The sequence below is a fragment of the Solanum lycopersicum genome, chromosome 3 (assembly GCF_036512215.1).
Source record: "Solanum lycopersicum chromosome 3, SLM_r2.1".
NCBI lineage: Eukaryota > Viridiplantae > Streptophyta > Magnoliopsida > Solanales > Solanaceae > Solanum > Solanum lycopersicum.
The window spans coordinates 61,406,648-61,474,709 of record NC_090802.1 but is presented as its reverse complement, the minus strand read 5'-3'; the positions used below and the strand labels follow the sequence as shown (position 1 = coordinate 61,474,709).

General features: G+C 33.6%; 11 protein-coding genes across 34 annotated transcripts in view; 7 read left to right on the top strand and 4 right to left on the bottom strand.

Moving 5' to 3' along the window:
* Window positions 1-1,714, top strand: part of LOC138347303 (uncharacterized) — a 2,200-nt gene extending 486 nt beyond the window's left edge. Inside the window, exons 1-3 of the mRNA XM_069295307.1 lie at window positions 1-84; window positions 196-281; window positions 1,260-1,714. The exon at window positions 1-84 is cut by the window's left edge and continues 486 nt beyond it. Coding sequence (XP_069151408.1) covers window positions 1-84; window positions 196-281; window positions 1,260-1,544 — 455 coding nt within the window. The 3' untranslated portion in view covers window positions 1,545-1,714. The remainder of the gene's footprint in view (window positions 85-195; window positions 282-1,259) is intronic.
* A 739-nt stretch (window positions 1,715-2,453) lies between these two features.
* On the top strand, window positions 2,454-7,667 carry LOC101261310 (hexosyltransferase GAUT11). Its single transcript, XM_004236024.5, has 2 exons — window positions 2,454-3,251; window positions 5,764-7,667. The coding sequence occupies exons 1-2, from the start codon at window positions 3,096-3,098 to the stop codon at window positions 7,216-7,218; spliced, it is 1,611 nt and encodes a 536-aa protein (XP_004236072.1). The 5' UTR covers window positions 2,454-3,095; the 3' UTR covers window positions 7,219-7,667.
* A 452-nt stretch (window positions 7,668-8,119) lies between these two features.
* On the top strand, window positions 8,120-9,526 carry LOC101261603 (flavonol 3-sulfotransferase). Its single transcript, XM_004236025.4, has one exon. It carries the CDS (start codon window positions 8,349-8,351, stop codon window positions 9,297-9,299), a length of 951 nt encoding a protein of 316 aa, XP_004236073.1. The 5' UTR covers window positions 8,120-8,348; the 3' UTR covers window positions 9,300-9,526.
* Window positions 9,527-11,376: 1,850 nt separating this feature from the next.
* Window positions 11,377-14,898, bottom strand: LOC101261903 (isoaspartyl peptidase/L-asparaginase 1). 4 transcript variants are annotated; one of them, XM_026030098.2, is made up of 4 exons: window positions 14,759-14,898; window positions 12,879-13,112; window positions 12,394-12,480; window positions 11,377-12,001 (listed from the first exon to the last, which is right to left on the bottom strand). In XM_026030098.2, the coding sequence occupies exons 2-4, from the start codon at window positions 13,035-13,037 to the stop codon at window positions 11,537-11,539; spliced, it is 711 nt and encodes a 236-aa protein (XP_025885883.1). In that variant the 5' UTR covers window positions 13,038-13,112; window positions 14,759-14,898; the 3' UTR covers window positions 11,377-11,536. The 4 variants fall into 4 exon arrangements, with proteins under 4 accessions (XP_025885883.1, XP_004236074.1, XP_069151407.1 ...); XM_004236026.5 differs by lacking the exon at window positions 14,759-14,898 and adding an exon at window positions 13,833-14,352; XM_069295306.1 differs by lacking the exon at window positions 14,759-14,898 and adding an exon at window positions 13,836-14,126.
* On the bottom strand, window positions 14,627-29,105 carry LOC101244477 (uncharacterized). 5 transcript variants are annotated; one of them, XR_011220112.1, is made up of 28 exons: window positions 28,868-29,105; window positions 27,653-28,393; window positions 26,828-26,924; window positions 26,641-26,741; window positions 26,362-26,424; window positions 25,562-25,693; window positions 24,848-24,916; window positions 24,472-24,594; window positions 24,241-24,390; window positions 23,910-24,041; window positions 23,700-23,779; window positions 23,440-23,534; window positions 23,265-23,332; window positions 22,495-22,596; window positions 22,350-22,420; window positions 20,929-21,036; window positions 20,762-20,837; window positions 19,629-19,765; window positions 19,393-19,552; window positions 19,100-19,279; window positions 18,894-19,010; window positions 18,466-18,621; window positions 16,909-17,076; window positions 16,688-16,817; window positions 16,457-16,580; window positions 15,252-15,347; window positions 15,103-15,165; window positions 14,627-15,014 (listed from the first exon to the last, which is right to left on the bottom strand). XR_011220112.1 is itself a non-coding variant. In XM_019213061.3 (28 exons), exons 1-28 carry the CDS (start codon window positions 29,024-29,026, stop codon window positions 14,961-14,963), a joined length of 3,735 nt encoding a protein of 1,244 aa, XP_019068606.1. In that variant the 5' UTR covers window positions 29,027-29,104; the 3' UTR covers window positions 14,627-14,960. The 5 variants fall into 5 exon arrangements, 4 of the variants coding, with proteins under 4 accessions (XP_019068606.1, XP_010318873.1, XP_019068607.1 ...); XM_019213061.3 differs by having other exon boundaries at window positions 16,688-16,800; window positions 28,868-29,104; XM_010320571.4 differs by having other exon boundaries at window positions 16,688-16,800; window positions 26,641-26,738; window positions 28,868-29,104.
* A 2,697-nt stretch (window positions 29,106-31,802) lies between these two features.
* Window positions 31,803-33,748, top strand: LOC104646598 (protein BREAKING OF ASYMMETRY IN THE STOMATAL LINEAGE). The gene is made up of 5 exons (XM_010320574.4): window positions 31,803-32,493; window positions 32,575-32,906; window positions 33,006-33,125; window positions 33,245-33,408; window positions 33,510-33,748. The coding sequence occupies exons 1-5, from the start codon at window positions 32,406-32,408 to the stop codon at window positions 33,652-33,654; spliced, it is 849 nt and encodes a 282-aa protein (XP_010318876.1). The 5' UTR covers window positions 31,803-32,405; the 3' UTR covers window positions 33,655-33,748.
* A 265-nt stretch (window positions 33,749-34,013) lies between these two features.
* On the bottom strand, window positions 34,014-38,225 carry LOC101055604 (Hop-interacting protein THI110). The gene is given in 5 exon segments (NM_001279304.2): window positions 34,014-34,169; window positions 34,295-34,513; window positions 34,903-35,244; window positions 37,711-37,794; window positions 37,961-38,225. Coding segments are annotated over 5 exon segments (1,011 nt in total). The 5' UTR covers window positions 38,171-38,225.
* A 1,409-nt stretch (window positions 38,226-39,634) lies between these two features.
* Window positions 39,635-42,356, top strand: LOC101262502 (uncharacterized). 7 transcript variants are annotated; one of them, XM_010320575.4, is made up of 6 exons: window positions 39,704-39,842; window positions 39,926-40,082; window positions 40,481-40,545; window positions 41,272-41,644; window positions 41,718-42,022; window positions 42,103-42,356. In XM_010320575.4, exons 4-6 carry the CDS (start codon window positions 41,303-41,305, stop codon window positions 42,212-42,214), a joined length of 759 nt encoding a protein of 252 aa, XP_010318877.1. In that variant the 5' UTR covers window positions 39,704-39,842; window positions 39,926-40,082; window positions 40,481-40,545; window positions 41,272-41,302; the 3' UTR covers window positions 42,215-42,356. The 7 variants fall into 7 exon arrangements, with proteins under 7 accessions (XP_004236077.1, XP_010318880.1, XP_010318877.1 ...); XM_069295303.1 differs by having other exon boundaries at window positions 39,739-39,842; window positions 39,983-40,082; XM_004236029.5 differs by lacking the exon at window positions 40,481-40,545 and having other exon boundaries at window positions 39,635-39,842.
* A 1,488-nt stretch (window positions 42,357-43,844) lies between these two features.
* LOC101263300 (uncharacterized) lies at window positions 43,845-48,563 on the top strand. 10 transcript variants are annotated; one of them, XR_740725.4, is made up of 6 exons: window positions 43,847-44,361; window positions 45,076-45,176; window positions 45,680-45,777; window positions 46,649-46,854; window positions 47,520-47,641; window positions 48,227-48,563. XR_740725.4 is itself a non-coding variant. In XM_069295302.1 (5 exons), the coding sequence occupies exons 1-5, from the start codon at window positions 43,959-43,961 to the stop codon at window positions 47,074-47,076; spliced, it is 954 nt and encodes a 317-aa protein (XP_069151403.1). In that variant the 5' UTR covers window positions 43,845-43,958; the 3' UTR covers window positions 47,077-47,226. The 10 variants fall into 10 exon arrangements, 5 of the variants coding, with proteins under 5 accessions (XP_069151403.1, XP_010318883.1, XP_004236079.1 ...); XR_003246105.2 differs by having other exon boundaries at window positions 48,220-48,563; XR_740723.4 differs by lacking the exon at window positions 48,227-48,563 and adding an exon at window positions 48,063-48,147.
* A 9,705-nt stretch (window positions 48,564-58,268) lies between these two features.
* Window positions 58,269-62,036, top strand: LOC101263008 (rhamnogalacturonan I rhamnosyltransferase 1-like). The gene is made up of 8 exons (XM_004236030.5): window positions 58,269-59,359; window positions 59,762-59,829; window positions 59,957-60,045; window positions 60,157-60,322; window positions 60,415-60,704; window positions 60,783-60,987; window positions 61,075-61,232; window positions 61,454-62,036. The coding sequence occupies exons 1-8, from the start codon at window positions 59,017-59,019 to the stop codon at window positions 61,707-61,709; spliced, it is 1,575 nt and encodes a 524-aa protein (XP_004236078.1). The 5' UTR covers window positions 58,269-59,016; the 3' UTR covers window positions 61,710-62,036.
* A 3,231-nt stretch (window positions 62,037-65,267) lies between these two features.
* Window positions 65,268-68,062, bottom strand: part of LOC101263596 (transcription factor BIM1) — a 6,554-nt gene continuing 3,759 nt past the window's right edge. For both annotated transcript variants that reach the window (XM_010320586.4, XM_004236032.5), the window contains exons 6-12: window positions 68,010-68,062; window positions 67,818-67,926; window positions 67,410-67,479; window positions 67,236-67,328; window positions 66,350-66,798; window positions 65,807-65,936; window positions 65,268-65,687 (exon numbers count right to left, since the gene is read on the bottom strand). The exon at window positions 68,010-68,062 is cut by the window's right edge and continues 72 nt beyond it. In XM_010320586.4, the coding sequence (XP_010318888.1) occupies window positions 65,586-65,687; window positions 65,807-65,936; window positions 66,350-66,798; window positions 67,236-67,328; window positions 67,410-67,479; window positions 67,818-67,926; window positions 68,010-68,062 (1,006 nt within the window). In that variant the 3' untranslated portion in view covers window positions 65,268-65,585. The remainder of the gene's footprint in view (window positions 65,688-65,806; window positions 65,937-66,349; window positions 66,799-67,235; window positions 67,329-67,409; window positions 67,480-67,817; window positions 67,927-68,009) is intronic.

The following is a 68,062-nucleotide window of genomic DNA, read 5'->3' as shown; positions in this document are numbered from 1 at the left end:
GTGCTCTGCAATGGGCGCTTACACATACTGTTCAAAGCCATGACACAATTATTCTTCTCTCTGTAGTCAAGCCCACTAAACAAGGTAAAACTTTTACCGACATTTTTAAGATCACAAGATTTAAACGTCTTTCTTTTTAAAACATGTGAAATGAAACAGATGTGACTAATGTTCCTGTTTTTATTACTTGTGTAGGTGAAAATGAGAATAGTGAAATTATTCAAAGAGCCTATGAACTTCTTTACTCCATGAAAACTATATGTCAAACAAAGAGACCAGGGGTAAGTACTGAAATTGCTCTATATTTGAATTTCACATTAGAGTCGGGCTAAATTCAAATTCACGTTGAGAAGTAAAGACTCCCTAATAAACGCAACACCATACATAGAGGAACTCGTACTCAGACCTTTAATTAAGCATGAAAGAATACTTACTACTCCACCACGATCCTTCAAAATAAAACTGTTGTTTTCACCTAATAATGTTGTAGCAAGTCCAAGTGGCCCAAGTTAGATAATTGAATAAGAGAATAGTGTCAGTCCAAATATTGTCCGTACCAAATCACATGGAAAGTTACCAATAAATATAATTAAAAAAGTGCTGTTCAGTATTTCTGGTTGGCATAATGAAGCCAATTAGTAGGTTAAGTAACCTTTTTCTCTAGGCAACACTTCAACATAACAAGTAAATTAACAACTCCTACTTTTTAGCTTCATGCTAGCATGTGTTTACTTGCTGTTAAGCAATTTGTCTCTTTATTTAGTGATTTAAATCATTTATCTTGAGTGCGTGTGAGAGAGAAACGTCATGAACAAAATGCATTTGTTTTCAATCTGGATGTTGAATACAATATTTAAAGTTAATAAGAGAAGTTTTGGGCAACGTCTATTTCATGTCTATGGCAAGACCCACGAGGGGGCTGAGGTGGCGTTAATCAAAGTCATGATCAATATTACACTTTCTTGGTGGACATATTGTTAAAAAATAAAATTGAGTTTTGATATGATGACAAACGTTTAGTCTTAACCAGTGATATCAAAGTCAATGTCATAGATTTGATTCCCAAGCATGACGTAGGTGTTGGGAGGAGGATTCTCGGGTAACACCAATATCTTGTCTATGAGCTTGTATTGGAGTCATAATCGAATATGATGCTTGCTTGTGGGTGCATCCTCACAGAAAAAGAGATGCTTTTCTTGCGGCCCAAGATTGTATTCATTGGAAAAAACTGTTAATTGTGATGATTTGTGTGTTAACAGGTGCAAGTAGAGATTGCAGTGGAAGAAGGGAAAGAAAAAGGGCCTGCAATTGTAGAAGCAGCAAAGCAGAGAAAAGTGTCATTGTTGGTATTGGGACAAAGAAAAAGATCAATAATGTGGCGTTTACGCAGGATATGGTTAGGAAAAAAGTCGAAAAACAGAGTTGTGGAACACTGTATTCAAAATGCAAAATGCTTGACCATTGCAGTAAGAAGAAAGAGCAGCAAGTTTGGAGGATATCTCATAACTACTAAACGTCACAAGGACTTTTGGCTCTTAGCTTAATCATATTGTTTCTACCATTCACTCTTCACATTTATATATATAATACCAAACAAAATTTCAGTTTACTTTCTGTTGTTATAATCTGCACGAAACGACTAGCTACTTCCTCCATTTGGATATGAATTGTACAAATTAAAACACAAAAATGAGAGGTGTTAAATTTCGTTGGACATGAATGTTGTTTGTTATGCTAAATCAATCCAAAACATATTCTTAACATTAGGTTTATATGCAGAGTTCTCCTCAAAAGGTCTCACGTCGTTAAGAGATGTAGACTTCTTCTTAATTTTGACTCTGTTTCCACATGATCGTAGAAATAATCAAATTGTAACGAACCTATCTAGTACTATATATTATAATGTGATATGGATCTTTTTTCTTAATGATAGAATAAGTTAAACAAACCTCAGCGAAATGATTCATAACCAGCTAGTACTGTTTTGGATGTAACATTTAGGTACATGTCCAAGTCAAGTTGCTATTTGCAATCAAAATTCAACACAACAAAATAAATGTACATTTACCTAAGTTGACAATTGTAGCTATATATATATGAACCTTCTATTAGCTAGTCTGGCATATAAAAGACTCTAATTACATACGTTTGGCTTCATCTTTTATATGTCAACTTCAACAAACGAGCGTTTTTAGTGAAAGGATGAGATTTAAAACTTAAACAACCAATAAAATGATGCAATTAAATGGAAAATGTTGGTATTATTCGAAATTACCAATCGGTAAGCAAGGTAAAAAATATAATATATTAGGTGTTAAATTAAAAAACAAAATAAAGAACGATTTCATCTGACTAGACTTATAATGACATGCATCACGAATCATCCATGTGTCGGTCTAATACACATAGTACTCACTCTATCCTAAAATACGACAATGTGTTTGACTAGACATAAAATTTATGAGATTTTTTTTTAAAAAAAACTTATAGTCTAAAAACACGGTATAGAAAAGTTAATTTTTTTTTTGGACCGACGGAAGTGAAAGAGTGCCAAGTTGGACAGTGTGTGTAACAATATTTGCATTGTAAACAATGTTTGATAAGAAAATCTAAATTTTGATGTGATACTTGTTTCTTTTCAATTTGTTATAGGAGTTGACAAAAGTCTGTGAACTCTCTTGAGAAGAATGATGGTGGAGATATTGTTGTAAAGGTTTCCACTAAACACATGCTCCTTTATTAGATTTGTTCATGAGCAAAAATAGATCTTCCCCATCTCCTTATTTTCCCCGCTTTCACACAATCTTCCATGCTTAAGCTGCTTCAATTTCATTGAGTTATTTTTAGCGTTTTGGCCAACACCATTTTGCCACCCTTCATTGTTTAAGCTTATTCTGCATTCCATTGTCTTGATTCATTGAATCTGACCAATGGGTTTACTGCAATATTCGTGATTCTTTAGGGACGGGTTTTCTTTCGATTCTTGATTTGGGAGTCTCAGATTTGGTTTTTTTTGTGTGTGTGGATTCAATCTTGGAGATTCGGTGTTCTCGTTTCTTGTTTTGGCGGTGAATTGGGGAAGATAAAGGTATAAGATGCGGCGGCGGGCGGCCGATCATCGGCGCCCGGTTCGAAGGAGGCTATCTTGTTGGATCTGGTCGCTTCTTGGAATATTCTCAATTGTAGGTTTCGTTTTGTTTGTAGTTCATCATCATCATGACCACGAGGATCACGTAGAACAACCTGTTTTGGTAAGCCTACAAATCCAGACCCAGATCATCGTTTGTTTTATTGCTTTCTGAATCATAGTAGTTTCAAGCTTAATGAGCTTGCTTTTTTGATAAAGTAGAAATCCTCCTTGTTCATTTTCCATTACTGGGAGTTTCTGATCTGAGAATCTGCTATCTTTTATACTACTGGTGTGAGGATTACTTTTGTAGTTTTTCATTGATCGGTTTTTGTTACTATCTGTTATTTCTTCTACTTTGATTATAGTGTCATATTGTTGTAGATACTGTTCAACATGCCTTGTTATGCTTTCACATAAATTACTTCTTTTATCGGATTGCTTTGATTTGTTTTTCCTTGAACCGACTGTCTATCAGAGAGGGACTCGAATTTGTGGGACTACATTATCTTCTTGTTGTTGTATGTTTGTTTCATGAATTGTTTTAGGATTTTCACAATACTGGTTGGTAGTTTTTAGTAGGATGGTAAATCTGCACTTAGTTTTCAATGCATTAACATTTGTTCATGTTTTGGGTCTTGTAAGTGATACTTGTCACTTTAAAGCTTAAGTGCAATGATTTTCTATTAACTTTCAGCTCCAATAATGGAAATTTTGTATTGCCCATTTTTCTTTCAGTTTGTAACTCATCTACCCTAAGCTAGAATGCAGAACATGTGGATCGCTTCTATATTGTTCCAGATCTATTAGATGTGCCTGTGTGGGACTGAACGTTCTGTTTTATAACTCTTGTTGTCAATAATTTACTTGTTGTCTCCTTGGATCTTTGTGGCTGTCCGTGTGCTTGTGTCCCTGGTGACTTTAATCTTTTTTATCGTGCTGATTATTTTGAGAAAATGGTGGTATTAGATCCTGTGTACTTGACTACCACTGCTGCTGTGCATTATACACAGCTCATCCTCTTTTTTTATGACAAGGGAAACCCACAACCGCTACCCTTTGGGTATGCACATGGTAAAACCCGGCTCCTATGCAATAGCTTGAAAACCACACAAGAGAGATAATCCGCACTAGCAAGCCCGGTGCAATGGGCTCAAGCCAGAAAGCAAATCTCTTGCTTATGCTGGCATCGAACTTGAGACCTCCAACATGGAAGTCTCAAGCCCAAATCACTGGGCCACCCCGAAGGGTAGCTCATCCTTGCATCTCTCTATATACCTAGATTTGCTTCTTGTCTTTTACCATTCCTTTCTCCCTTCCGCTAGAATGGAAACAATCCACCTCCAACTTATTTCCCATCACACCAGCAATTGGTCCCTGCTCCCAACATAGTCACAGTTTTTTGTCTTTTTATTTTCCCTCTATTTTCTTTTTCTGAATACCCGCTTCCTGAAACAAGGATTTAGTCGACATCCACTTCAACTTCTACCTTGACTGTCACTTGGAAAGAATATATATGGCTGACACGCTTGCTATGAAAGTCTTATCTGATAAAACCAACACAAAAGTATTGACGGTAGAAGTGTTATAGATTTATAATTAAATATGGATTTTTGGGTGTGACTTGTTTAGATTACTTGACCTAAACTGTAGTCCCATTTTTCATTTGGTGCACTTTATTAAGGAAAAGTTTCTACACAGGGAAGCCATATCTTGGCTTTTCCATTTTTGAGGAATAAACGTGGGGAAAATGTTTCTACAGAAAAGTAAATGGGTTCCACGAGAGGCATATACAGTGCATTAAAATTATTTTTCAAATATATTAACACCATTTCTGATTAACTAAGGATGAAAAATTGAAAATGGGACCTGTTTTGGGTCAGAGAAGTAAATAAAGTGTTAACCCCATTCAGTAATTCGATGGTCTCTCATTACTAGATCACCCTTTGACGACATCATTATAAAATGTAACCCATGTTCCTAATACTTAGCTTTGGAAGTGATAAAGCTAGATTAATTTATCTACTTCACTCCACTTGCTACTTTCTAGCCCTTTTCACCTATTGCTGTTTTTAATTCTTTTTGATAATTTCTCAATACAAATGTTAAATGTCCGTTTGTTAGCAATTCTAGTTCTTTTAATGTTAAAATATGCAGAAGCATAGAATGTGCCATGAGTCCTTGTAGTTGGCACATCTGTTTGAGTTGACAGGTCTTCTAAGTCTTGTATAGAGAATCTTTCCAGGAACAACAATATCCATTTTATTCATTACGTGGTGTAAGAGCAAGGACTTAACAATTGGTAAAAGTAACTAAGTTCTTTTTGAAGTTGCATTCTATAAACATAAAAGAACTGCAATGATGGATTAGTTTGTTAACTGTGTAATTGTTGACTAGTTCACCTATTAAAATGATGACCCTAATGAGAATTGCGATGTTGTTTACCTATACTTTTGTATGGTTTGTTGTATTCACCAATGTACGATTATACAGATAGAGATCCAAGTTCAAAAAAATGATTATACAGATAGAGTTGACCTTCACTGGATGGATTGGCTGAGTTCCATCTTATTTTATTTTAAAATTCTAAAGTACTTTGATAATCACAACTGGCTTAATATTTTTCATTGTCCCAGGAAAGAGAGTCTAGGAATGAGCAGGTTGTGCATGAGCGTATGAATCTCACACAAGAGATGTTAAGTGTTAATTCATATGCCAGACAAATAGCAGAGCAAACAACACTAGCCAAAGCTTACATCATTATAGCAAAAGAGCACAACAATCTTCATCTTGCATGGGAGCTGAGTACAAAGATAAGAAGTTGTCAACTTTTACTCTCAAAAGCTGCAATGAGAGATGAGCCTATTTCTCTAGATGAAGCTGAGCCAAACATAAGAAGTCTATCTTCTCTCATCCTTAAGGCACAGGATGCCCATTATGATATTGCTACCACTATGATGACAATGAAATCACATATTCAAGCTCTTGAAGAGCGTGCCAATGCTGCATCTGTTCAAAGTATGATGTTCGGACAGTTGACAGCCGAGTCTCTGCCAAAGAACCTGCACTGCCTAGAAATGAAGCTCATGACTGATTGGCTTACAAAAAAGTCACTGCAGGATTTTGCTGATGAGAGGAGAAACTCACCTCGTTTAGTAGACAATAACCTGTATCACTTCTGCATATTTTCAGATAATCTGTTGGCAGTTTCAGTCGTTATCAACTCAACTGTGGCCAATGCTGATCACCCTAAGCAGCTAGTTTTCCATATCGTAACGGATTCAATACACTATGGAGTGATGCTGGCTTGGTTCCTGAACAATGACTTCAAAGGTTCTACAGTAGAAGTACAGAATATTGACAACTTCACTTGGTTGAATTCATCTTATTCTCCTGCTGTAAAGCAGCTAATGTCCACAGATTCCAGGAAGTATTATTTTGACGGATCTCAAGATACGGGTGTTGAGCCAAAGTTCCGGAATCCAAAATATATACATTTGTTGAATCACCTTCGGTTTTACATCCCTGAGATTTACCCGCAGTTGGAGAAGATTGTTTTCCTCGATGATGATGTTGTAGTTCAGAAGGATCTGACACCTCTGTTTTCGCTGGATTTGCATGGAAATGTGAATGGAGCAGTAGAAACTTGTCTTGAAGCTTTTCATCGTTATTACAAGTATCTCAATTTTTCAAATCCACTCATCAGCTCTAAGTTTGATCCCCAGGCCTGTGGATGGGCATTTGGTATGAATGTTTTTGATTTGATTGCTTGGAGGAAAGCAAGTGTCACTGCCCGATATCATTATTGGATAGAACAAAATGCTGATAGGACTATTTGGAAGCTAGGAACCCTTCCACCTGGACTATTAGCTTTTTATGGAATGACTGAGCCACTTGATCGGAGGTGGCATGTGTTGGGATTAGGTTATGACGTGAATGTTGACAATCGCCTGATAGAGAGTGCAGCAGTGGTTCACTTCAATGGAAACATGAAGCCATGGCTTAAGCTACGCATCAACAGGTATAGGCCTTTGTGGGAACGATATGTAAATCAGACGCACCCACACCTTCAGGATTGTGCTACACATTGAAATGACTATACTTTTTCACATACTCGAGAAGATCCCATCATTGTAGAGTTAGAAATAGACAATTTTGCCCTATTAAGGATTCTTCCCTAGTCTTGTTATCAGTTTAGTAGTGTGAAAAAAGGAAAACTGATATTATACAACAAAGGGTTTAGGGGAATCACTTATGGTTGAGAGGTTTTCTCTGTCTCTACAAATGATAGAACAAATTTTCCTAGCATTTTTTTGTAATAATCTTGTTCCTTTTGATCACATCTAGGTTAGACATTTTGTCTTTGCTTCTTTGTTGTTCTGTACGCGGATCCAATTATTTTTAGTTGCTGTAACATATAACTACTGCAACCTATGTAAGTGATTTATACTGATGATATGATGCATCAGAGCGACTATTATGGTTTTTTGGCCTTTGGTACAAGATAGAACATGACTATGTATTTTGAGGTTTTGAACAATATCTTGATTCATATGTATGTCCATTTAATGTCAATACAAACCCAAAAGGCCACAACTTTCTTCTACTTGTTAAGGTCTTGATCATATGTCACATTCCAATAATGTTGCAAGACAACATTGATTAGTGTGAAAATTATAGTTGTAGTATATGTACTTGTCGGTGGCAGATTCAGAAATTTTATCAATCTAGCTCCAATTGACTTAACATGAAACGACCTATTGGACCAAATGCTTTGAATTGTCCTTCTAAAGTGAACTCACTTTTCTCTCTCCTCATAAATATATTAAAGTACATTTTAAAAATAAGTGGGATCAATAAGGGTAAAAGAGGAATTGTACTTTTAAAGACTTACCATACAAGAAAATTTGACTTTCTTTTTAGGACTGACCAAAACAGAAACGGTGTCACATAAAATGGGACGGAGGGAGTCGCAAGATAGGTAAATTTCTCCATAAAATAATACTACATAAATTCACTTATAATTAATTCTTACATTATCAATACCTACATAACTCGTACCAGTTTAGTTTAGTTTAATTCAGTTCAATTTAGCTATAATATATGTATATTGGTTAGGTGATGCTACTATATTTAGCCCTGTTGCTGTTATCTTTCCTGTTCTAAAGTCTAGCAAGATTTTCTGCTTTCTACTCCTCCCTTTGCTCCATTAAACTCAATAATGGCAAGTTTATCCTCTATCCCTTTGCTCACAACTGGTGTCACCAAAGAACAAATTATACTCTCTGAGCTACCAAAAGAAAGAGGTTGGCTGAGTGAACATATTCACCAATACAAAGGCTTTTGGTATGCTACACAAGTTGTTCAAGGTCTGCTAGCACTTGAACAGCAACATTTCAAGCCAAAACCAAACACTGTCTTACTAGCAAGTTTCCCAAAATCTGGCACTACATGGCTTAAGGCACTTCTCTTTGCTATTAAAAACAGAGGTGAAATAGATTTCAACACACACCCTTTGCTCTCTTCAAATCCACATGAGTTAGTACCATTTTTAGAGGCTTATGCATTTAACCACCCAACAAATCCAACACCAAACACTTGTCTAATGCATTCACATCTTGCTTACAATTCTTTATCAGAGTTGGCTGACTGCAAGATAGTATACGTATTTCGCGATCCGAAAGATGTGTTAACTTCTTGCTGGCATTTTATACAGAAATTAAGATCTAAAGAACTCCCATTCATTTCTCTACCTGAAGCATTTGATCAATTCACCAAAGGGTATTCCCCTTTTGGTCCATTCTGGGATCATGTAATGGGATATTATAAAGCAAGTTTAGAATTTCCAAAGAAAGTTTGTTTCTTGAAGTATGAAGAATTGAAGAAAGATCCAATCTTTAATGCAAAGAAATTAGCAGAGTTTTTGGAGCAGCCTTTTTCACTGGAGGAAGAGAATGAAGGCATTGTGGAGAGGATAACAGAGCTATGCAGCTTTGAGAAACTGAGTAATTTGGAGGTGAATAAAGAAGGTTCACACACTGGATTTTTCACTCCTACTGTTTCTAACAACATATTTTTCAGGCAAGGTAAAGTTGGTGATTCCAAGAACCATCTTTCAGAGGAAATGATTGAGGTTCTTGATGAAATCACAAAGAAAAAAATTGGGTTTTGATTTGATGAACACAACAAAATGGTAAAGGGATTGAGTCAGACCAGAATCAGAACAACTAACATGTATTTTCAATTGAGCGGAGTGTCTTTTGGAAACCGTCTCTCTATTCGATATTGCCCAATAAATAAAAAAATTTCCTTTTAATTGTTTTGGTTGCTTTCTGTAAGTCATGTTGCAAGGTTTGGTTATTGATTTCAATAAATGTTCCTTTTTGTCATTAGAATATAGATTACGGATTCAATTAAACAATAACTTAAGAAATTTATAGAATATGTATAAGTTATTTACTCAATACTCAATATAACTTAAAAAGAATTAGGATCTAAAACACCTAAGTTTCAATTTTTGATTTTGCCTCTACTTCCTAGCTAGTGAATCATTTTGGTGTAATTAGCTCAAAACAACAAGAACATGTTTTACTTGCTCAATTAAGCAAATCAAAAGAATTCTATTATTCTTCGTATTAAATGATTACATAAAACATAATAATATTTTTAAAAAAATCTTAAAGAGTATATTGAATTAATATGAATAAACTAATATGATACGAAAAGTTTACACACACTTAAAAAAGTTGTTGGACTCGATCTGAATGATTGCTCCTTGTATCACGTGAATCTTTTTTTAAACCAAACACTTGAGATATATATAAAAGAAGATTTTCTTCAAAAGAATATTTTTATATATTTCTGTCATACCATATGTAAAGTTAATTAACTTCTTGTCCTGAAACGCCTGCTCACATGACTACATAAGTTTTAAGTATAGAAGATGGCCCTATTAAGACCAAATATATAGTGTATCGTGGGTAACAATTTCAGTTCATATTAATAAAATGAGTTAATTTTGTTTATATTTAATAACTTGGATTATTTATATTTTAATTGATTAATTATGGACTTTAAATTATTTTAAGAGTTTCTACAAATATGATTAAAATGAGTTAAATATAAGTATCAATTTGATTCATATTAGATCACTTATTTTCATTTTACTAAAAATTTTATTTGTGCTAAACAAATTAGGAATAAATTAGTAGAAAGGGGTGCTCGGGGTAATATTTTTTGTTTTTGAAATTAAAAAAAAAATTAGGGATAAGTTGGTGAAGGGGGGAGGCAGAGAGGTTACCCAAGGGGAGGGTTGATTTTTTTGTTTTTGAAAAATAAAAAAATTTAGGAGTGGGTTGGTGGAAGGTGGGGGAGGGTTACGTTTTTTTATTTTTGAAAAAATAGATTTTTTTAATTTATTTTTGGAAAACAAAAAAATTATAGGGGTAGGTTAGTGAAAGGAGGGGACGAGATATGTGGGGAGGGGTACATTTATGTTTTTGAAAAATAAATTTATTTAAATGGGTTAGAAGCATTTTGACCAAATTCATATTTGCCCATATTAATATTCGGATGGATTATAATTCAACCATTTTTTTCTCAAATCATACTCAACTCACGCAAATCCAATCTAATCCAACCGTTTGCCACCCCTCTACTGTACTTCACTTTAATTTTTTCGTTTACTTTTACTATATCTTAAAATTAGTACTTTAATTGATTCGTTACTTAAATTCTCTATTTTATGTGTGATTTTTCAACTCTCCACACCCTAACCCTACCATAATTATTAATTATACTACTCCACTTACTAAAAAAGACGCTGTAAAGTAGCTCGTGGTATGCATGGTTGTGCCAACTTTAATACGCCACAATTGAGAAGAGGTTTAAAAGCAAAATTGTTAGGTTAAAGGAGAACACTTGCACCATTTCTCTCTCTTACATTATGCACTCATAATGTAAAGATGAAAGATAACTACATTACACATATGTAAAGTCAAATACAAATATTTGCAACAAGAGAATAAAAAAAATACTTTATTATGATGTAATGTAAATAAGTTATAATGAAATTATTGTGTGGAGTTTATAGTTATGGGAACTAGATAATGATGGGATTATCTGAAGTTCTAAACCTATGATCCAAGTAATTCTTTTAACCTCATTTACCCCTACACAAGAATCCTATACCAAACTCATGATCCAAGTAATTCTTTAAACCTCCTTTACACTATACAGAAAGAATCCTCTTTTATGTCAAGGAGATTCAAGTCACATTTCCTTGGTGTGATTAGAAGTTAATTTTAGACCATACACAATAGGAATTAGGAAAATATTCTAGTAAATTTACTCTAAATGATTTGCAATAGCAAGAATATACAACAAAGACTAACCTATTCTAATGAATAGTTACCAAATTGCTAACTCTGTATGACCATCTTCAGTTGCACAAGCTCTGAACATTCCAGTTGTATTAAATGGCATGGTAACTTCTCCAGTGGCTGATACAGCAATCAGGCCAGTGGTTCCTTTTGGCGCAGATTGCTCTATAACGTAGTCTGCTGCTTCCTTGAGAGAAAGCCCTTTATACTCCATTAGAGCAGCCACATCTCTTGCTACAGTGGCACGGATTATAGCTTCACCTTGGCCTGTAGCAGAGACTGCACATAGTTTGTTTGCATACGTACCTGCACCAATAACGGGAGTATCTCCTATCCTTCCAACCATCTTGTTTACTAGTCCTCCAGTAGATGTAGCAGCAGCTAAATGTCCAAAGCTGTCAACAGCTACACATCCAACTGTCCCTAGCTGGCTATCTCCACTTGGAGCTGGTGTTTTGTCATCTTTTGGTATAGGCCGTGTATTATAATCAACCTGTAAATTGGTAGCAGCGATATTTACCAATAATACCGAAGCAGAAAGCCTCTCGATGTTAGGAATTACAGAAGAATTGAGTCTTGAATCACGAGACTTGAGTTGCCAAGAAGGGAATAGAACTAGAAAGCTCTGTTAGAGACATAACTACATTTACGACATCATAGGCAAACTCACTTGGAGGCCAAGAAAGAGGACCAAGTACAAATGGATAATGTTTCCATTGATGCTTTCTGAAAAAGAACCCTTGAGGCTCTTAAAAATTCTCAATCAAAAGGTTAGATAAAAACAAGTACTATAAGGAACAGTGGACTTCTATCAATAACAAGGACAAAGGCATAACATGCTATCTTGCAAAAAAAATATAACAACAAAGAGATAGGGTAGTATACCTGGACTTTGTTTGCCTCTTTTGCTTGTTTTAGTCTCTCGATATTCCGTGGTGTGATAAAATGGCTTGAGTCCGTGGTTTCAACCCCCTTGACAACAGAACCATCACCATTCATCAAATATATTCTATGTAAAAAAGGATTTAAAAGAAACTGAACGTAATACAATCATAAAACTAGGGGGTTATATTATCAGAGAAAGTTAACTTAATAAGAAGTGTCAAATGAACTGGTCACCGATTCCTGAGTGGTCACATTAATGAAACCAGAATATCATAAAGAAACTGGGTGAAGTCCATAAACAGCCCATCAGAAATTAGAACTGGAACTGAACAGTGCTAACAGAGAGGTCAATCTGTCAAGTCTTTGCATCATCCTGAATCCGGATACAAGATGCATTCATCAGCATTAAGTACTTCAATAACTTTCTGAACGTTTCATTCAGGCATGTCCATAAGAGAGAAGACAATGACAAAGTTTTTACAGACCTGCTCCCTCGCAAATGCCTCGGCTCCCTCAAATGCAAGATATATATGTGGAGTTTTTTCCATGACCAGCCTAGCCAGAGATATAGCATTGACAACAGTGGTTAAGCCAGAAACAGCTCCACAGTTTTTCGTATTCCCATCCATGATACATGCTTCCATTTCTACTGTACCATTGCTGGTTAGGACAGACCCTCTACCAGCATTAAAGTATAGGTTATTTTCTAGTTCCCGCACCTGCTTGATCCAACTTCCAAGACAGTTAAAAAAAGCTATCATAACACCAGTAAAAGGTAAACTACTCATTATACAGAAACCAGAAGTTTTAAGGCTCCCAGAGGACCCAAGTATCTTAGTACCATTCCCACGCACATATACAGTAAGACACTTCCCCTTGCACGAACTGAAGTATGTATTTATAAGAAAAACTAAAGCAGGGAGTAAGAGCACTTTTAAAACAAGATCAAAATTAACAATAGTATCATCCTGCATGCTAGCGAGAGGTGAAAACTTCTACTCAATCTCAGAGGCTCAGCATCACAACCAAACCCATGTCAGTACTTTCAGAAATTTGCAGTTTTCTGTTTTTGATTACTAGAGAAGTTTTGGAGAATCAAACAGAGATCATATTTCTATAATCTATTATTGAATAATATTAAACAGTTAGAGTGGTCAATTGTTCTCATAAGCCAGAGATAAAAAGCTATTCAACCTAAGTATCAAACATAGTCAAGTAACATCCTAACAAGGTAATAAGAAAACAAGAAGTTAAATAGTTATGATTGCGTAGGAAGAATGTAACAAGTGATATCCGTATGAGAAATTGAACAGATGCAAAATCAATAGACCAGCTTATATAACTACAATATATAGAGAGATAAGAAACTGAACAGATGCGAAAATCCTCTAGGAATTAGGAAAAGCTACAATCTATGCGGGTTATGAAATGACAAGTACCACGATTTCAACAACGTCCAAAGGGGATTTTTGGGCCTTGAGAGCATCGACGGCCGTCTGTAAGCAATAGCGAAGAGAAGCTTCTCTTGGCTCACGAAGCTCCGGCGGCATATCCTTGGGTATGTCACCAGCTCCACCGTGCAACGCTATAGCCCAACCCATAATTCTCCCTCTCCCTTACACCCACCTCTTTTGCTTTTCCAATATTAGTGCGATTGCCTTTATTCTTTTTTTTCCTAAAATAACCATTTTTAAAATATAGTAGTAGTACTATTGATTGAGATTAATATCACCCATACCTCAACTTGTACCACTTTTAAATATACGTAATAAAACTCGATCTTGCTTTGGCATATTGAATGGAAAAATATTTTTTCCTCCTTATACTTCTTCACTCATTCCATCTTCCATCTTCCACCACCACTACACTAATTTGGAAAATATTACAACATAGAAGAAGAAGAAGAAAAAAGTTGCACTAATTTTGAAAAACATTTGTATAAAAAGAACAGGAAGAATTGAAAGAAAAGTAGGAGAAGAATCCTATTATCTTTGTCAGCCTCATCCGAAAATCGCTACCGGGTACCGGCAAAATACTCCTCCCTAAACCCCTTCTCTTAAACCCTCCATGGTTAGTAGGTAAAATATCTACTAACAACAATGAAAAGAGAGTTTTGGCAGTGTAACTTGTACGTTCTATTTAATAACTTTAGTTTAAACTTCATAAGTTTGTAAGTCATTTTTAAGTGTCAACTTAATAAAAAGTTGATCATGTTACCAGATTGAAGCTGAAATTGATATGAGTGGCGCAGAGATGCAATAGGCCACTTGCTTTTAAACTTCCCATACAATTATAACAGGAACATTCTAGCATTCAGTAGAGACGAATTCAAAATTTGAAACGACTGAACATAAGATGTACCTACCTACAAAATCTAAATCAAATAAGGTCCACTTTAGTGTTGCCTAGTTGTTGGCTACTACTCGCTGATGACACAAACTTGAAATCTTAAATTATGTAGAATTGACATTTAAACATACTGTCTACCAGCAGCCATCCCTAATATTGGAATTAGGGCGGTATACTGTAAACAGAGAGCAAGGAAAGCAAAGCTCCACTTCAAACACTTAAGACAACTCTGATATACTCTTGAAGTAGGATTCTTCTTCCTCTATTACACCCTGCAAGAACAACAAAGCTTTGTATTAGCAGGTTTTTAACAACGTTCCAATGCTTCTTTTAACTTTAAACAAATTTCTATCGTCAAACCTTGATTATCATTATGGCAGCATCCTTGTGCAAAACCTCATTGTACTCGTGACAGGAAATATTCTGCAATACTCGAGAAGTATGACTTTCTGATCATTTCATATACAGGAAGAACGATAACATAAACTAACTGGCAATTAAGTACTAACTTGTACACAGTTAGGACAGCCGGTATCACCAGAGCAACAACATGATGCAAGAAGTTCCAAAGCAGCAGTCAGCAGCTCACTGAATATATGCTGCATCTGCCAGATCAAATAGTACTTTTTCTCAAAAGAAGTTTGTGACAACACTGCATGTCCTAATTCATGCGATAAGGCATTAGATAACTATTGTCCATGGTTTAAGATCACAGACAAAGTTGCTTCGCATTTCCACTTGAATAACAGCCATTGTTTTGGGTTTTAATACCACATCCCCTTTACCAAGTAGCAAGCCTAAGATTTACTTTGTTCATTTGCTAATCATGTTCAACCATAAAAACAATCAACAGTTTCATTTGCTTTTTTAAAAAACTTTATTCTTATTGTCGCTGAAGAGACTACGGATGAGATGAATTAAATGTTTTCAAAAGTTTCCAAATGATAAACAAATGACCAAATTTCTTATGTTCTAGCAAAAGATGAATTTGAGCAAATTAAGTAAATGCAGGTCAAGTGTGGGTTATTTTATAAATATTTGTAAATACTCTCTATGATGAAAAATCCACCTCTTACACTTGCAGACAACAGCAGTTTCTCAAATGCTTTACATATTTTGGACAGTCTAAGTGGTTCCCTGACTACAAGTTCCAACCACATCATCTTATACAAGCCATTGCATGCTCTTCAGCGGAGCACTGACTAACTTAATAGTTAAATATAATGAAAGCCATTCATCTAATTATTCGAAATTTCCTTAATTCATTACTTAAATAAATAACATCCTAATGAACTTCACAATCTATTTTAAAGCCTAACCAACTAAATACAGGTCCCTTTTTCACAAGTTTCCTGGTATTCCTTTGAATCTTTAGAAAATGGCACAATTGTCCAATTAGCTTGCAAAATCTCCGTTTCAATTTGTTTGTCCTATTTTGACTTCGCATAGAGCTTAAGAAAGTAACAAAGACTTTTGAATCTTGTGGTCTTAAATTAAAGATATGTTAAATGTACCGAAATGTCCTTCAATCTTGTGATCTTGAACATGCCATGTGAAAAATTGGAATTAAAAAGTTGCTAAAAAAGAAAAGAGATATTCTTCTGAAACACGCTAAAAAAGAAAATAGGACAAACAAATTGAAATGGAGGGAGTACCATAATATAAGTAAAATCAAATCATGATGGAAAAGGAATCAAAAGCAGACATAGTTCACCTGTGCTGAAATGCCAGTCCCTCCAGGGTGTGGATCATAAAGCAGAACTCTTTCTGGAACATTGCGGGAATCATAAGGGTTTACACACTCTGAGGCTAAATCAGATGAATTGCAAACTATGTACCTTCAGCACAAGTTTCAGGAGACAATAAGAGAGCAGTTTTAATATATTAACTCAGACAGAGAAGAACATGTTGAGCCAGATCCAAAACTCATGTGGTTGAAACTTACATAGGAACAACATTAAGAAGAGCATGACCAGCAGCATGTAAGCCTCCTCGGAATGAATAATTTAAGGTCTCTACAGCTGTCTTTATGGTCTGAGGAACTTGAATCCAGACAGCCTACATGTGCATTAAAGCTACAAAATTACAAAGAAGAAAGAGTACTAAAACAGTGATGAACAAACATTACACAGAGGAACTTCAGAAACAGTTCAAACTGGTATTCACCTGGGTTTCATATGTGTAATTAGGAAGTGAAAGTTCAACAGTGTCAAAGACTTGGTTGCTCTTTTTCCATATTTTGCGGAAACCAAACCACGTGGTCGTTACTCTGCAACTTTGTGCTTGGGCAGTTGTTCTTGGAAGTTGCAGACTAGTAGTCCTTGCTGGGTAAGCCTACATGGTGGTAAAATATGTATCATGTCAATCCAACATTAACTGGAATGTAACAGCTGAATTTATAAATGACCTGGTATACAAAGAGTGACTTCAAGTAGCATGCAACAAGCAATATGAGAATTTTCTTTTTCTTAAATAAGACCAATAAAGCATTTGTGTTTCAAGATTAGACAGTTGACAGGAAAGTGCAGTCGAGTAGTTCTTCAGATGAAAGCAGGAAAATCTACCTATAAGCAGTAAACATTAAAAGGCCATGCTTCATTAAATATCTACAATACTTATGATGAGACTGCAAGTCCAGTGTTTTCCTCGACTAAGAATCAATTAGCTCCGCATAATATGAGACGGCTAGCAGGACATATGTGATAGAGAAACAAAAATCACATGAGAAATAGTTGAAGAGGAAGGAAGAAGATGCAGAAAAGTTTGATCAAGAACACTCTGTATTACCCAAAACATGGCCATGATCAAGTCATAGTGTTAAAATATAAGAACTGGCAGCATTATCCAACTCTTAAGAATGATCAGCCGCTAATAAGAGAGTCAAAGAACTTGGTTCTTATGACTAGTCAGGTGCGCATCTACTTTGCATCACATAGACTGAACACACCTTATTGCCAAGGATGAAACAACAGTAGCATAAAGATTCTTTTGGAGGACAGAAACGAAGCTTCTTTTCTGTCACTAATTTGGGATAATGTACATGACACCCTTAACTATTTTTTGATAACGATTACACCCTTAACTATCTACACACCAATTCCTGGAGAGAGACTTGGCAGTAGAGCTCTAACACGTGGTAGAGATTACACAAACTGTAAGGGGTGTTAGGTTCACAAACAAGTTAGACCAGGATTATAATACGAGGATTAGACAATAGTGGGTTTATTTTGGATCCGCTATTTCCAATAGATGTTTGGTTCATTGTATTAAAACTGGTATATACAAAGTATAATATAAAACATGTATATGAATTAAAATATATAAACTTGGATAAACTTTATTTCCAATGTTAACCTTGGCCTTCTTAATATTTTGGGAGAAGACATTTAAGCTTTTGATTCTTTTATCCCGTGATAGCTAAATCCCGAAATTATTATTCCACATGGAGTCTGGTGGAAAAATAGTACCAAAAATTGTGGTATAACTAATTCTGGGATTTTTCCTATACCAAAAACAATAGTCCAACCAAACATGGGATTGAATAATCCCAAATTCTATCTCGGGATTGTTATCCTTTATTCCATGGACCAAACGACACCTAACTTGACAGAGACCAAAAAACATCCATCATGAATTTCTAGGGGTTAAGAGCTATTAAAAAGAAAGACTGAGGCTATCCTTGAAAAACATGCAGGAAAATGAAAAGCACTACTTGAGACATACAAAGTTGGCACCAGTAACTTCGACATCAGTGTAGTCACGTGTTTTGGTATAATATTTCAAGTCCGCTCGTTGGCACCAAGCAATTCTGTTTGTCACATCAAGCTCCTTCACAAGATACGTTTTCCCCTGATTCATATAATTAGCCCCTTCATATACCTGTAAAACAATTGGGGCCTGAATTGATTAACTTGAAAAGGTAACTTCAAAAGATGACCTCAAGAACTGTAGAGTTCTGCTGCACCAAAATAATATACACACGTGTATTTTTGAAAACTAATGTACACCCACATGTATAACACACATGAATATAAGCATCACAATGATGATCTCTCTCTCCCTCTCTTTTTTCCTATTTATGATTTTGTTCTTCCGCCTTCTGCCAATAGGAATAATCAAGAACGTTCTAAATATAGTTGCTATTACTTTACCTGAAAAAAAGCCTTGCTTTCTTCAATTTCTTCCAGGAGTTCATTCTTTTGAATGTCAATCACTTGGTACCGCTCAGTTTCTATGGCTCGAATGCTAATGGCACTTGAGGGCATCTTCTGGTAACAGCATAGAATGGTTTAGGAAAGCTAATCACACCCAGCTCACAAGCACATTACTGTTCAATACTACAATTAAAGGATCATACCTCCAACCCAATGTAGCTCCATATTCTAGCTGTAGCACTACGTGATATATCTGTACTCAGGATTCCCTTGTTTTTAAGTGCCATTATGATGCTCTCCAAGCCAGGGCCAAAGTATTTCTCATCATCAGACAAGCTCAATGGATATTCAAAAGCAGCAGCAGCCAGATGCTGTTCAAGAACCTGCCAGTCATATGCTTTTCAAATGTTAAGTGAATTTCCTACTAAACACACGGCTCAATCACTAAAACTGAAAATCAGGGTGAGGTCAAGAAAACCCAAGAAATCAAAACAACCTGCCGGTTTCTTGCATCTATATGACAACATTCAATTGGGCCCCTGAAAAGTTTCTGAGGGAATTTCATGAAATATTGATCCAAAGGTCCTTCAAAGGCAACATAAATAGCAAGTGATGCATTTCCCCGTCTGCCTGACCTTCCTGCTTGTTGCCACAGACTTGATGAAGAAATATAGAATCTCAGTATCAAAATAAAAGTGTAAACCTTCGGAGGGACATAAAAAAAAGTACTACCTAGCTATACTGCCTGGAAAGCCTAGATGTAGGGTGGCATCAATATGTCCAACATCAATACCCAATTCAAGAGCATTTGTAGCAGCAATACCGCATATATTACCATTGAAAAAGTCATGCTCAATTCTTCTTCGATCCTGCTCCACAAAGAAAGGTCAAACTATCTTTTAGCCAGTATGCATAATTTAATCTATGTGTTTAGAACAATAAGCACAAGTGCCAAATAAAAACTCCGAAGAGAAAATTAGCTTTTATAACTAGTATTAAATTTTCATATATGGTAAAGAAAATAAGGTGACAGAAGATTAGATTTTATATTTTATTCTTTCAATTGGGAGTGGGGAAAGGGGAAATGGGGGAGAGGATTACAAGGTGGGGAATTGAACCCTCACCAACAAGGTGAAAATTCAAGTAGCCAACCAACTGATTTGATAGAGCCAACAAAATAGATGTAGGAGTAGTAACATGACTTAACATGGAATGAGCATAGTAGAAAGTCATCTGTGAAGCCCGGTGAATTTCCTCTTTCTAAAAAAAAAGGCCCAGTGAATTTCCATAATTAATTCGGACACTAATTTCGAGCTTAAGGATGCAACTTTATCAAACTCGAGTCACGCAGGACCCACACGAGTATAACAAAGCCATGGGAACCTTGTAATTAACATTGTATAGCTTGGAATAAATTTTAACTCCATGAAATAAGTGTTAAATTGATAAAATGAATCAATATTATTGGAATTAGGTGTAGTACTTTTCTACAGGTTGTATCCTGAGAAAGTTATCTCTGAGTAGATTCTTAGGTCTAATGAGAAAAAATAAATTATAAATCTCTTTCAACTCATTCATTTCAAGAATCTGAGGCAGAAATCATTTGGCAAATTTGCAAATAGTTTGAAGTATACCATTAGCGACAAATTATTTATATTTATGAAGAGAATCAATAAATATATTAACTGAAGAGGATAATGGTTTATAAATATATTAACTAAGTATACCACTAACAATGCTTTAAAACGGATGAAAACGAAACAAAGTTAAATTCATTTTACAAGCCAGTCCCGTAAGCAATTTTAGAACAACATGAAAACTAAAGAGGATAAACAACTGTCCTTAACCAAGTTATAGATCCTAACCTCAGCAATATAACCAGCTCGGTAAGCGCATATAGTATCAACTAAATGAGGTGCTGTTTCCTGAAGAATCTCACGCCTTAGGACAACAAAATATTCCCGCATACTAAACTGTTAATAGAAGATAAATGAGAATGAACAATTTAACTATATAATGAAATTTCACTTACGTGTAACATAAGACAAGCTCACAAAGTTTGCGTGTTTTACAAAATGCAATACAACGAAGACCATGCTGCATCATTTCTGCAAAAAGGCAAGAAACCTCCAAAATGGGACTGCGACAGAAACGGACATAATGCTGTTATATAAAAAGACACTTCTCCAAGATCATGAAATAATGAAAAAAGAAAGAAAAAAGGGAAGAAAATGCATGGGGCAATGAGGTAAATGCATTACTGTTTGGTCCAACTTCCTAGAATCTAACATATTCTCAAGCATCCAACTAATGGAGGATGAAGTGAATCACAGCATAATAAGGACAAAGTGGGAGATATAAGGAACATATGAAAAAGTCAAGGTGCAAGATTATTGTGAGGTACCTGGCACTAACTAATAATCTAACACAGCCCTCTTAGTAAGGCAGAAGAGAAGTTTGCTAATGCTAATTTGAATACTTAATATCTTTTGGCAATGAAGGCAATAGCTATTCTTACATGTTTAGCAGTAAGAAATCTCATAAAAAACTATTCCAGAATATTTGTCAGTAAACCAAATGCCATTACTAATTAATGCAATAGCCTTGTCCAGTTTGATCTAGTTTTATAGGTTCAGATATTCATTTATTCCAAAGTAGTGGTGGAGTCAGTATCTTCATCACAAATTTTTTCATACACAGGATATTCGCCATAAGTTATAGAAAGTATCCTGCTACTACCCTACCAATGCATGGTGACAATAGACAATACAACCAGTCTCTAGCAACAAGTTATCAAGATCTCATATATGTGTACAACATCCAAACAAATTTGCTGACATGAGGGTATAACCTGCCTCATGTTTGACAAATGCATATTGTGTATGCCTAGCTTTTAGTTATCCTCATTGGGAGCGTTATTTACAGTGGGCTTGTGTTAATTTCAAAAAAGAACTGAGGTCCTAAGCTTTACCCTAATTTCTTCAGAATTCTCATAAGTTCATTGCTTAATGTAATATCTAGATTTCTTCTCTCCACATAGCCTACTTGACTCGTAATTTACTCAGCTAATATCTTCTCATTCAAATTCTTTATAGATACAGTGTTATCTTCCTTGTATTTAACCACTCATTCACTTCCATCCAAATAGGCATGTCATTGGTAGTCTCATGTTATATGCTGTCTCCTAAGCCTACATCTTCTTTTCCCTTTCAAAATTCTTAAGAAATTGGTCACGCTTTGAATAATAAATCCTGGTATATATTCTTGTATATCGAGAAATGAAACAGCACTTGCTTCCTTCCTGATGCAGCAAGGATGATCCACTTCGTAGGGAAGAAAAGATACAGGCCTTTTACAATATGCATTTAGATAAAAGCGAGGATCAAATTTTTTTCAGGGAACAGAGATCTATATAAAATTCTCAGTGGACATAAAGCAGCAAACTCTTTTCACCTTGATCTTCTAGCAATCAGATGCTTGTCAACAGAGCCATCATCAATGCCAGTCTTAATTCTCTTTGAGATCTGCAAGATAAAAGTACCTCAAAACAGCTTCTGATTGAATACACGCGAGCTTTAGGCCTTTATCAGAAACCTACCTTTTTCAGGCGCAGAGGAGGATTCCATAACACAAAAAGCTTTGAGCCAGATGGACTACCATCATTCTGAATCAACTCTATTGTTGGTAGATTTGAGAGCTCCTACATAGATGAGATGAGATTTTTAAATGATCAACAAATACTAACTAGGCTGAAATGATAAAGAGTATATACATGAGAACCCTCAATTTGAAGTTTATAACATGCAAGCGTTTACGAGGCTCATCATAGTCTTCAGCTTTAGATACGCAATATAAGTTGAAAGCCCCAAAGGAAAAGGTTGAAAGACCAAATTGCCCACCAAAAGTTGAATGACTTTTTTACTATTCAAGTAAATACGGCTACTATAACATTACATATTCTAATAATAAAACAGCAAATTTTAAGGCAGCTCTCTTGTAATATGTTGGTAGACTTGGGTGAGCTTTGCCTTTAATTCTTAGCCTAGAAATGAAGGGTTGATCCATCTAACCAACCCACCCACCCTCCTGGCGTGTAGGAGAAAGTTTTATTGAATTTTATAAGTGAGTCTTAGCTATTTAGAAGAAGGTTTCTTCTAGTTTTAACTCTCCACTCCTTCTGTATATTCCTTAAGGTGGCGAGTCTATTCCTTTCTTGAGTGTACGCTGGTGGTACCACATCTCTCTTCACTAATCTTCTTCATTTCTCATGTCATAAAGTAAGCCATACAGATACAACTGCAACTCTGTAAGCACTACCAAGAATAGCTAAAAGTTATTTATAGCAAGACTATGCATGCTATTGAATACCTTTGAGTGCTCCACAGGATTTCCAGAAGTTGCAGTAGAAAATATAAATGAAGGATTACTGTCATACACTGCATGAGAAATCAATAAAAGGACGACTTTTCATAAAAGGCAAAAACAAAACCTAGAAAAAGATAAAGAGGTCTCATGGCAGCAGTAGACAAAAGGGAAAAGGTACCATGAGAACAAAGTCGGTGAAGTCTCCTCAAAATAAGGGCAGTATGACATCCAAATGCCCCCTTATACGAATGAGCTTCATCAACAACGACAAACCTGAGACAAGCAAATGAGACTAAAGTGTCAAAATTTGACTTAAAAGGAAAAAAGAAGAAAAGATTATTTCCAGGGACACTCAACCAAAGAAAAAGAATGGACCAGGAAACGTCACACAGTAGAAATGTGAAACAAAACTAGGACTAAATGATCAAGAAAATTTACCTAAGATTTGATAAAATTCGACTGAATTGTCTATGACATGGCAAGATTGAGACATGCAACATATCAGGATTTGTGATCAACTGAAAAAAAACAGATGAAATTGCAGTACTTGCATAAGAAAAAGGGAAAGGAGACATAGGAAATAGACAAACATAGGGAAGGACCCGAACAAAAATCTCAACCTATCTAAACATCAAACTTACTGAATACCAGTCTAGCATTATCACGCAGCCACTTCCTATCCATCTGAGAAGTGTCCCCATCATATACACCAATTCCGAGGTCAGCACTAAACTCGTTGGTCATGTTTAATAAAGACCTTAGTTGATCTTGTGCCAAAGCCTGCATTAACAACGCAAACAATGTAGAAGCTGCCGCGGTGGTGCTAATGACTACAATGGAATGAGGCATTTTTTAGCAGACGCAAAGCCTATCCAACAAGCATATGCAGAAAATATAAAGGCAAAAGACTTCTGTTAGACTAGCATTCCCAAAGGCTGAATGTTCAACAATTAAGCTTGGAAAGTATACAGCAAAGAACCTTTGTAGGGAAGAGGTATAGAGCACATGCTGACAAACTGTGCGATAATACTTCCAGAACTGGCACATTGTAGCAAAGAGATTTCCCACTGGATGTCAAGGTAGCTACAACAACATCTTTTCCCGCAAGAGAAGCCTGGATAGACTCAGCCTGCAGATGTATAATGCTTAGAGTGTTTTGGATAAAAGTTTTGTTTAAACGGAAACTGTATTAGATAAACCAGCATATTACCTGATGGCTGTATAATCTGGTAATTCCAATATTTTTCAATGCCAATACTGTGCTTTCTGAAAGTACACTTGGGATCTCAACATAGGTGGCATTGCGGGCAGTGATATTTTCAATATGAACAACCTGCACCAGGTACAGAAATAATGGTAGATAACTGTGGGTTAGCTCTAGAGCAATAATTGACCGTACAGTAACTAAATTGAAGTCATTCACAATTGAAGTTATCCACTGAAGTGAGGGCTTCCACTTTATCTGACAGAATAGCAATGAAACACTCTCTTGGGATAACTCGTCCATAAGAAAAGGGAATGGAATATTTGTAGTTGCCAAGAGGGGGAGAAGAATAATGTGAGAGAAAATGCAACAAGGTAAAAACCTGTCCATCAGATCCAATCCCCTTTCTCAGATGCTCCACCATTTCCAAAGGTGTCATAGGATTTGTATCCTGCATGTCAAAAGCTTATCAAAATAGCAGAACTTCTCAGGACTTAAACTTAAACCATTTACAATTCTTTGTCATCTACTAAAAAAGGACCACAATAACCAAGGGAATTTTGCACTGATAAAAGGTCATTCAAGACACTGCTATTAGCTATACCACTGAAACAGGCAACTACAAGTGTTCCTTTTTATATCCTTCACCTGCCCAATTCATTAAAAATCCCCTTTCTAGAAATATCAGTCACTAAAATATCCAGATTGGAATTTGTTCTAGCAAGAGAAGATATCTACCGCTAACATCTTAAAAGGTGAAAGATATTTTGAACAAAAGAGCAGATGCATTCTGCTAAGTTCCCATCATTCATGTGCCTATATTAACAACGACCAATTCCTTCATAAGATTGATTGACCTCTGATGAAACAAAGATTAAGTTATTTGTAGTGCTCATGCAAGCACTTCTAGTGAAGAAGAATTAAAAAGTAAAAGAAACAAATGCAGAGAAAGTTGTGAACTGGAGACTCTCACAACTGCAAATGTACCCAAAATAATAGAAAAGATTTGTGGAAAGATTTGCATAGTAGTAGCACGTTATGATGGATTAAGAGAGCATCAATTACAAAAGGCTTGATGCACAGTTTTAAGACTTACACAACAGTGTGCTTCAAAGGCATGAGAACCTGTTCGTTTCGTCTCAATGCCTGTAGCACCAATACCACCTTGCTTCACAAAGGTAATGAAATCTTCCAGGGAAATTTTAGAGAACTCATTTCCATTTTGACGCTGCATTAAAAAATTAGTAATTTAATAATTTAAATCATACAAAAACTGTCACAATGAGACGGTCAATATCATTCAACTCTGCTTATGTGAAAGACCAGCAGGTTCCAAGCCCGGATAAAAAGAAGGGGCTAAAACAGTCAAACTATGAAGGACCTCATAACATTGAACAATCAAAATAAACAACGAATATGAAAGGATCAACAACTTAATAGAAAATAAATACAAATAAACACTTGCTAGAGCACAAGCCCTCTGGTGCATGATTATCTAACTTGTGCTTGTCGGTCAGACATGCTACCTGGTTGATTAGTCGAGATACTAGACACCTCTGATATTTTACTTTTAATTTTATTTAAGAAAAAGGGGCACTAAGATTGCAGCATTATAAAGATATGCTTATGTTTGTTTCAATTATTTCATCTACCTTCCAGACGATAAAATTAAGCTAAACCCAGAACTTCAGAATATTACTCACCATATAATACCTAATAATTTTCAATAGAAAGAATCTTGAGATCACAAGTGCCAAACAATTTTACTTGCTAGACATTATATTTCTTCAGAAGTTCCTTCTTTGAAAGGTAGCTGCAACTTAATACACTAGTGAAGGATTTTAGCAAAAACACAAATTAAATAAAGTTCAACCAAAAATTGACACGATTACATACAGTAAGAAAGAACAGGATGAAAACCCCATCTTTTAAATTGGTCATGAAGTCATCAGACGAGTCCTGTAGTCTGAAACACCAAGTTAGATATTCCAACACATCCATAAACAGGAAAATGTAGTTGGACTTACAAGATTAATACTCAACACAGCATAAATTATTCTTGTCATGATAAAACATAGGCATAAAGAAAAATGTTTCATGACTACGATTCTGCGTCTTATGTGCTTAAATCTCCAAACATTTGAGGATGCCAAGATAAAGTGAGAAATACCATACCTTCAACAACTTGACTAACTTCAAAAGACTTGTTCGGAATGCATACTCCCTTTTCTTCATTGAGCGGAGAACATTTGATATGGTTACACCTTTTTTAGCTGCTAAGCAGAAAAGGAGAAAAACAGACTTATTTAGTGCTCAAGCAGCCATTTCCTAAATCAAAGAGCTAAACATGAACTAAACATACTTGCACTCTGTTCTCCCTTTGTTGTTGAGTTTCTGAAAACAATAATACCATCCTTGAAATTTTTATCCACGGTATCATCATCAACAATGTTTACAACCTAAAAGAAAATAAGGCATAAGTGCTTGAAAAAACAAGTTCATAGTCCTGATAAGTGGTCTGGTCAGACCTCAACATTGAATTACGGTAGCAAGAAGGGGGACAACAAAGCCATTTCTAACTAACATATCAACATATTTAGCAAATTCAGGAGGGAAAGAATATAGCTTCAAAAGATTGTGGGGAAAACGACAACCTAACACCCCTCAAAATTTGGATATGGTGATACATAAAAAGAACTGAATGGGATAAATGATTAGAAGCATAAGCGAAATTAAGAATATAAAAGCTTGTAAATTCCTAGAAAGGATACTGAGATCAAATCGTATATTCACTTAAACAAAATATAACTAGGGTAAGTGAGATATCTTTTAGCGCCACTGGTGTTCTCCAGAAAGAGAAACCCCTACTCTGGAAAGAGTAAACAAAACTCTGTTGACTATGGTGGTCCTCCTAAGTTCACAAGTTCAACTTGAGTAACTGTTCAGACTTTATTATTACAGTACTTCCTTTCCAGTTGTAAGCTCCCTGTGACATACTTGTGATCATCCAGAGGCACTTCTGCAAGGCCCTCCGACAATTATCCGTTGTCAAAAACGAATGAGTGATGCCACAGCTCAAAGTCAGAGAGTGACAAAAGTATGTGAAACTAATTGATAAAAATGTTGAAATATATCAAAGTAGATAGGGGATGAAAACTGTTAAACTAGCCAGAAGTTAACAAAGTACCTTAGGACAAAATAGGGAAAGTTGCTCGATGTCTGTGACACCAGCCAGAAATCCAAACAGACAGAGACGATCAAGTGCTCCCTTCAGACTGGAACAGGTAACTTGTCCCTTCTGAAGTTGTAAAAATGCTGAATAGATGTTTAAAAAAGAAAATATTTTTCTTATTCTCCTCAACCACGACGGACACCTGCACAAATCACTACCACTCGAACATGGATCAGATACATTGTCGTTTCTGTTGGCTTCCTCCCACAAACAGTTGCCTGAATCTGGGTCAGTAAAACAATTTATAGACGCTAAAACCTGAACAAATATCTTAGCTTTCTCGTCATCCATGTCATTGGAAGATGATTTTAGTATGCTAAGGACTAGCTCATCTGCATGTCCTTCCATCTTATCATCCTTGATGCTTCTCTTCCGCTTAACCTGTGAAGAAAAATTCATCGGAACACTGCAATTTTGTCCATCAGAATCTCTATAACGTGTTTCATCCAAAAGAACTTCGTCCTGATTTTCGTTCCTAGATATGCTGCTCAAGTAAGACAAGTCTTCCATCATGTCAGACCATGCTGTCTCGGCTTCTTTCAGAGTTGAGCCACCAACTGGGACAGATGAACTTGCAGGTGTCTCAGTTTTCTCGTTCTGTTGTCTGTCTTTCTTTGTATAAGGAACAAGCACAAGAAATTCCCCACTCCCAACTGAATGGTCACTTATCTTACTCTCTAAACCTAATTTGACACCCTGAATCAAGAAAATAGCACAAACTATGAATATGAAAGGAGAAAAACAAATGAGGCAAGGTTTCAAGAAAGAGTGTCTGTGGTTTGGGGTTATACCATAACTTTCAAGAAAACAAAATAGTAAAACACGCCTACATCATAGTAGACAGATATCATCAACTGGGACAGATGAAGTTGCAGGTGTCTCAGTTTTCTTGTTCTGTTGTCCGTCTTTCTTTGTATAGAGAACAAGTACAAGAAACTCCCCACTCTCAACTGAATGATCACTCATCTTACACTCTAAACCCAATTTTGACACCCCGACTAAAGAAACACACCACAAAATATGAATATGAAACGAGAAAAACAAACGAGATAAGGATTCAAGAAAGAAAAAAAAACATGCCTGCATCATTGACAGAAATTATCAAACAGCAACACAAGATTCGTAAAATTTGTAGAATAAATGGAAGAGATGAGAGGAGTAAGAAATTGCCTTGAGAAAGAGGTGAAAATTTGGGGAAATTGAAGCCGGTTGGAATGTTTTCTTGAGGAGTTGCTTAAGTTGTTGAATGGTTTTGTCCGGCAAAATGGAGAGAACAATGGATTCACCCGTTAAGCTACGCACTTCCATACTCGTCTCCGATTCTTCCATACTCCGGTGGTTGCCTAATTTGAATTATTTTACGAAGGTTCTCGTCGGATTTATAAGTTGGAGCAAAAACCTAATATTGGCGGGGAATTATAAGTTTATGAGGGGAGAGTGACGTGGAGGATACGCAACCTTATTGTGTTTTGACAAAATAAAATTAAAATTTTAGGTTTCGCAAAACATTAAAAAAAAAAATTAAACTCTTCTCAATTTTATATTTTAGTATAATAATCTTCTTTTGTAACTGAACGGAATTTTATTTCTATTATATTTGCATGTTATAGGCTTACCAGTTATAGTCGCTATAGTTTGTATGATTATATTTCATGATAAATTTTATATTTATCATGGAATATCATATTTTTATATATCGCAAGTAGGCATTCGTTTGTATAAAAGTGTAGCAATTATATATGTAAATTGGTTAGATAATTGTACATATGTAATTACTATGTGTGTGTATATATATATATGGTTGTGTTTGTATATCTGCATAAAATTTGAACTTGTATACAGTTGAATCGAAATAATATATTTGTATATCAAATGTCTCTCTCGCTTTATATAACAGAAATTATACGTTCTAATTTGTATAATTTGTGATTGTATAAAGCGAGAAAAGAGAAAGGCAAAAAAAAAATAACTTTCACACAAAGCAAACATAAAATTCATATTTGTATGTCATAGCAAAGTTTGTATAATTTCACTTCATAACAAACATATATGTATAATTCGCTATATATATATATACAATTGAAGCGAATTGTATAAAACGAAGTGTATAAAACGAGAAAGAGAAAGAGTCTTGGCAGAGAATTGTATAAAACAAAGTGTATAAAACAAATTGTATAATTATAAGTGTATGGAACGATTATATACAATTTGAATTTGTATAAAATGTGAAAGAGAGAAAAGCAAAAGAGACTTGGGCAGGGAATATACAATTGAATCGAATTGTATAAAACGAGAAAGAGAGAAATTATATATAATTTAAATTTGCATAAAACGAAAAAGAGAGAAAGGCAAAAGAGACTTGGGCGGGGGAGTGCTTCTATTTAATAATTATAACTGTATATGACAAAAATATATGTATTTGCATGTGTATATACAATTTCTCTCGCTTTATACAATTAGAAACACAATTTATACAGTTCTATTGAATAAAGCGAGAGACGAGTGACAGGAAGCGAGAGAGGCGAGCGAGAGAGGGAGAGTGACAAGCGAGAATACGAGGGAGAGAGGGACTGACAAACAGTTTGCTACGGAACACAAATAAATCAAGCGGCAGCTACTATATTTATTTTATATTATTCGTTTGTCATTCTATACAATTATCCCCAAAAAAACTGGTAGAAAAAGATTTGTATTTGTATAATTATAAATGTATAGGACGAAAATATACGTATTTATATTTGTATATACAGTTTTTTCTCACTTTATACAAACACAAATACAATCACTTTATATAAACACAAACACAATCACTTTATATAAACACAAACGCAATTTATACATTTGTGTTTGTATAAGTGAGAGAGTCGAAGTAGAGTGACGAGCGAAATTTTTTAGAGAGAGAGATAAATGACAAGTGTTTGACGGATTGTAATTAATAAAAATATGATTATATACCATTTAATTTAAAATATAACTTGTTATTTTATATAATTTTCTCATATATATCTGTTGTCTGATATTTTATATATATCTTGTCTTATACTTTCTTTGTTTTTTACTAAATGAGATTATGCTAATTCGTAATGCAAATAATTAAAATATAATTAAGCTTATTATTCCCAAGATATAATAGTAGATGGAAAATGTTGTTTATAAAGTCAAAACTTAATGAATTAAAGGGAATATTTGGTGCAAAGGAAAATGTTTTTTTTTAAAGAATTTTCTTTTTTGAAAAATAATTAAGTGGATTTTTAATTTATTTTTATATATATAAGTAATTATAATATTAATATAATAATATTTATATATAATCTAGAAAAAATGTTGTATGATATAGATTGAATCTGAAGGGGAGAGGGGTACGAAAAGAACAAGGGTTGGGTGTTGGCCGCGTCGAGAGGGTGGGGAAAGGATAATTAACTTGAATTGTTATTTATGAAACTCGTTTTTCTAGAAAAAGAATTCATAATATTTTGCCCAAACAAACATTTAAAAAAAAATTATTTGCACCAAAAACACCCTAAATGGAGAATTGTTTTTTTCTTTTTGAAACTCCGAATAATCTCACACATGAGATGTAAATCAAACTAGACAAGTGTTATACGACCAACTCCACACTAGGCAAGTTTTATGAAATCAGACAAGTTCTATACGAACAACTCCACACTAGACAAGTTTTATGCGACCAACTGCACACTAGACAAGTTTTATGTCATCAACTCATGCCTAAAAAGTAGGTTGAGGTTGGATTCGATCTCAGATCTTTTATACGAGTCTACCCACCTCGAAACCACTTAACGATGCCCTTATGGGCAAATGAAGAACTGTTATAAGGGTGATATGTGACGAAGGAATTACTAAAAAATATATGTAAGTTCTAGGAAACAATTATAAGATTAATAATGACGCTCAAAATGAATATTGAGTTGCTAAAATTTAATATATCTACAAAATAAATGCACAAAAATTTAAATGTCAAGATAAATATGCGGTCATATAAAATTAGAAATTATAGCATTGATTAAAAAAAATTAAATAGCATATCAGTAGAAGAAATTAATTTGATGTTAAAATTATATTTACTTCCGTGTGAATAAATGGTTACCTAAGTAGACTTTACAGTCTTCTATGCACATACCATTTACACATTATAACACAAAATAAAAATTTATAAATATATCAATAGACTTCATGAAAATAAAAAACAAAAGCACATACAGAGTTTAAACTTTTGAAAGAAGTGAAACTCAACACCTTCACGAGAATATGGTGATCCAAAAACGACAGCACGTGTAGCATTAAAAGCACACCATTTTATCAATTTTATTTTTCGTATTCGGATTCTATTGTTATAAGGGTATATTCTATCGCGTTAATTAATAATAACTTTAAATATAAATAAATCATAAAAAAAAAAAAAGTGAATGTGGAGAAGTTGCCATATATATATATCTCCACATTTTACCGTCAATAATTAGCATGTTATAAGAAATTATAACCGTCATTATTATGGGATACTAGTAGTTGTATATACAACTGTAATTCTCATGCTTCCATCTCTTCCTCCTTTAATTCTTCTTTTCAAATTCAAAAAATCCCATGACTCCCTCTCCTTAACATTCTCCTTTTTCCTCTCTTCAAGCCAAAAAATAAAAAATAAAAAAAAATCAAACTTCCCTTGTATTTCTCTGTTGTTAATTGAATAAGAATGAGCAGTCCATATACAGTAACCAAGCTTGTTAGATGGCGAATTAGAGATTGGGTATCTTGTTTCTACGCTTGCAGGTTCCCTTTAGGTAATTTTATTTGTTTTTTCATAGAGTGTTGTATTTTTTTTTTATGTTAGTACTATAGTTGATGTATTAGTATATTTGTAGAGGAAGAATCGAATAAGCTTTGTGCAATGACACCTCAGAAACCGAGTAGGAAAATGGTGTTTGATCCGATTGGTGATAGTAGGAAGAATAGAAAGAAGAAGTTGAATAAGAAAATGGAACAGAGGAAAAAAGAAAAAGTGAAAGTTTCAGCAGAGAAAGGTGAAAAGGAAGGAGAAAATGACTCGAGCTGGCCTCGATTCTCAGAAGAGGATTATATAGTGTTTTGCTTTGAAGACGATGGAGGAATACACATTGTGGAAGATAGAAAATCGGAGGTATTTCACCAGAAAATTGATCATGCTAACGTTACTTCAAAATCTGTTTGTAGGAAGGTAATGAATCTTTCTTCAGTTCACCTTTTTCGTGTGTGATGAAAATATTAATACTCTCAATGTGATCAAAATATTTCTGGTTTGGTTGTTGAAAAACAGCTTAAATATGTAGAGGATGTATCAGAGTTTCTTCCTCAGAGTAAAAACGACACGATCAGTGTAGATGGAGAAAATAGCTTTGAATCAGCTGAAGAACAAATCCCCGTTATAGACGATAAGGTAAGTCCAATCTGAATGCACACGTTATCTATGTATTTGCGGTTTTGTTATCAACAGTATTCTCACTTATCGTCTACTCCGTCTTTTAGAATTCAGAAATTGTTACATATTATTGGCAGGACCAGGGAAAAGGAATTGATGATATGGAAGATGAATGGCCACCGGCTGTTGTTAAAGAGATCAGTCACATAGGTGAAGTTAGTGATAGCAAAACAACTCCATCTGCGGAATCAAGTGATTCTAATTACTCCACTGGTAGCACTGGTTCCTTTGCCTTCCCTGTGTAAGTATCGTCATTTCTTCATCTCTTATTTAACTAGCATCAATATGATTTGATTTGTTTTAGCAGAATAATAAGTAAACGGTATTTCGCCAAAATTGCAGATTGGGCTGGGAATTGATGGGCAGTCCAGCTCAAATGCCAAAACCTGAAGAAGATGATGAAGACGAAGAAGAAGAAGAAGGTGGGCCACGTTTTGGGAAGCATAAGGCTTGGTGCAGCGTGCGTCATCACTGTTGCAAATTTTGACACTTGTTCTTCCCCTTGTCCCCATATGAACTGTTCTTACTGGATTCATCAAGCTCTTTAAAATACTTTGTTCTTTCGTTAATCAACAATTTTTTTCCTTGTTAAGCGTGTTGTACTTATTTCCAGCAACAAAATTGAGTAAAATGAGAGAGAATTGAATTGCATACACCAATGTAAAATGGGAAGGTAAACTATAAAGAAGGAAAAAAGTGGGATTCAACAACACTGTTCAGAACACAGCACATTACTAACTATTTATAATGCTTGAGGAATTTACTGTCACCATCAATTATTTAAACAACATCATTTGCATAGTAATACAAACTTATAGTGGACAATTTCCCTATTAGAATCCATGTTTATGTTCTTAGAACAAGTGACTGCAGATATAATCTTGCTTTGGCAGCTTCGGAGAAAGATGCTTCATCTTGATTTTCTTTAGCAGCAGCAACTGCTGCAATATAAGCTTCTCTTGCCAGCTCTACTTCCTCCATTCCTAGTTCATTTGGCTGATCCTGTACAAAAAAAAATCTGAGAAATTACAATGCAACATAAAAAGCTGAAAAGATAAAATATATCACATCCTCAATTATGTTACCACAACATGCAAGAAACCAGGTGAAGGCAGTCATTAGCTTACCGTTTCAATGTTCTTGTCGCATAAGTAAGGGATAACATCATAATCTTCAGCTAAAGTCCTAGAATCATTCTTTGTCAATTGTTGTACAAACTGCATGAACCATGCGATTTCTTGCCGCACCACCTCTAAATCTTCCTGTAGTTTCTCCACTTTCTTGCTGGAAGTCGTAGCTTCCCATTCTAACTTCTCCACAGCTGCTTGCTTGTCAGCTAGCTTAACCTAAGAAGAGCAAAAAAGAAGACAACAAGTGGATTCACCCATCAAATTATGGAGACAAGTGGAAATCTGAGCACAATCTAAGTGGTGATCTAGTAGTAGGAGTCAGTCTAAAGGTGCAGTAATGTGAAAATGAACACCTCTGGAAAATTAACCATCACATATTTAGCTTGAAACTTCTAGTTGGCATCTGCTTCGATACTGAACAGAAAAGTATGGATATGATTATATAGCTACTGTATAACACAGGACCAAACTTGAGCTAATTGGCTAAAGAGTAACTGAGAGACATTTAACTGAAGCCACACAATGGCTTTCTAGAAAAACTCGCATCTCCCCTTTCTATTTTGTGATTGGGGTTGGAGAGGGTGCAGAATGACATCAAATATTACCTTTGCATCAGATAGTTGCACTTGAGTCAATTTAAGTAAAGACTCCTTTTCTGCATATTCCTTCTTCATTTCATCTAGTTTAGCATAAATAGAAGCCATTTCATTCTTTGAGATCTCTACTTCCTTCAAAAGTTCATCTTTCTCCAATAATTTCTTTTGCAAATCCTCCACTTGCCCCCTCAAAGCCATCAATTCTTCTCTATCTTTTTCTGATAAATACGACCTTGAGGAAGGCATTGAAATGTTATCAGAGCATCCATCTTGGTCAGCACCAACATTTTTATTTTGGTCCCTATGTTTTTTGTTTGATTGAGCTGCATTCTTTCCCTTTGTTTCAGAAGTCTGCAGCAGTTGTCAACGTTAGCACATGTAATGGACCAAAACAAACCAATGCTAGTTTGCAATCAAGAGATATGCAAGCGATGAGAGGTTAATTCAAAGAAGAATATGCAAGCAATGAGAAGTTACTTCACATACACAACAAATCCAACTGCAATGCCTATAGGAGCATCATTTTGATCAGTTTCAGCTGAAACAAATTTGACTTGTTATTTATTGTAGCAAGTTGATGGAATGGCTTGACCTACAACCTGAGAGAAGAAATGGAGCTGGAGAAGGGAACTGGTACATTAAAGGCATTTATAGAGTAAGATATTAAATCCTTTTGATGCAAACTCTAATTTAGTTTGTTTAGAGGAAGCAAATTTGATTTGTGCGCATGCACGAATCTGAAGGATGCCTGGCATTATCGTTCCACACAAATAGTAATTATCCACTAAATCAATGCAAGTGAAATTCCAAGAAGGTTTATATTCTTATTTTTTTCCATGCACTGGTAACATTCACATTTCCATTGCAATGGTAACTAGCATTTTGAACCTTGTTTTCAAGCCTCAAACTTTCCATCTTTTAACCATACCCTAATTTCATCCAAAAATGGATGACCACTAACAATTTAATCATCCATCGTAGTAGTCAGGACAAGCTAAAAATCTGGCATAAATAAACAAGCAAGACCAAAAGCATCTCCAAGACAACCACTTGAAAGATTGAACACCAATGAAAGATTAAACACCAATGATGAATACAGGCAAATACCTGCACGAAAAACTGACTTCTATGCATAATTAGCATTCAAAAAGAACCTCATACACTGTATCTAGAAAACAAGCACCCTACATAAATGTATAATAATTTACTTTCTTAGTACGAAGATACTAGTTGATAGAGCACACGGTGCAGGTGGCTTATAGGTCAATGAAGTGGGTTGAGAACTGAGGTCTCATTTTCAAATGCCAAAAACAAAAAAACTAGGTGAGTTCTTCCCATCTGTAGTAGCCTTGGTGGATAGAGTTACCTGGTATTGTTACTGGTGGAGGTGATAGGTATCCTGTAGAATTAGTGGAGGTGATAGGTATCCTGTAGAATTAGTCGAGGTGCCAACAAGTTGGTCCAGACACTATGGTTGTACAAAAAAGACTAGTTGCTAGAAAGAAAAAGTGTTTTACTTGCTACAATTTCATAAATATATTAAATAAAAGTGCGAAATGCAACTTTCAGAGGGATTGTAAGGAATTGCATAAGTAACAATCCGATTCTAGTTACTTTATTGAACTTTCTATGATTTGCTTGACTGAGATGTCTTCTGTCTCCCAACAGATTTTCTCCATCAAGATATGACAAATTAGACTTCAGATGAACATAAATCTTTAGTCAAAAACTAATCTTATGACTTCTAAGAACTGTATCAGATATATGTTTCCTGTCTAGATTGTTTGCAATTGACTGTGAGGTACTTTGGAAGAGATTCTTTTGCACTGATTGCAAAGTGGCAATACTGTAACACCCACACCTCTAGTACTTCATCTCGATCTTTCTTTCAGTTTGAGGGACCTTCCAACAAAAAAACTTATTTCTCATAAAGTGGGATCATCCAAACACCGTATTAGCCTTCAGTATGAGGACAAAGCTAAAATTGGGATAGATTAAGATCCAAGAATACCCCATGCCTGGCAAGTGTAGAAGTTCTGATATCTCACTTGCTTACACAGAGACATACAAAAAGACAAAAAATGGGCCCAAATAAAAGATATTCTGTAGAACGCAAACTTTGACTGTCAAGGAGTCCATCACACTGAGAGAGCTGGAGACCATAATACAAAAGGTTCCATGTATTCGATAATAAATCTGGGTCTATATTGCTGTCAACCTGGAAAATAGTTTGGTAAAAGTACTCTTAACAATATTTGAATATCTAAAGCAAACTGCATCCTACTTTTAACTTAGAAAGCTACTGAAAAGATGTCAATAAAGGAAAAATACTTCACAAAATGTGCTCAGTATAGAATTTGAAGCATTCTGTGAAAAATGGATGAAGTTCTTACTATTTTTTTTCTGGTATGACGCTATGAGCAACCTGAAAGTTGATTTATGCATACAATAACCATAAACTTTCAAGTTAACATCTCTTTGCAATTTCAGTCCAAGGTAAGTCAAAATTCAGTCCACCCGGACTTACTTGAACCTCCCAATGCTATCTATAAAAGGCTGCAATTTCTATATCCTATGAAAAATGGTGCCAGGAAGGTAAAGCATTGAATAAACATAATGTTATAGGAAAAGTTTCCAGGGAACTGGGGTTTATTAATTGTTGCTTCTATCTATCTATCTCTCCCTATATATATATACAAACCATTAAAAAAACGAAATTTACCCTCGAAAAACTGCAAGCAAGTTGAAATTAAATCATCATTTCTAGATTTTAGACTAAAAATATGCCCACTAGGGGAAAGTGGGAGAGGGAATTACCTTCTTGTAAAGAGACTCCCTTGAAGGCGTTTTAGTGTAGGTCATTGATCCCCTTCTAGTAAATGACGACTTCGCCTTTCGATCCTGTAAAATCACATGAATAAAATTTCAAATCCACACCCACTTCAAGATCAAAAAAACAACTCGGGACAAGCAAAACTTTACTCATTCTGTAATTTTAGAAATTCAACATAATACACCAGATAACCAAACTGAAAAAGCAGACCCAGAAAGGAAAAAAAAGGATTACAATGAGAGATTGAACAAGAGGGACGATCTGGACGAGGTCATTAAAGAGGGTACGGTCAACAGTTCCGGCAGCCGAATTAGAGAGAGAAGAATCAGTTCGCCGGAGTGTAGGAGAGCGGTCCTCGCCGGAAAGCCAAGAACTGGAGTCAGCTCCGGCACCGAAACCGCCATTGTTGTCCTGCAAATCTAGCAACTGCTGAGGCTCATACATTGTCGGATTTGTCGATTTCTGAGAATATTGAAATTTGAAATGCTTTTGGTTCTTCTTAGACTTTATAAAAGGAAATATTCACTAATTTATTTTTTTTGGCTTTTCGAAAATAATTTCATTTCAATATGCTTTAAGGGACGTTACAACCAAAAAGAAAGGATTAATTTACTAAAATACCCATCAATTTCTAGCGAATTACGCTTTAATCTTTCTATCTATTTGCCGGCCTGCGCCTTTAGAAAAGAAAAATGAAGAATTAGCATATTTTTGTAAATAGATATTTTGCAAAACTTGTTGACATGTTGTTATTAATGAATTAAAAAAATGACAATCGTTACTCGAAAATCAAAAGTAAATCATTTCAAAAAATCACAAACTCATTTGCAAAAATAAAATATTTTATTTTAAAAATTACTTACTCAATCAACTCAATCATTTTTATCAAAATATTTAATAATTCTATAGGTATTTAAGGATAATTTTTCGAGTAATATTTCAGTGATTTATTCTCGACGGCTTATTAATGTAGTAAGTTCTACTTGTACCTATCTTAGCTGCTACATTACTAGAAGTTCCCAACTTTAGATTTAATAAATATACTTGGAAGTCTATGATTAGGATAAAAAGTTGCTTGGGATACGATGCAATTTTTGGTTATAAGAAATGAAAGTGATTTTTTACATCAAAGTACGACTAATTCTTCAGTCGTATCGAGAAATTTAACCTTGAAAGTGAAACACTCTCTAACAAAGGTGACTTCATATTCAGAAAAACTAAAACTCGAAATTTCTTATTAAACTACAAACTCTTGCTGATGAAAGTGAATTAAACTTGTGTAGATATATTATATTTATAACAATTTCGAGACCTCAAAAAAATAAAAATATTAATTAAATGTAATTGTAATATATCACTGATGCAAAATATTTTTTATTATTAGCTTAAATCTAAAACAACCACGCACTTAATTCTTCCAACTATATATCATTTTGAGTCATCTCAAATATTTAATATACAATTTCAGTAATCATCTAATATGACATTATTCCTTCCAAGGGTGAAATACTTTCTCTTAGAAAATCTGACAAAACATGAAATAATTGAGGAGGTCTATATGAGTTAACCCTCGTCTTTTATATATATATTTGTTCAATTCAAATATCAAAATGAAGATATTTTAGATAAAATTATAAACAATTATTTTACAAATAAAATGACCTAATTATGTTGTCCCTAGTACGCGATACCAAATTAAGGACCCCTACAAACTATAATTTCATATTTTAGAGAGTCAATTAGTATGAAATATCAATTCTATGATTAAAAAGGTTTGCACTACTTCTAACTAACAAAAACTGCTATCGTCGGCTAATTAATTTAAGCATTCCCCACGCAAAGAATTGTCCAAAAAGTGCAAGTGAAGGATTAATTTCTTATTGACACAAAACTTAAACGTAAACCATTAATTTGATTTTAATAACAAATTGCATTAATTGTAATACCAAATAAGAGAGTATGGATTTCCCTATAAATCCACCTTCTTTTTTCCTAATATATGAAATTGATAATAACAAAGTGATTTTTTTTTGTGTTATCTTCTCCACCAATTTTCGAATTTCTGTATATGTATATGGCTTGTTTGCAGGCTGCTATCAGTTGTTGATTAAAAAAGGTATTTTTCTTCGTTTATTCAAATCTTCATTTTCCTTGTTTAAGTAATTTATTTGTTGTTGTCATGAATATTTATTGTATTAGGAGATGTAGTTGTGAATAATCAACGATTGTTGAACCATCATTTCTGGGTAACTCCAGAGGCATATATATGCAACACACCAAGGGCGTGGCACTAGTGGTAGTTGATCGAGAGCTACGAGGTCTTACATTCAAATCCTAACAGACAAAAAAACATTAGGTGATTTAACTTCTTTCCATTTGTCGTAGTCTGTTGGTGATAAGTATCCTGTGTAATTAGTTGAGGTGCACGTAAGCTGACAGGGAGAGCAATTATATATCTGCTGCAACTGCTACATGAGTATTTTGATCATTGTGAAGTTTTCAATCTAATAATGTGCCTTTAATAAAATGGCATAAAATAAGAAACAGTTGAGACCTTGTAATATAAGGATTAATTAAGGTCATCTACTCTGCCTTAGTAGTTGGTTCTCCCCTTTCACTGGTTTGGTTTGTTGTTTGGTATCATATTTTTCTACTTCTCCATGCTTTTCTTTTTTTTGTAATCTTTATTACTTCCATTCTTGACTTCTTGGTGGTAGCAAATGTTTGGATTTAGTGTTATTTATTTATGTGCAGATTATTTTTTTCCATGAAGATGTATGTCATTTTCTGGTGATGTTGATATAGCATAAGCCCTCATGGTATGTCTCCTATGATCTATGCAATAACATGAAATTAGTTTGTTAACTAATATTCACCATTTTCAAACAAAATCAAGACGAAGAAATGATAATTTTTCTTAGCTGATTTTGACTCATTAGTGTTCTCCTTTCGATCAACTCCTTGCTTCTTGTTGGCTGCTAATCTCTTAACTGAACTTCATATGACTTAAATTGTATATTAACCACACTTTTTCTTATTTACTTGTTATATTTGCAATATTCTCGAAGCTAATACTCAAATCAAACATTCATCTATCGTCATGTAGACATAAGCTGATGTTCCATGACTCTGAAGTCAGATTTTAGCTTGTTTTCCTTTTAGTTTTTGGTATATAAGATGGATTCTCGGATGAGTGTAAGTAAGACTCTGATCTTCCTGTAGACATATGCTGATGTTTCGTGACTGATTTTCTTTTCCGAGTAAACGTTGCTTGTCATTGTCATGTCCATTCAGGAAAAGAAGCATATGAAGCAATAAAATTTGAACCTTTTATGCCTAAAGTTATCTTGAAATATCACAAAAGAGTTGGTGACTTTCGCGTTACAATGAGCTTTTTTCTGTAATTTTGGTGCCTTGTGATGAGCTCAGTCTTCCCTCAACTTATTCAATATGATTCAAGCTTTTCTTTATGTATGGTGCTGTAGTTCTTTCATGTAATTAAATGCTGTTACGCTAGAACATAACAGTTTTTTAATTCACTGCAGAGAGATAGATGCAATGTAAACTCTGAATTATATGGAGTGCAAACTACCCGAATTAGTTGTTTATCTTCAAGACAGCAACCATCAAGTTTTTAAGGACATATATATGGAAGGAGAACAATGTTCTTTGGAAAATTGTGAGTTGAACCACCATAATATTTATTACATGCTCAAGTATGAGCTTGACAACAGGGCAGAATTAGGGAACAGAGTTTCTGAATCGTACGAGGGTATTGTTAAGAAGTTTGACGACTCAAAAAATCTGTTGATGGAAGGTAAATCGGATACTGAGATTGCTGATGCCATTTCCTACAGCCGCGATGTTCCAAAACAGCCGAGTTTGGACAGAGAATTGGTTGATCAAAAAGAAAATCAGGTATTCTCTTTATACTTCACAGTTCCTGAATCCTGACTTGTTCTGTTTCATATGCTGTTACCTCTTTTTATAGGATCAAGAGCTGAAACTAGTCTCGATGACGTCTAAGTTTGTCTCCAAGGTAGCATGTTGTAACAAAAGTAGTATAGCAGATTCAATTTCTAGAGAAGGATCAGCAAATACAAAGGTTGAAAACAGCACCAGTACTGGAGATGGAGTGCCAAGAAGTTTAGCGTCATTGTTTGCAGATCAGAACACTGAAAAGCTTACAGATGGTGAAGACATGAATCTTGTTGTCTTAGCAACAAAGCAATGTCATGATAACATCTCTATACGCTCGAGTAGCACCAACAGCACAAAATCTTTTGCCTTTCCTATGTAAGTTTTTCTGCTAAACTATTCTTCACACTTGACCTCAATCTCATATTTTTACCGAGGTTTAACTCTTTATCATACAGACTAACCTCAGAGTGGCCCGGCAGCCCTGTCAAGATGGTGGCAGACGATAAGAGAGAGTTTCAAAGGCGAAGTTGTCACTGGAGAACGTGCTTTGGTTGCTGCAATTTTTGATTTATTTAGTTTCCGGAGTTGTATAGCCGTTTCTTCTACTTGTCCATCATATTCCCTCTTCTTGGTGTATTAGACCATACATTATACATGTTGAAATATTACTGTGGACATTTAGCAATCAATTGTGATTTCATTCAGAAAAGATGTTTACAACTCAAAGTAACAGGTTTCAAACTTTTTGATTGCGTAGTCATAGTTATTGTGCAGATAAACCTCCATGTTAGATAAATCACTGCACTGAAGATTCAGAATATAATTATTAATTAACTCAAAGTTTGTCGGGATTGTTCTTTCTCTTGATAGAATAAACTCATAGGTAGTTTTAACCAGTGACATTTATAGGATTTTTCATAAGTCATGTCACTATTTAATAAGTGAGCTAATGAAAGTGTAAGAGTAAGAAAAATGAGGCTGAGAAAGTTTGAACGACTTAACCACTAAGGCAATGCGCAGCTTTGTTTTCAAGCAGTGTCCTTCTAGCTTCTATTTTTGTTTTATTGTTATTTATTTATAACTACGAAAATTCATCTAAGCAGTATGACAACTAACACTATCAGGTGAAGGTAATCAATATCGTTTATATCTATCAGATTAATAGGACTTTTTCAATACGTGATACAATATTTCAATTTGCGATAAAATTATTAAATTTATTAATAAGAATGAAAAAAGGTCAAATATAGTAGAAAACTATGCAATCGACACGGGATGTACTTGGTTCGATCCGGTACCGTTTCGATTCATTCCAGTTTGTTCCGTTCGGTTGCCATGGAACGGGACATCTTGAACCGGAACACAGAACGGAACGGAACGGAATCGAGGTTTGATACCGATATACCGATTCCAGTTTATCTCGATTTATTCTGATTGCGATTCGTTCTGGTCCGATTTGGTTTCAGTTCCAATTAATTAAAGTTTATTAATTAATTTATATTATATATTTATAAAGTATAATTTATATTTTATATTGAATAATAAATACAACCACCCCCCTATTATCCTTATTTTTATTTAATTTTTTAAAATTACAAATTTTAATTTATTTAAATTACAAGTTATAATTATAACTTATAAATTATAACATATTAATAAATAATAAATAATAACTTATAAACTTCAAAAGATTTAAATCTTAAAAACTTAATTAGACTTAATTAGACTTAACTTGTAAACTTAATAAGTAAATATTTTTACAAAAATATCTTTAAGTTAAACTCAAGTAAAAAATTACATTATAAATTTAAAACCTATTAATTTGAACTTAGAAAAATTAAAAAAAAACCATATTTTTGTTATTAAAAAGAATTATTTTTAGGAATAACTAGGTGTGTCATCCGGTTTATCCCATCTCGTTCATTTCGATTCTATTCGGCTATATAGTGGGACGGGACGGATAGTCATATTCGTTTCGATAATTCCGATGCGGTTCATCCTGATATCCGTCAACGAATCGATCAACTCATCCCGTTCTGTTTTGATAACCCCGCTCAGATCGGTTGTCCAGTCTTAAATAAGGGTATGCAGATTAAAATTTTATGAAAATTTCATAAATTTATTTCCAAGTCAATTCTCTTTCATAGCTGCACCTTGTTACACGCTTCCACCGCAATATCGTAGACTTCACTTCTGGCTATCATTCCTTATTATTTGGGTACCCTGAATTTAATAGATATAGCAAAATGAATATCGGTAAATTCCATTTTATTCATTCACTATTTTTCTCATACTTCCAAATAGTTCTTTAATGGATTTGTGGCTAAAGGCACGGAGCTTCGCGGAGGAAGCTGCTAAGCGATCACAGGAGTTCACCGTAGAAGCTGCTAAGCGTACACAGGAGCTCAGTATTGGCTCCGCTAAGTTGTCCGACATCGTTTCAGAGGCTTCCAAGCGTTCAAAGGAGATTGCCGCCCAAGCTTCTAAGCGTTCTAAGGAGATCGTTGCCGAAGCTTCTAAACGCGCCGATCAGATCAAGTTTCAAATTCCCGCTGCCGCTGCACTCTCTAGCCTTGTCGATTCCTCAACTTCTCCTCAAACTGCTTCGGCTATTACTACGCCGGCTGATCTTGAAAAGTTTGGAGTCACTGACGACTTGAGAGAGTTCGTTAAGGGCATCACTAGGGATACATTCCAGAATGTTCAACTTCAAGGTACTTGTTCTGCTCGCTTTCTCGCTTTCTCTCTCTGTCGCGTGCTCATTCTAATGCATGCATTGCTACCAGCATCTCTGGATAAAAATGTAGTACATTGTCCTATTAGCAGATTGTTATCGTTTAATTTGTAAGTTTATTCATTTTGTGTTGTGCTTAATCTGCAAACCTGTAGTGAGTTTTCGTGTTTGCAGATTGTTATTGTTTATTTGGATGTTTATTCATTTTATTGTGCTTAAACTGCAAATTGGAAGAAATCAGATCTAGCCGTCAGCGATCTCTCAATTACCAACTATTTTCGTGATCACGGTGGAAGGGGTGGGGGGAGTACTTTAATTTTGGACACATTTTTTGAAGCTCAAGAAGCTTTTCATAAGCGGCTATTCCATAAGCAATCAGAACAAAATGAAGATGTAATTAGTTACTGAATTTTCTTGCTAAAAAACTTTCCACAATGTGTTGACTCTATACATACTGATTTACCAAGGTTAAGTCATAAGTTAAGGTGAGAATTCGTATGAATTTACGATGCTTTAGTAATAAAAGCATGTGTGAAAACATGTGTCATGCTTCATTGGTTGGAACAAACACCGAGTGTGGATAACTGTTCACCAATTTTCATTTCCTTGTTAAATTATGTGCACCTTCTTTCGATCTCTGGAGTCATCCATATGAGAAGATACTGGCTTAACTATAACGTCTATCGGTATGCAGATGAGTCAGAGATGTCTGATATTCCTACAGTCGCAAACATTAGGCAGGATCTTACAGAGTTTCAGGAAAAACATGCGAAACTTGTTCTTTCATCTGTCAAGGTATGACTCTCATTGTCATTACCTGGTCAAAGTTGGCATAGAAAAGATCTCTAGTTTCTTATATTACTTAATGGTGCTTAATCGAGGTTAAATAATAAGGCATCTTGACTGTCACTTCTCTTATGGTCTATTGAGTTTCAATAACTAGTGTTGGTCATATTTTTGCTGTTCCTAGTGCTAAATCTGACTTGTTACATCAATGTAGATCATAGTTGTGTTGAGGGCTGTGCCCTTTCAATGATAAAAGTTACATTTCAAAAATTGTGATGAAGGTTACTGTGTTTCACTGGACCTGCTCGGTGGAAGAGTTAATATACTTTTTCAAATAGTTCTAGCTCTCTTTCTGTTTTTCCCATTATAACCTTTTTGATTTGAGGGATAGTTGACAGGGATCAAGCTGTTGAGAATTATGTTGTTCTGATAAAGATGAATTTGGCAGTTAGTAGATCTAAGTCAACTAACAGCATTTACATGTTCGTTTCCCTTTATTTCTTTATGTGCAGGAAATCTCAAAGTTGAGGTATGAGATATGCCCACGCATAATGAGAGAGAAAAAGTTTTGGAGAATCTACTTCATTCTAGTTAACAGTCATTTAGCACCGTAAGTATCTTTCTGGAAAAATAATCTCTTCTTCCTTGAATGTGTTGCTTATTTTGTATTGCTGGAATATATTGCAATAACATGAACCGATAATTAAATATCTATTTTGTGCGTTGTTCTGTAATTTTTGGGTAAAGACTTTGTATAAAAATGCTGCTGTAATATCATTTGGTCAGGATTATAAGATGAGTTTTTGTCAAGTATTTAAGAGAATATAGCTATTGTTAGACCTTCAATCATTGAAACAGATATATGAACTGGGCTGGTCATTTACAGATTACAGCTTTCTGATCTTTCTCATTTCTATAGAACTGTCAAATTGTGTGTGCTGAGCTAATACTTCCTATTAGTTTCATAAAATTTGATCATATATCTGCATGTGCAGATTTTTCCTGTTAGTTCAGTGATGAAGTAGGAAAATTTATAAGAAGATAGCAGTATTATTGAGGATGCACAGTGAATTTAACTCTGTGAATGATGATTTTAATGGAAGCTTCCTATTTCCTTGCAAATCTGAAGAAGCATTTACAGTAAAGAGCGCAACTTCTTTACACCATTGGAAATCATATACCCCCTATGTAAAAATTTGTTTGACCTATTTTGACTTGGCACAGAGTTTATGAAAACAAAGAAGACTTTTGAATCTTGTGGTATTAAATTAAAGATATGTCAAATATACCAAAAACCGAGTAGTCTTGTGGTCTTAAACATGTCATGTGGAAAGTTGAAATTAAAAAAATTGCTACATTTCTTTTGGAACGAACTAAAAAGTAGGCCAGCCTAGTCACAAATAGTTGAACATGCATTTCTTTGATTTCGCTCTGGTTGTTACTTGTTAGCTTCATTATTCAATCAACTACATTTGGTGCAGGTATGAAAAGAAATACATGGACGAAAAGAAAATAATATCTGCTGAAAAGGCAAATGTCGAGGACGCCAAGAATATTTCATCAGAAGGAAAAACTTCTGAACCAGTGACCGGGGCAACAACCCAGGCAAACAAGAAGGCAGCCTCATCAACTGCTGACCAGGATTTGGATGTTTTTCTTCTCGGAGAGGAAAGTGATGAAGGGCCAGGTACGCTGTTTACCATCTCACGTTTTTGCCACCTCGTGTGAGGAGTGATAGTATTTAATTTATTTGTGGAAATTAGGAAAGGTACTGTTCATCATCCTTCTTTGCTCTCTGCCCTCTCCCACCAAAGAAAACAAAGAGAAAAGAATAATAACACACAAGTATTCTGAACCTGCCATCTTTCTTTCTTTCATACTCTTCCTTTACTGTACTGTAGACCGTTGACTAACTAAAAAATGTATTTACAGTTTCAGTCGTTCATAATATTGTTAGTCTATTTCAGTTATTTTAATCGGCAGGCTGTCCATTTGCCCAATCCTGTCAAGATCACCATAATCAGTAGTCAAATAGTACAAAGCTAGAGGACAACTATGTTACGTGCTTAAATCCAGATTATCATCTATCCTTGCTGTCATCTACTTTATGGTATTTGTGTAGCATTTGAGGACAAATTGTACTATAGGCAAAGATGTATGTACACATAAGAGATGTGAAACTCAAATAAGATGACCAAATCAAAACATCATTTATCATAAAAAGAAGACCAGTCACAATATAAGAGATGGTGCTTTCTTGCATCCACAAATTGTCAGTATATATTCTCTTTCATTCATCTGGCTTTTGTTCTCCAAGCAGCATTGATCTAACTGCTAGAAAGTAGTCAACAGGTCTGCATATTACAAGTGATCACCTGAGAAGTCTTTATTTATTCCTCAGAAGCTAAAGATTTATGATCTGATTACCACCAACAAGAAGTCTCGGTTTATTGGTCTTGACAAGCTATAGATAGGTGAGCATGGTTTTGTTATTCGATATAACTTTGTATTTTACGAGTTAAATTTTTGTATTCGTCCACTCTCATGACATGCTGAGATCATAACTAAGTTAGAAATTTGTGTTCTGGTATAGTTATGTCAACCATGTAATGATGTATATTTTTTTTGTGAGAGGACGCTTACTATATGTAACATATTTGAACATCCCACAAACAGTGTACAAGGTGGATGTTTCGTCATCTCGTTTCACAAACTTTTCGTTCTTGGGAGGGGGACAGTTGGGTGACATGCTCCAGTACTCTAGTATTGGAACATGAGGGTTTTCATTATCGTCTTGCAACATTTGAATTTTCTCCAGCTCTGTAAATGGATTGTGCTTTTAGCATGTGTATATCATATCAAATGGAATTATATGTTAAATGCCCTTGTTGTTAGGTTAAAATAATATAGAGATCTCACTTGGAGAACTTTCAAGAGTATTTGACCAAGTATGATCTGAAAACTTCAGCTCGAGACAAGGTGTTATGGTGTACTTGGAGTTCTTTCTAGTAGCTCATTCGGATTCTTAGATTCTGATGACTTTTTGTGAAAGCCTGCAGGAAAAAGGTGAAACAGCGGCTACTTGCTGCTTCGAGAAGTTGAGGTTGAAATCGTCAGGAAGTTCACACATCCATGCATGATATAATCCAGCTCATATGAAATAGGCATATACTCGCTTACTTGCTACCTTCCTCTGCATGCATCTTGTCCATTCCTTGAACCTTTTTCTTTCTTTTTCAACTTTTATTCCTTTGCTGGAGCTGCAGAAGATAAGGTAGGTGACTGAGGAAGTCCGATGGTACGTAATGCTGTTCGTTTTGGAGGTGTAAAGTTAGAATTCTTTTAGTGACCTTATTATTCACTTTTTATTGAGTTGTTGGTTACTTTTTAGTTCTACATCACCTGCTCTAAGTATAGTTTTAAAGTTCCGGCTGCATGTTGGATTTCAATGCTGCCTAATCTTTCCTTTCTCAAGTTGCTGGTATTACTCTGAATGTAGTTTTGTTGTCCAGCAGCTGCTTCTTCGACGGTCTTGCTGCCTGAAAAGGGCCAAATTATTCAAAGTTAGTTTTGGATGTCAAATGTAAACAAAAATAGAGAGGATGAGTAAAAATTGGAAGAGTGATATTTAATGAAAGCATATTATTACCATCACCTTTCTGATAAAGACTACAAAAAACAGATTAACGGACACACAATAAAGGAGTACATATTATTTGAGCGGTGTATGTGGGTAACGGTAAGTGAAGTTGCTGCATTTAATTTTGTTGATATCCAGTGGACCACTGGAAGGTATATGTTGAAAATTGCCAAAAGTTACATGAGAAGTACATAGGTTTGTCATGCAACGGTTGTTCCTTTCTCAAACATCAATTTAGTTTCAGTACTATATACTAGAGTGTATGATTGCCTTTCTTAGGAATACAAAGTTCAAAATTAGTATGATAGCTGATTCTTTGTCTGGGGATATCTTTTACCATGTCAACAGAAAGTCTAAATTTTCATGCTAACAATTAATCATGTTACACACTTTTTCCAGAAATGTTTATGCAAAAGAAAAATATATAAATGTAATAGTTCTATTGAACACAGAAGTATTAATTCTTACCAAATAACTTCTATCTACCAAAAGTAAGTACTTAACTACTTGTTTTGAACTTTTTATGTGTAAAGGATTCTCAATGATAAAAATATATTATATATACGTTATTCTTCATTCTAAAAATAGAATAATAAATAATATATATATATTATATTAAGAAAAGTCAAACAAAACAAGATCTTTTAAAGAATAATTGCAATTTTTTCAGTAGCATCTCAAACAGAATAATTACACATGTTCATGCATGGATATGTAGGGCGGCGGACCTAATTTTCTTCGAACCTTGGTTTTTATTTGATCAACATAATGATATGTGTTAATGTAGAATTTTGAAGCAAAAAGTTTTTTTTTTCAATTACATATTATTCATAGGATATTATTTGAAATATGTTTCATTATTATATGAAGCAAAATTGATTGCAGACTAGTCAGAACTATTTTTGTCTCAACTATGAGACATATATTGTTGTTTGTTTGGTATTATTAGCTGAGTTGTCTTGTTATGGCATTATATGATGTGCTAGGAAGCAATTTTTCTTCCTTATAATTAATTATTTGAGATATTATTGATTCTGTTTTGTCTTTAAATAATATACTTATTATTTATTATTATATACGAAGCAGGCTTCTTTACAGCATATACTGGTTCAACATATATGACATTCCAAACTTCTATACATGTGTCATAATTACAATGATTAAACGGATTAATGGGTGCTAATTATTTTGGTTCCAGTTAATTAATGTTCGTATTTGGTGGATTTTGTCGATAACCTATACATACTCTTTTTATTTCTTTATATATATCTTCCAATTAAGGAATAATTGCTGCATTTTCTCAATCGTCAATTTCCATTCAATTGATATATCAAAAAAAAGGATTAGTAAAAGATATTATTTGACTGCAACACCTTCATTATAAATAAATTTGGACCTACCTAGCTAGTTAAATCTTAAGTGTAACATCTTTTAACACGTCAACAACTTTTATGTTATACTTCTTACCTTATTTATCAAAATATATATATAAAAATAATTATAGTTCCGATGAGCCAATCTCGTAATGGATCGAATTAATTGCAATTTTCATTAATAAGGTGTTGTCTGATCTTGGACAATTTTGAAGAAAAAAACACATTTGAGCTTTTTTTTTTCCCCAAAATAAAGAGTAATAAGTGCAAAGAAAAAATGTTCTAATAATTGTGAACATTTAATTATTGAAAAAATAATAATTTAGAGAAATAGAAAAGTCTTTTATTGTAATCTCTTCGTTCTAATAATCTCTCTTCCGTCGGCATATTTTCACACATCGTAATCGGTTCTCTTAATATATTTGGCCTCTATTTGAACCATAGGCTTCTTTGTTTTGTTTTTTAAAATCATTCAATCCGTTTATAATTTATTCATCAAATATTGACTTAACAAAAAAAATATATAATTTATGATCTTAAATTAAAGATATGTAAAATGTGTCATACAGTCCTTTAATTTCGTAGTTTTAAAAAAATGAAAAGATATTTTTTTAACTTAAATTAAAAAGAAAAATAAATTAAAACCATGAAAATATTGTGTTTAGAATAGTAATTTAGAAACAAAGAAGTACATCTGTCATTTCATATGCAAGTTGTTCAAAGATTTTAACGTTCAAGATTTTAGTTTGTCTCAACCATGTAATATCTTTTACTACTATTTTTTGGTATTATTAGAAGATTGAGTTGTCAAATTCGGAATTTGTCACTATTTTGTGGCATTATTATATATTATATTATGTGTTTTCTCCCAAGCCACTACTTGATATATTTTCTATCTTCATATTCTAATAATTTTAATTTCTTTATGATTGATATTGTTTCTTCCTTCCATTGTCCAACCTTATAATATAATAAGGTCGATCATTTATATATGATTACAGACGTGCAACCATAATGATTAAATGTATGTTTCTGATTTTGGCATCTTTTCATAATTTACGTATTCCGTTTAAATATTTATTTAACATTTTTTCTTTAAGAAGTTGCTGCATGTATGTTGATTAACTTATAAAAATAAAAAAAATTCTGATTCATATGAACCCAACATTTTTATAGGAAAAATATGACACATGTGAAAATTAAATTACTTAAACATTTATTCTTTAGTCTCAATTTATGTAAATTCATATTTCTATTTAAATATGTGGTTAAAAATAGAAATTAAATAATTAATTTGTTTGTCTTACTTATTTTTTAATTTATTTTAAAAAAATATTTTTTTTAATTTAAATATAATGATGTTGTCAGATATGATAGTTGTTGTAACAATAAATATAGTGTATATTATGCTAGAAATTTGTACATTCTTTTTATTAACGGTAAGAATTAGAATTAAGTTACTGAATCTTCACGTGCTGGAATTTACTTTCAATTTATATTCCCCTTTCTAGAATGGAATGAGTTTATGGATGAAGCAGTAACTTCATGTCATTGACAAAAAAAAATGTATATTAATAAATTAAACGGCAGTTTGGTGTACCATAAAATATTCTATTTATAAAAATTTATCGTACGTTATTTTATTTTTATATTTTTTTACGAAGTGAACTTTGAAGTTAAAAAGAATATCTAATTATTACATCATTAATCTAAATATAATACTTTTTATCTTGACAAATCATAAAATGACTTTTTATCTTTCACTTTCTTTGTAGTTATGAATGACCTAATGAGTTTGGTGAAAAGAATAAAATGGTAGACAAGTATAGTTTACTCCAATATCTAAATTTCGAGGCAAAATTTAAAATTTTTAAATTTATGTATTTTAGATTGGAACTTTTTTTGCTTAGTGAATAGTAGGTATGTCATTATAATAAAAATAATTTTAGCGGTAATATATAGTTATATTAATAAAGAGAGCTAATTTTTTATCGGCATTAGTTAAGTGTTATTAGATTCAATGTCGTTAAAGAATAGTTTTAATTATCGCTAAAAATAATATTTAACGGCAACTGCTAATTAATTGCCGCTAAAGCTCATTTTTTGATATTATGAGTATATATTATTTTTAGATTCGAAATACAAATAAATAGATAATCTGAATTAAAATTATTACGCTCAACCCTAACCACCATTTCCTAATAACATTTCTATAAAGTTGGCTTTAATTAAGCTTGGTTCACGGTTGATTAATGATGTATAATAAAGACAATCATTGTCTAATTAACTTGATATATTGTATGACAATGTATCTGTACGACCAGTTGTATTATTATTTATTTTTGGTATAACGACAATAGATCGTGTATATATATATATATATTGAATAATGGCCGATATATACAGTAAAACCTTCCAAAATATTTTATATAAGGCAGAAAATCGTACTGCACCCTCAAAGACTTTTAATTATTTAATGATGATAATTGACATATTTATAGATGAAAATGTACGTAAGAAAAAGTGATACATATTAATTTATAATATGTCAGCTCTCACATGGTGAAAAGGGAAAATATATTATAGAGTTGTACAATTATTATTAGAATATATATTACCAAAATAGTCGAGTTTTATTTGGTAAGTCTAACATACATCATTTGTACTGTTGATTAACTTTTACTATAAATTAAAATTTACAAAATTACTCAATCCTAAACATTTAATTTATTGCAGTGGTTTAGCATGTGTTATCTCCAACTCGTGACTAAAGGAAAATTCCTTAACATTTTAAGAAAAGATGCTTAAATATGTGATATATATATATATATACGCGCGCGTATAATTATAAATATATGATATACATTTTCTACGTAAATATATTACTTAATTATAACTAATTAATAGTAGTAGATTGATTCGAAGATATAACACGTGTTTGTCCCTCTTCATCAGAGAACAAGTAGATTTTCTTAGTACATATTGAGTTATATATATTCAAATACCTCGATCCTTCAAATATGTATAAATAGTGATAGTATACAGTACCAAAAAACATAAAAAAACGAACAAAAGGACTAAGAAAAGGATGAAATATTAATTAATTCTGTTAATTAACTATAACAAAATAGTACTAGTGTAATTTATCTTCTCCATTCTATGAAATTAATAACTTAAGTGGTAGTTTAAAAATAATTTTTACTCATACAAGTGCGGCCAAATGAATGGGGCCTAATTTTTACCTTTTTAGGCTAATCAAAAGGTGCCATTATCCTGTACGCAGTTTGATTGTAGGCAGAAAGGGGAAAGGGAAAATGAAATTTACCAAATATATTGAGCAAAATTAAATATTGTACTAATGTAATTCAACCTATATATATAATTAATTAATTAAACCAAAAGAATTGAAGAAGCCAACGAATCAAATCAAAGTAAACATAATTGACAAAGACAGACAGCTATTCGCGTGATTGATGCATCAAATCATTTTTCCACACATACTATATATAGTTAGTTGCTAAATATATTATCGCTTGTCCACGATATAACCATAAATAAATATTTATATCTATTTGTTTACAAGTAATTATAACCATTTCACAAAATATTAAATTTATTATATATACTTAAAAGATAGATATTATTTCTTTAAGAAATATATGAATGAATATGAACGAGTAAAATCAAAGATAAGATCCTAGAAGAGATTAAAATATATATGTACTTTAATTATACATAATAAAGAATGTTTTTGCTTTAAGATAAATACAATATGGAATTCTAATATCCTGGCAATCAATCGTAATCTTATAGGAATTAGAGTAGTTGATTAGTGATTATCATTTAATGATTTTAATCGTAGACCTCTTTTAAGTCTTAGGTGTAGAATATCTTTCGCAATAATAATTTTTAATTTTTAAAATATTTTTATTCCAACTATTCACGACTTCACTTTATATTTATATATTCAATATGACATTCCTAAATATTATTTAGAAGTATGTAATAACTAATAACAAGAGGACGGAACTAAAAAAATAATTAATACATTCGGTGACAGTACTATTAAAAATTGTTAATATTTATTTAAATTTCTCTTGTTATTTAAACATTATTAAGTGTCACTGTTGCACTAATTAATTCGACAATACTACATACTTTTCTGTTCCTTGTAATTATTGGAAGTCTTTTTTTTGGTTGACTATGGTGTTAAGGTATTTTTTTTAGCATTTTGAATAATTTTACATTGACATGTATTCGGATGATAAATGTACAAATAAAATATATATTTAAAATTAGTTTTATCTATTCAAGCGAGATATAGAAGTGATATCTAATGTAGAAAGAAAACTAAAACAAGATAGATAAAAGATTTAAAGTTCTTACATCACTTAGAGGACGAGGATTCAGGAGCACATGATCATTATCACACGACACTATATGATACTTATGAGTTCAAATATGTATATATATATATATATATATATATATATATATTTAAAAAAAAAAGAACAAAATACTATAAAAATACTACATATGATTTCGAAAAGGGAGCATGAATTCATGTGAGCTCAGTGATCCCTCCTACATACGCCTTTGATTTTAAGATACTTGTCCTCTTCCACCAACAATATATGTATTAGACGACTCTATTCAGACGAAAAAAATCACCTAATATTTATGTTATAAGAAAAACATATACAACTTTTAGCGTTTGTAATACATACTTAATCACCCAACAAATTCCTATCAAGATCAATATTGCATTATCCAATATCAACATTCTTTGAACTGTTTGAGTAATATTCCTTTTTTGTATTTTTAAAGAAAACTTTGTATTAAATCAATTACAATCATATATATAAACTAGAAAAAGTAAATACATTATTTTACTTCAAAGTAAAATATACCAAGTGAAGCATGTTAAGGAAATGATTGGTAAAAATGATGAGTGTGACATATACAGAAAGTGGACCACAGAATCTGACAGGACCCATATTCACATTGCCCCACATAGTAAAAAAAAAAAAAAAGACCCGATATGAATCGGGTCATGGGCCCACATCTTCCAATAGGGTCAGCCAAACAAAAAAGGCTTTGGTTCATTTAACCCGTGACCCCCACAATCGACCGTTCTGACACGCCTTCTCACCTACTCTAATGCTCTACGTTAAGTTTGCCGTTATAACGGCGGTACCGACACTCTCAAGGTACGGCCGTAGCATCAAAACAAGATCCAGTTGTCGTTTCTTGTCGTTTTTCAATTTATCGCCACCGTACTTCTCGCCTACGATACTATTTTTACCGATAATTACCTGCCACCCCGCTAAAATCCATTCATTTTATTTTATGTAGTAACATTTAATTAGATACAAAATTTTAAATTACCTTTCAAAATAGTAAATTTATGTTTCTCTAAACTTATAAATATATTAGAGTGGTATATTTAAAATTAAGTGGAATTAACAAGGGTAAAATAATAATTGTACCTTTAAATACTTATCATATTTTTGAGACTAACCAAAAGAAAAAAAAGCTACATAAAACGAGACGAAAGGAGTAACAACTTACATAGTCGATTTATCATTTTAAGTACAACTTTTTTCTGTATTTAATATTTTCCAACTATTTTAAGAAATCACAAATACACTTTATCATAATTAAGATGTAAGATATAAATTTGATTAATTTGTACTATTTTTAATAAGTTAATGTTTCGATGCTCTAGTAGTATATATATACTTTCTACTTCTCAAAAATTATGTTGCATCACCATAATTAGAAATAACATATTTTTTTTTAATTTTATTGAAATAATTTTCAATTATATATATCTGAAATTATTTTAAATCATAATTTTTTTTTGTTCTTAGATATTATATTAAAAAGAAAAAAATATCATATAAAATGAAAATTAAAACGGATAGACTATGGAGTAATGCAGATAAAAACGAACTGTCTTTGCGAAACAAAAATTAGAATACTCCTTTGCTTTAGTTAGTACAAGTTAATTACTTAATTATGTCTGATATTTATTGCATATCTTAAAGTCTCTCAACCCTCAGATCTTATCTTTCTTTGCCTCTTAAATGGTTACATTAAAAAAAAAAAAAAAACTCTCCTGGCTCTTAGCTGCTTCCATAAAGTTTAGTTAAATTGGTCAATTAGTCAGTGCTGGCTGCAATTCTGTTGGCCTGTGCTGAAGCCATGAACTCGTATTCTCTATTATTAGGACATGGTTTAATTCACAAGTAAGTTTTGATGAGAATATATTGTACATAAATTTTATTGAATTAAGAAATTATTTTAAATAAACTTTCAATTTAAAAGAAATACACCTGATGGTTGTAAGAAAAATAAGATAACAATTCATCAAGATACAAAACATATATAACACTAAAAAATGCATTGAAAATCATTTAGAAATAAGGTGACAAACCAAATAAATCATGCATGTGAGTTCACAAATTATATCTTGCTCAAAAACAAATATTTTTATATGGTAGAATAATCAATTATTTGAGATAACCAGAAATAAACGTAGAAAACTAAACTATACGTTAAGGATTTTATATAAAATGATATAAATATAATTATTTAATTTACTATTGAATTTGCGATTAACCCTTTAAGAAAAAACCCAAACCGTTAAGAATCAATAATTCGATAACCAAAAAAAATTAAAATTATTATCAAAACTGGTAAAACCAATAACCTATACTGATAAACCAATATTAATTTTTTTTTAAATTTGAATTATTGATTTTGATTCAATTTTAAACGGCATACAACTAATAACAATTCAATTCTATTGAAGAATAAGAAAATATGTCAAAAAATTGAGAAGAGGAGGCCAACTATCTATCTCTTTTCCAAAGAGTGCGACGACACTCGCTATCTATTACTCCGTAACGTTTTTAATTCCAATTTTTATCCAAACTCATTATATTAGTTAAATAAATTATGTTATTTCTTGTCTAATCATTTTCGTAATAACTCTTCTAACCCTTGTTACAATTATCATCTTAAACCTTAATCGATGCATCCTTACACCTTCTTTCACATCTTTAAACCATCTTAATTTTGATCTTCTCATTTTATCTGTATAAATATCTTAGTTAGTGCGGTAGTATTCTAAAAAATGTACATAACAACAAGAAATTCCTCCTTAAAAAGTCAAAAAGAATATGGATAAAAGGTAACACAAGATGGTGAAAAGCCTAAAATAAAGTGTTTTTTTTTTCCCTAATGTATCGCGAGATATTGTCGGTGTCTCTATATATGCTTATAAAGTTCGGCGATACAGAGGTTCCTGTGCAGTCATCTCACGTCGCCACGTGTAAGATTAATGTGGCTCGATCTTTGACACGTCTGACTGAACTTTATGATAGTGGGGCCCAATCGATAACAAATTAGCTGGCTCTCATTTATTGGTTAATTATTTTCCATTTTTATCGTAGTTTTCAATTAATGAACACTATTCATCATGTGGAGGAATCTAGTGTACCCGGTTTCATACTCATAAGCTTGCTCCCTCTTTTATAAAAATTTATTTATTGAATAAAATAAATATTAGGTCCCCACTAATATTATTTTTCAAATAAATTAATAGATTGATTTACTTTGCTAGTAAAAATCCAACCTTAGCTTAAAGGGCCTATGTTCAAATTTTAATTTCTCAATTAATTTGTACTAATAAACATGTTTGATTCTTATGAAGAGAAAAAAAAAAGGTTATGTAGTAAAAAATGAAAAAAATATTTTTCAGGAACAAATTCATTAGCTCCTATATGAATATAGGTTTTATTTGACTTATTTTCATTAATATCAGCAAACTGAATTAAACAAGTCATTAATAAGAGTAAACAACACTAAACATACTACAATAGTTTGGTATTAACATTAAAATAACATGTTTTTAAAGGTTGTTTCATTTTTTTTCCATATTAGGAGTTGACATGACATAATCAACCAAAGATAAAATGTGATTTTAAATCCAAAAAAGGAAAAGAAAGTCAAACACACAACTTTGTTTAAAAAATAAACCAAAAAAAGAGAATAAATATAAGAGTATATATACAAATAAGTGAATAACAATTGCCAATACTTCCTATAACAAATTTGAAAAAAACAAAAATAATAGTAATTTAAAAAAAAAAGTGTAAAAGGGAAAAAAATAACAGGAGGGAAACTGTGGAAGTTGCCGCATGTGATAACCGCTATAACCACACCACACACAAGCACTCCCTAAACCCACCACGCGGTGCGTGTTCTTATCACTCTCTTTCTTTCTCTCTCCACATTCACATTTTTTCCTTTTCCCTCTCTCGTCGCCGGCGGCACCAGATTCCGGCGAAACGTTACCGTCTCGCCGGAAAATTCTCCTTAATCTCCGATACATTTCACATTTTTATTAATATATTTGATTGATCTCTCATCCATAAGAAAAAAAAACTGAATAATCAGTTAGGGTTCGTTTTCCGTTAACACTTAAAGATCGAACTTTTGGTTGATTTTTTCCGCTAATGTGGTTGAGATTTAGGGTTTATGGTGCTGCTTTCGGAATCAACACTCACTGGAAGATCTAACTGTTCAAGTTTTGCTTACGTTTCTGAAGGATCAAATTTCGTCCTGTTTTCACTTGGTGCTCAGATTTGAGCAGTTTGATCCGCTCACTTTTTTTTTTGTCTTTAAATTGTGAGTGTTAGATTATTTCTTAAACTTATTTGGTTTAATTTTTGACTGATTTTGGATACTACATTATCGACGAGGCAAATTCATTGCTGCCAGACTGAAGGAAACTTACAAGAAAGTAAGATAAGATTTTGGGCGGGATATGTGCAGAATAGAGGGAGAAAAGAGTGAATTTGAAGGCAGAGAGAGGAAGAGAAGGAGGTGGGGATTGAACGTAATGGGATTCAAAGCAGCTGCTTTAGGTGATAGTCGTGTGGAGAAACTGAAAAGTTCTATGATGTCGCGGTCTAGAATGAAGTTATGGATGATAAGGGCAACAACTTCGATTTTGTTGTGGACTTGTGTGGTTCAATTGATGACTTTAGGGGAGACTTGGGGTCCTAGAGTTTTGAAGGGGTGGCCTTCTTGTTTCTCACAGGAATCTACTGCTGCATTTGCTCTCCAATCGTCGCTGGAGGTCCCTGCCAGAGTTCTTCCACCTAAGAGTGAGTATTTTTTTTGTAATTTACAGGTGTGGCTTTGTCTACTCGGTTTACTTAATTGTCTGACGAAGTTGGTCAGCAAAGAGATCGCCATATTATGTTTTTAGTGAAATTGTGAAATAGCCGTTGAGTATTTATTGGCCTGATGCTAATTATAATTGAGATATATGTGGTTGAATTGTGCGAGTATATTGCTTGGAATCTTTGTTGAAATCACCAAAAGGCTCATCGTCCTATTCAGGCTATTCTAGCTTCTTGTGTAAACATTTATTGGAACAGCAAAAGGAATATGTTAAGAATTTGCTTATTTGTTTTCTGCCTTGTTGTTTACGTATTTTTGTTTTACAACGTCTATTCTCGTGAATTACTGAGTCCTGACAGTTGTCTTAATTATTATGAAACCAGGGGTTTACAAGAATAATGGTTACCTTATGGTTTCATGCAATGGAGGGCTGAATCAAATGAGGTCTGCGGTGAGTGGCTTTCTTAAGATAAATATCAGTTTAGTGGCACGTATTGAAGTATTTCAATTGGTGCAACTATTGTGAGTTTGATAGCTGATTAGTTTCTCCTTCCTCTATTTTTATTTTATTGTTGCAGATATGTGATATGGTTGCCATAGCAAGATATTTGAATGTGACTCTCATAGTTCCTGAGCTGGACAAAACCTCGTTTTGGGCTGATCCAAGGTGTGTCTCCGTGATTATTATGATTTTGGTCTTCTAATTTTACAGATTGCTTTCTTAAAAGAATAAGAGGTGATGATATGTAGTACACTTAACAATACTTTTGACTTGCAGTGAATTTCAAGATATTTTTGATGTTGATCATTTTATAACATCCTTGAGAGATGAAGTCCGAATATTGAGAGAGCTACCGCCAAGACTGAAGAGGAGAGTGGAGCTAGGAATGCTTTACACCATGCCTCCTATCAGTTGGTCTGATATTTCTTACTACCATAACCAGGTTCGTAGGTTTAGGCAACACTTCTTTGATGATGTGTGTTGTTAACTAATCATTATTCTGTGAGTACTGATGGTCGCGTTTTCTGACTACAGATTCTTCCCTTGATTCAGAAGTACAAAGTTGTTCACCTCAACAGAACTGATGCTCGTCTAGCTAATAATGGTCAACCGATGGAATTGCAAAAACTGCGTTGTCGAGTAAATTTTGATGCCTTGAAATTCACCCCTCAATTAGAAGAGCTGGGTAAAAAGGTCATTCAACTTCTCAGGCAAAAGGGTCCTTTCATGGTGCTCCACCTGAGATACGAAATGGATATGTTAGCTTTCTCTGGCTGTAGTCAGGGATGTAACAAGGATGAGATTGACGAGTTGACAAGAATGAGGTAAACTTATTTCCTTGTATAGAGTGACTGTCTTCTTTACTAGTCTCTCAGTGTTGGGCTAATTTAATCGTTTTGTAGATATGCTTATCCATGGTGGAAGGAGAAAATCATAAATTCAGATTTGAAAAGGAGAGATGGTCTCTGTCCTTTGACACCCGAAGAAACTGCTCTGACTTTAAGGGCATTGGACATTGATTCCAGCATACAAGTTTACATTGCTGCTGGCGAGATATATGGTGGACGAAGGCGAATGGCTAGTCTTGCAGCAGCTTACCCCAATCTGGTAATCAGAAAGTTCAAACTAGTTTTTCAGCTGTTTATGTTGCCTGAATTTGTTGACTAACATGTCGTACTATTTTATGTCGAGCAGGTGAGGAAGGAGACACTACTAGAACCTTCCGACCTTATGTTCTTTCAGAATCACTCTTCTCAAATGGCTGCATTGGACTATCTTGTTTCATTGGAGAGTGACATTTTTGTTCCTACGTATGATGGAAACATGGCCAAAGTTGTTGAAGGACATCGCAGGTACCTGTTTCCATTTGATGAAATTGTCTCTGTGCTAATGCTCAAGTGATATCCTTTTGCGTTGTGTTACCACGTACCTCGCCCACTTTTGATTAATGCCCAACTTTAGCTACATATAGTATTTTCTTATTGTTTTGCTGGACTTTTCAGTACGAGTTTAGCTTCAGATTTGATTGTGGCTTTATGTCATTATTTTTAAAGTATTACCATTCTCTATGCAGATATCTTGGCTACAAGAAAACCATCTTGTTGGACAGAAAGCTTTTGGTGGATTTGATAGACCAACATACTGCTGGATCATTGACATGGGATGAGTTCTCTAATGCAGTTAAGCATGCTCATGCTGAACGTATGGGCAACCCAACCAAGAGGTTGGTTATTCCAGACCGACCCAAAGAAGAGGATTATTTCTATTCAAACCCATGGGAGTGTTTAGAATCATCTAATGAGGATGAAACACTTAGTAGCAGCATTTAAATCCATCTCAGAAAGAAAAAAACACTTCCACTTGCAGTTCCACGCAGTTTCTGTGAATGATTTATAGAAAGAAGATAGCTCTCAACACACTGAGTCAATAGAAAGCAGGATTTTGCCTCAATTGCAGCTCTTGAAGTTCAGTAGGAGGGTGCACTTCGACAGGGCTGACAGACATGCTGGAGAGAGTACATTTTATTTTATAAAGTTTTTACATTAAATTAATAATCAATTTCCTGTATAGAAGCTTCCCCTGCCATTGCAGGGTTACACCAAACTCTACGGCAGTGTACACACACGGGTGAAATATAGAAATTTGTTTTACTGCAATTTTGTTATCTGCAAATTTTATTATTGACCCCTCATCATCATCATAGTTACTTGCTTTAGCAGTTTAATATAATAGAAAATACACAAAATTCATTTTTTCATTATTTGAGTGCTCAAGACATGACCTATGCGGTTGGTAAGATGTGACTGTAATGGCCAATGGGGGAAGAGAGGCCAATTATTTTCTAGTCAAATCGTTGTTATTTTTCATATAAAATTTTGGCTTACTCATCTGTTCATTCTTGAAATATAATATTTATAAACATAAAAAGTGATTTGCTTTCTGCACATTCTCCTGATGTAAGAATATTTGATAACATTCCTAACAATTTATTTTTAATTATTATTAAAAAGCTATGTACCATCTACCAGAACTCACTGTAGAAGCCTCTACCAGCATAGAGCTGTACAGTTATAAATCAGTATAATCTCATAACTATATGCTAATATTCTTACATTTTTATCTAAAATTATTGTACCTTATAGTTTTGCGAAGCTGAAATATGATAAAACGTTTATAAACTCATTTAACAATTGCAATCCACTTGTAAAGAACAACTAGCTGTAAAGGTGCTTACGTGTCTTTACTTTTCTGTTTTGCTGTACATTAAATGGACTTTTATAAACACAATTTCTTTGTAAAAATTATTGCACATATTGATTTAGTCGGCAATTATAAGCTGACATGGACAGTAGGTTTACGATACTCTTTTCGTCTTATATTTCATTTTTCGAAAATTTATTTTATCAACTCTTTTGAAATTAACTCAAGATATTATAAAACAATATTAACTGACATTAATATAAATTAACTTTCGTAAAATAAAATATTCGTAAATTTTTCTAGATGGATTACATGGCAATGGAAGAGAAGGTCTGCATCACTATTATAATCAATAATATATGTGAAGGTCGGCTAATACCTAAATTTTATAGAAATTAACTAAAAATTTGTAATATTATTTTAATATATATCTTTTTCATTATAATAAGTGGAGAGTAGACTACTAAAAGAGTTATATAAAAGTCCAAAAAGAATAAGCCACTTTGAGCACTTAAATAAATCTCCAATAATATAATAATGTTTTGGTACTAATCATTCCTCTATTCACTAGTGCTTTAATGCGTCCGTTCTAGTTCTATTTGGAAGGATCATATAATTATTCAACTACCTTTCAATTATTCTTAGCATTAATATTCGTTTTTTCAGTGGCCTTATTCAACCAAAGTTTAAAAATGTTCAATTGAACAACCCAAATTTACTGGCCTCTTAATCTTATCCTTTATTTTTCAAACCACTTACTTTGATTTCCACTGGTAAAAGAGAAAAAAAAAAAAGGTCTAATTAATTGCTTTGAATTTTTTGGAGTTGGGAATAGTGGCATATGAGAAATTCAAGATAGGCAATTCCAAGAAACTATAACATGTATTCACTCTAGTGTTGTATAGGTTATATTGGAGTATTAATAGTATTTGATAGAGTAATTATTTTATCTAAACTTTGAATGATCCAAGAAAAGGCCAATTCTCGATGGAAGAAATATTGGATCGTCGATTCAAATTATTCAAGTGCATCCCTTCTCTATTTATGACTTTATCTATATACGCAAACGTTTTTCTCTGTTTTATTTTACTTGATTCATATTAATTTTAATATATTTTTTTTTGTAAAAAAATTATTATTAAATTAAAAAAAGATATAAGTATAATTTTATCAATTATATTTTTAGTTAATAATGAATAATTTTGTATTACATGCAAAAAGAATTGTAACGACCGTTGCTTTCGTTATACATCACAGCTGGCTAAAAGGTGTATATACTTGAGATAAGTCGCATTCTGCACCTTGCTTTTTGTTCTTCTCGTGGAATATATAAATATATATATATTATTTATATATATATAAGCTTAAATCTGAAGAAAATATGTGGTATTATTTGACTAATTTTTAGCCTAAAACAAGTCTTAGATATTTAGGGTAACTATAAATTACGTTATTAAGGATAAATCAAAAAATCTACAAATTGAATGTACGATCTACATTGAATTGTGATTTCTTGAGTTTTAAGGAATTGTAGTTACCAACTCCATATACATTCTCATCTTACTTAATATTTAATATTAAGGTGAGCAAGATTAATTATGAATAGTGATGTTTGGTGAGAGTAAAGCTTCGCTTAACTTGCAAAAAAAAAGATGGACTGCGGCCCTATTAGAATTTTTAATTTCTATTAATTAATAAAATGTTGATATTAGTAGTAGTATGCTCTATTTCAAGATGAAGTAAAATACTCATTATTAACATCCCCAAAAGAAATGTTCATCAGTAGAGTTCAACATAGGGATAGAAATAAGAAATCGTCACGGATGACTCGTTTGTTGGCGAAATAAAGATACAATCCATCCAAAAACCCTTTTTGGCACTCCAAATCTATACTATCGACTATTTGATTAGATGAATTGAAGGTGACAAATTGGCAATATTGTTCCTTCACATAAAAATTGTTCAAAGACAAATAAATAAAAAATGCAAACAGTAACAAGGGTTGTGGCTATTTTTTAAATTATAGAGATTGAGTATACTATTTGTGAAATTTGCCTGGACTAATAAGCAATGATGATTGGAAGCCCATTTAAAATTTTGTTTAGTAGGCCGCTTAGTCTATTTTGTTCGATGGGCCCAAAGTATAGTAGAGCTCTCAAGGTAAAAGCCCAATATTTGTTCGATAGGCAGCTCAAGGAAATGAGAAAAGAGGAATTTTCAGAAACACCAATTAATAGAAACATAGTTAGGCTCTTAAGCTATAGTTTCGTTCATTACGATTCGTACTACACGTTAAGAAGAAGGAGAGAAGAGAGGGGAAGAGAATTTGAATTTTATGTGTTAGGTCATTTGCACCTTTGTTCCTATTTTTTGCAGGTCTTTAATTTATGTCCTTCACGTACTAAAAATTTATAGTTTCGCATCATAATATCCTCTAAATAATGCACGGACATAACTTTAGTTTCTAAATAATCTATTCTGGCGTGTACCCATAAAATAAAAGTTTACTTAGGAAGGATTCTTTATTATTACTACTAAATAACAGACTCTATTCAAATTTCTTATTTACTTATAAGAGTGTACAAGTTTGATCGAGGATTTCTTTTCTTATAGCAATTCATCATGTCTTTAACAAAATAGATTAGAACAATGTCCTTGAGCCTTAAACATGAAAATGCATAGAAGCCTTAACTTGACAATGCAGCTGTCTCATCATCATCATTGAAAGCCTTAGTAATAAATTAATACAGTAGTTTACTACCAAGTAATAAAATATCACACTCTAGTCAGGTAAATTTGTGCAGCCCAACAATTTGAAGGGGCAGAAAAATAGTAGTAGTACTAGTTCATTACATATACAGTGGCTTGTGATCTCTCATTTGGGAGATTTTCTGTATCAGGTGTGGACATCGATATTGGTTGAGAAGGGGAAGGGAAAGAGGAAAACAATTAAATTTAACCAATGGAAAAAAAAGAAGAAAGAACACTAGTGTTTCAAATTAGCATTAGCTTGTTTTCCGCCTTTTGAAGGCGTGATCAGGCTCCTCCCTTGTGGTTGTAACTCTAGATTTTGGAATTGGTTGATTGCTTGTTGAAACGTTGTCACCCTGTTGGAATTTTGTGATAGTTAATTAGTTTAAGGCTCCAACTCATGTGTTAACTTTGAGAATGATAACTTATCATTTAGAACTGTAAAAAGTTTCTGGAAGTAAGAAGGGCTATGTACCTTAACAGTGGAAGCTGATGAATTTACTCTCCCATTTGCTCTCTTTCCAAGATCAATTTGCACAGAGATATTGGCTTGGGTCAAATCTACTCCAGAACTATGCAGCGCTTGTGTCAAGGTGTTCAATAGCCTGGCAAGTACCAAAATAGACGCAAATTAAGCCACTGGTATATTCAGCAGAAGAAAGCATACAGAATGTCTACTTAGGAAGAGGAAAATTTGATCAGAGTACAAAACTATGTATAACATAGAGATGGAACAAACAACTGAATTTTCTATATACACTATCTCAACAGTCAACAGACAACGTCATGACGACTAAAGATGGATGTTCATTTACTCTGTAAAACTCAAAAACATATATTGTACAATTTGCTCAAAAGTCTAAAGTGAAGTACATGACCCCTTTCTCTATCACCAGGCTTATGAATGACTAATTTGTTGCAACCACATCTATAGCTATATGCATGTGGAAGTAGTACATGAGCGTTGCTTTTTAAAAGATAAATTTCAGAATCTTTTAAGCACTAATAGAATTCTTACCCTTGAGAATAGGCACTAGAGATGCTGATGGTACCACTTTCTATAGGCAGCTCCAGCCTTTCTGGATTAGCATTTGGAATAGCATAATCAGTCATATGCGATCTGCTAAGTGAAAATTGAGAATGAGACTTTGACTCCAACTTATCAGTATCAGCTATCAGCTTTGATGAATAAAGCGCTGCCGTGCTACTAGTCCCAGAAAATGAAAACGTGTTTGGGTGCATAGGAACTGTTGTCGGCTTATTTGTTAAACCAGGCTGCTGACCTTTATCTTTTAAACCTGTGCTGCTTATGTTTGGTTCCAGTTTTTGCACATTGATAGGATTAGCAGAAGAAATCCCCATTATGCTCTCATCAAACTTTCCAGCATACGTCAGTGAAGCACTGGATGCATTGATAATGCGTTGAGGAAGATTGCTAACGCCATGAGTCGTCCTATGGCACTTGCTCTGTTACAGAATGAAGGTCAGTTAATAAGTGTGATAATGAATGTACTAAAAGTATAGGTATCTAGATTAAAGCTAATACACAGATCAAAAGGAAATATATTGTCGGCTTTTAAGTGTTAAGTTTGAACGTTATTGCACTATAAACAGCATCCAGTTCAGAGCCAAAGACTGTTCATATCGTGATATACTCGGAAAATATGGTCAGGGAAATCCATGAGCATGTGAAGACTTCAATTTAGTTTCACCAACTTGGCATCTTAATTATACATGTGGTGTCAACAACCTTCCACATAGACTGACTGCATCGTTAGTATAAATTTCAAAGGCCTCAGTTCTTAATACCTTAATATGAGCCAATTGTTGATAAATGGTTAAGCACAACATACCTATGACCTAAGAAAGGAGAGGAACATAGAGAAAAAACAGAAATAGATTACCAATGGCAACTTCGGAGGTTCATTGTCCCAGCCTTGGTATGATTCCTCATACTTGTGCACTTTCTCTTGTAGAAAATGAATATATTCAATAACCTGCAAACAATATTTAAATTTTTATCATACGTATCTCTATTGATAAAGAGAAGACTAAAAAAAAAAGTATAATTCAAGTACCTCCAGTAAGAAAGACGCTTTATCTCTTTTCTGATCACTATTAGGGATGATTCCCCTCAACATCTGAAATCTGAAAATTAAAAGAATATAAGATGTTTAACTAAATATCACTTTATATAGTCCAAAAGTCAATCAAAGTAGTTGTTGATAAACAAAGTTTTGAAGAGATGAAAACATAGAACTTTATAGGAATCTGTAACAGAACAGAACATTCAAGCAAACTCCTTTCTATGCAGAGAAAGCTGCTAGATATACTTCGAAGAGAAGAGAATAGAACAAAATAGGAAAACACACAAGTCCGTCTAGCATGCACCATGTCCTAGACATAATATTCTACTCCAATTAAGATAAGGATTCTATATCAAGAATATTTCTATATTTAAGCTATCAACTATGTCATATACATGCCTGTCATTGATCTTGCTTCTTCTCCGTTGCTCTGTTGCTGAATGTTTTGAACGTGGGGTGCTTGGCTTTTGATCGTTGCCTTTTCCATCAACCTTTACAGATAAACTACCTGTAAAGGAGCTATCTGAATGTTACAAACGACAACTGCATGTAGACAATGAGTGGAAACAATCAGACTTACACAAGACAAACCTCTAAGGTGCGACTGTGGTTCTTTCTTAATCACAAAATCTTCATCATCATCA

Coding starts and splice junctions, on each gene's coding strand:
- LOC101244477 (XM_019213061.3), bottom strand. CDS start 29,026: ATGGAAGAATCGGAGACGAGTATGGAAGTGCGTAGCTTAACGGGTGAA. Junction 28,394..28,867: donor ATTTTCACCTCTTTCTCAAG/GCAATTTCTTAC, acceptor TTCTTGATTCAG/GGTGTCAAATTAGGTTTAGA. Junction 23,535..23,699: donor CGAATTTTATCAAATCTTAG/GTAAATTTTCTT, acceptor TGCTTGTCTCAG/GTTTGTCGTTGTTGATGAAG.
- LOC101263300 (XM_069295302.1), top strand. CDS start 43,959: ATGGATTTGTGGCTAAAGGCACGGAGCTTCGCGGAGGAAGCTGCTAAG. Junction 44,362..45,075: donor CCAGAATGTTCAACTTCAAG/GTACTTGTTCTG, acceptor ATCGGTATGCAG/ATGAGTCAGAGATGTCTGAT. Junction 45,778..46,648: donor GTTAACAGTCATTTAGCACC/GTAAGTATCTTT, acceptor CATTTGGTGCAG/GTATGAAAAGAAATACATGG.
- LOC101261310 (XM_004236024.5), top strand. CDS start 3,096: ATGCGGCGGCGGGCGGCCGATCATCGGCGCCCGGTTCGAAGGAGGCTA. Junction 3,252..5,763: donor ACGTAGAACAACCTGTTTTG/GTAAGCCTACAA, acceptor TCATTGTCCCAG/GAAAGAGAGTCTAGGAATGA.
- LOC101261903 (XM_019213064.3), bottom strand. CDS start 13,367: ATGCAGGATGATACTATTGTTAATTTTGATCTTGTTTTAAAAGTGCTC. Junction 12,481..12,878: donor AGGCATTTGCGAGGGAGCAG/GTCTGTAAAAAC, acceptor TCTGTTGTCAAG/GGGGTTGAAACCACGGACTC. Junction 12,002..12,393: donor AAGAGGCAAACAAAGTCCAG/GTATACTACCCT, acceptor ACCAATTTACAG/GTTGATTATAATACACGGCC.
- LOC101262502 (XM_004236029.5), top strand. CDS start 41,303: ATGGAGTGCAAACTACCCGAATTAGTTGTTTATCTTCAAGACAGCAAC. Junction 41,645..41,717: donor TTGATCAAAAAGAAAATCAG/GTATTCTCTTTA, acceptor CTCTTTTTATAG/GATCAAGAGCTGAAACTAGT. Junction 42,023..42,102: donor AAATCTTTTGCCTTTCCTAT/GTAAGTTTTTCT, acceptor TTTATCATACAG/ACTAACCTCAGAGTGGCCCG.
- LOC101263008 (XM_004236030.5), top strand. CDS start 59,017: ATGTGCAGAATAGAGGGAGAAAAGAGTGAATTTGAAGGCAGAGAGAGG. Junction 60,046..60,156: donor TCGTTTTGGGCTGATCCAAG/GTGTGTCTCCGT, acceptor TTTGACTTGCAG/TGAATTTCAAGATATTTTTG. Junction 60,323..60,414: donor TTTCTTACTACCATAACCAG/GTTCGTAGGTTT, acceptor TTCTGACTACAG/ATTCTTCCCTTGATTCAGAA.
- LOC104646598 (XM_010320574.4), top strand. CDS start 32,406: ATGAGCAGTCCATATACAGTAACCAAGCTTGTTAGATGGCGAATTAGA. Junction 32,494..32,574: donor CGCTTGCAGGTTCCCTTTAG/GTAATTTTATTT, acceptor GTATATTTGTAG/AGGAAGAATCGAATAAGCTT. Junction 33,126..33,244: donor TCCCCGTTATAGACGATAAG/GTAAGTCCAATC, acceptor TATTATTGGCAG/GACCAGGGAAAAGGAATTGA.
- LOC101261603 (XM_004236025.4), top strand. CDS start 8,349: ATGGCAAGTTTATCCTCTATCCCTTTGCTCACAACTGGTGTCACCAAA.